Source organism: Lissotriton vulgaris, chromosome 4_1 (assembly GCF_964263255.1).
Source record: "Lissotriton vulgaris chromosome 4_1, aLisVul1.2, whole genome shotgun sequence".
Classification (NCBI taxonomy): Eukaryota; Metazoa; Chordata; class Amphibia; order Caudata; family Salamandridae; genus Lissotriton; species Lissotriton vulgaris.
Window position 1 is genome coordinate 1585264762 of NC_141691.1, and position 72089 is coordinate 1585336850.

Genomic DNA, 72089 nt, shown 5'->3' on the forward strand with positions numbered 1-72089 from the left:
TGGATGTACGAACCAAAGTTTATGCGAGGTACATGAGCTTTGAAAAGTATTCTATAAATTGTCCCACTAAATACCACCTTTTAATTTGAATCAAGAGAAAAACTGATCCCATGAGTTCAGGTTCAGTGAAAAGTGGTTGATTTTCAGACTTCAGCGGGGAATATTTCTTGACAGAGCCTTCAGCTGGTATAAATGTATATATTATATTATGTATGTGTGCTGTTATGTATGTATTAATGCATGTGTGGCATTTCACAGGTTTTTCAGTGGATCAAATGTTTCTTTACATAGCGAGGAGCCTTTGGAGTCGATCATCATGTTCAATCTTCTTGTGCAGAAGCCGTAGCTTTTCTAGGCAGTTTTATCACAATGGAGATTTGGTTTTGAATCTTGAATTGCTGACTGTCCAACTACATAAAGGCAGCCATGATACTAGTTTAGACTGCCAATATTTGACAAATGTTGCTGTATAAAACCTAAATTATTTGAATTATAATATGCCACAAGCTTAAGAAACCCCCTGTGTTTCAATTGCTCCACATGCAATATTTTAGATTGCTATCATATCCACTCCTGGGCTCTCCTTTTTTAAGGCAGAACACACTTAACTTCATGTATCTTTATACCCACAAGGTATTTTGATTGGTTGGCGGTCCCCCTGCTTGAGCTTTCGCTAGTTTATCCATAATTGTTCATACTGTGTCGAAAAAAATTAGTATTTTCTAAAATTGGTATTGGAGGCAATTAATTTCAGCTATCCACCACTCATTTTTGTAATAACATTTTTGATTTTGTGGCATTACTTATTAGTTGGTTGTAGGCTTCATTCTCAAATGTTAGCCTAATTAATGTCAACTGCATTGGGGTAACAAAAGAGATTAGTTTGACACAATTTATTTTCTAGCACAACCATTTCAGTGCTTGCTGAATAGACTAATTTCTGGCATAGATTTTTTATTTATTGTAGAATTTACAGATTAATAATTTATGGAGAGTCTAAAAGCGAGGAGCAACATTTCTGCTGATCGGAAACAAGCAGGCAGCAATATAATACCACTGGTTTTGCCTTTAAGAAAGGATCAGAAAACCCTAGAAGAAAAGCAATACCAGTTGTAGAAAAGGTGTCATGTGTCAAGATCTGTGTGTAACGTGCAGGGCACACTTTTGAATACTGGCCTGGCAGACGCACCCGTACATCCACCCAAGGATGATATCATGAGTGCCTTCAAGTATGCTCACATAAACACCAAGTATTTAAGTGCTAAAAGACAATTGGGATTGTGTTTAGTGCTACATCATATTCTTCATAAGCTCCTAGGCCAAAGACAGTGCAAGTCAGGACATAGTGCAGGAGGCGTTCATAGATATCAAGGTGGATAGGAGTGTGCTCTAACACTTTTTCAAAAGGTTTGTGTCATTCTGCATTACCAGAAGCAATTGTAGCCAGGACATTATTATAAGCCACATGAATGGACCAACCGCATCGAAGACTTGAGTCATGAGGTGAGGTAAAGCCAGTTACCGTTTGTCTCTTAGTGAAAAATAGCATACAATGGGATTTTCCCCCTCTATTTAAAATAAAGCTGTCTCTGTAGGCCTCTTCCTTTATAGTGGTTCTCTTACGCTAAATTGATAACACTGGCTATCCATCGAGGTTGCGGGGACAGAGTCAGTCACTTCCAGAGGAAAGGATTAACGTAGTGCAAACAGTCACACAAGGCATTAGACTGCCAGCAAATGTGGTCAATGCAGCATCTCAATGCTCTGAAAACAAGTTTGAAGGAACTCTCCAAAAGGAACTTCATCAGTGGCTACTAATGGTTTGTCTAGCAATATCATATACATGGATTGATGTGTTATTTGGGATTACATTGAACATTACTGTTTTTTGTCTTTGGAAAAGATTGGTTGATGCTCCAACACTGGCTGTTTTTGACCTTCCTTTGAATTAACAGTAGACAATTACTCAGATTAGAACAAAGAATTAGATGAAACCTCTTTCCCCTGTAAACCTTAAATACTTTGGGCCTTCTTCACTAAGGTAAACTTACACTTTTGTGTAAGTTTATGATTGTTTGCTATTCACATAGAAATGTACGAGTAGTATATTTACGAGTGCGGAGTCTCAGCACATAAAAGGAAAGTTTTTTTATGCAAAGTTAGATACTACCCGTATATTCTCTGCGTGAATAGCAAACGATCGAAAATTTACACAAAAGTATACGTTTACCTTTGTGACTCAGGCCCGAAGTGTGTGAGGTGCTCCCTCTTAACCCAACAAAGCCTCCAACATGCTGTCCAAGTCTGATTATAACTTCTGGCTTGACCTATTGGCTGCCCTGACAGACCATCGGCTGGCAATCATTGTTATGTCTACTGTGTAGTGATTGTGCAATACACAACTGCAGTCATCACATCAGTGCATAAATAACATTAATAAACTAGCTCCCTAGGTACAAATCTAACAAAGCTGGAGTCAGAAACCTACAAATACAATTATGTATTCTGCATCCAGCACCTTTGGCAGTAGAGTGTGTGAACAAGGACAAAACACACATATTAAGACTGGACTCGGACTGTGGAAGGGTTAGTGAAACAGTGGAACCTTGTGTCTCACTTGTGATGAGGCACTCCAGCATAGTCCTTGTGCAAAATGGCTCCCACTCCAGAAGTGGAAGAGCACCAGCAGCATTACCACTCAGTCTGCCTCAAAAGCACCATTCTTGGCGCCAAGATATCCCGCCTTCTTTTTGTGCCTCATCCACATTTTCTTTAGTATGCTCGGCGTCCCACTGGGCATGCGCTCCAAGAGGAAAGACGCATCCGTTCCTTCCGGCTGCGCCTGGTCTTCTGTAGTGTTTCGATGACGGCAGTCAACAGGTCTGCAGGTGACAAGAAGAAAAGGTGGATCGTCAATTTTAGCAGTCATGGTGCCGTATCCTGAACAGTAGTCAAAAAAATTACTAAAATGAATATGTTGAAATAAAAGGGCATGGAAGACGTCCCCGAAGTATGATACAGTATGGTTATGAAGAATGAGCCTGGTGCCAGAAGCCTTACTTAATCAGATACTCCACAGGTGGGTTTAATTATATTCATACTTTGGTTTCATTTTCGATGCACTTCTTAAGTAGGGTTTACTCTCTCTATCATACTTCAGATAAAGAGCATAGTTTAAAAAAAAATCTTCTTTTTATTAATGTCAACAATCTACGTTGTTCATTTTAAATATTGATTTTCTCTTTTCTGCACGTTTCATATTTCAAAGGCCAACCACTAGATCCACTCATTAATAGCATACACAGCTGATATGTGTTTTGGGATTTTACTACTTTATTCCAGCTCGTGTCGAAACTTTGGTCCAGATTTACAAACATTTTGAGCTTGGTTTGCATCTCAAATGTGCTTTTTTAGAATTTACTTTCTAGTGCAAAACTTATTTTCCGCTAGAAAGTTTCCTGAAAGTAACTCAAAGGAGCGCAAATCGCTGCTTTGGTTACTCTGCGTCAAGGGGGCGTTCCATGGGTGGTACTTGTGCGTTCCAGGGCAACCACCATGATTTTTGACACACAGCTGTATCTATTAATATTAGTAGACAGGGTTTTACGCCCAAAAATAACGCCACTCTGAAGCAGGCATTGAAAGGAGAAATGCTTTTATTTCTCCGAACCTTTCCCATTTTGCATGTGTGCTGTATTGTACAGCACACATCCGAAGTGGGAACATTTAAAAACGTATCTAGGCACAGTAAACCTATGCTAGGCATCACACACACACCCCTGTGCTATGGTACAAAGGTTTGTGCGTGGCACTAGGCAGCTTGATTTTGTGCCAGTGCAAAGGAGGGAGCACGAAAGTGCCATATTTCTGTAGATATAAGTTTTTTTGCTCATTCTGTGTCATGCAGTGCAGCAACTTTGGGTGATGAACTGCGTTCTGTGACATCTTTCTGAATCCGAGCCTTGGTATTTTATGTGAATTCACTTTCCAGTTTTCTTTGAACATAAATACCCTTTATATGGTTCTAATTCTATGATGTAAGCATCCCACTCAGCATCACTCTGTGAGGAAACGATGAGCGTGAGGCGGCCAGTCTGCATTTTGGACCTTAACCTGAGTACCTATGTTTAATGAAAACTGTTTTTTTTTGTCATGGTTTGTATAAACCTTTATTTTAAAGAAGCTAGCGGGCTCTAACACATACTAAAAAAAGTAGCTATAATCAAAGGCATTTTTTGGTCTGCAACGCACGCATTCATATAGTAGCCCCCGGTACTGAAGGCAACTACTTCGTGTGCGGATGTGCTTGTTGAGAAGATGCAGAATGTTGCCACTCACAGTGAATTAGCCAATGGCAAAAGTGGGCTGACCCACTGTCAATCAATCAATCAATCAATCAATCAATCATTGCATTTATATAGCGCACTACTTACCCAGAGGGTCTCAAGGCGCTGGGGGGGGGGAATCTGCTACTGCTCGAACAGCCAGGTCTTGAGTTGCTTCCTGAAGGCGAGGTGGTCCTGGTTCAGGCGGAGGTGGGTGGGGAGGGAGTTCCATGTCTTGGCGGCGAGGTAGGAGACGGACCGTCCCCCTGTGGTGGCTCTACGGATGCGGGGGACGGCGGCGAGGGCGTGGCTGGTCGATCGAAGCTGGCGTTTGGGAGCGTAGAAGTTGAGGCGGCTGTTGAGGTATCCTGGGCCTTGGCTGTGTAGGGCTTTGTGTGCGTGGGTGAGGAGACGGAAGGTGATTCTCTTGTTGACCGGGAGCCAATGCAGATCTCTCAGGTGTCCGGAGATGTGGCTGCGACGGGGGATGTCCAGGATGAGTCGTGCTGAGGCGTTCTGGATCAGCTGGAGTCTCTTCTGGAGTTTGGCGGTGGTTCCGGCGTAGAGGGTGTTGCCGTAGTCCAGACGGCTGGTGACGAGGGCCTGGGTGACCGTCTTCCTGGTCTCGGTGGGGATCCACCGGAAGATCTTACGTAGCATGCGCAGGATGTTGAAGCACGGCGAGGAGACGGCGTTGACTTGTCTGGTCATGGAGAGGGAGGAGTCCAGGATGAAGCCCAGGTTGCGTGCGTGTTCTGTTGGTTTGGGTGCGCTGTCTAGGGCTGGGGGGCCACCAGGAGTCGTCCCAAGCGGCGGGTGAGGATCCCAGGATGAGGACTTCCGTCTTATCTGAGTTCAGTTTCAGGCGGCTGTTCTTCATCCATTCGGCTACCTCTTTCATCCCTTCGTGAAGGTTGGCTCTGGCGGTGGCGGGGTCGTTGGTAAGGGAGAGGATCAGCTGGCTGTCGTCGGCGTAGGAGATGATGTTGAGGTTGTGCTGGTGTGCGATGTCTGCGAGGGGGCTCATGTAGATGTTGAAGAGGGTTGGACTGAGCGAGGAGCCTTGAGGGACGCCGCAGATTACTTTGTTGGCTTCAGATCTGAACGGAGGGAGGCGGACTCTCTGTGTCCTTCCGGCGAGGAAGGAGATGATCCACTCCAGTGCCTTCTCCTGGACTCTGACGTTGCTGAGGCGTTGTACTAGGGTACGATGGCAGACAGTGTCGAAGGCCGCGGAGAGGTCGAGGAGGATGAGGGCCGCTGTATCTCCGTTGTCGAGCAGCGCTCGGATGTCATCGGTGACTGCGATCAGGGCGGTCTCGGTGCTGTGGTTGGCCCGGAAGCCAGACTGCGAGGGGTCGAGGGATCCGTTCGTCTCGAGGAAGGCGGCCAGCTGCTTGTTGACGGTCTTCTCGATGACTTTTGCAGGAAACGGGAGCAGCGAGATGGGGCGGTAGTTTTTGAGGTCGGTGGGGTCAGCCGATGGCTTCTTGAGTAGAGCGCTGAGTTTGGCGTGCTTCCAGCTTTCCGGGAAGGTAGCGGTGTCGAAGGAGGTGTTGATGATGTCCCGCAGGTGGGGTGCGATGATAGCGTCGGCCTTGTTGAAGACGTGGTGAGGGCAGGGGTCGGTCGGAGATCCGGAGTGGATGGAGTTCATCGTGCGGACGGTGTCTTCGGTGCTGGAGGCGTGGAGGGTGGTGGTGGGGGGCGGTGGTTCGGTCGTGGTGTTCGTCGGTTGAGTGCTGAAGCTGTTGTGTATGTCCGCGATCTTGTTGTGGAAGTAGGAGGTGAGGGAGTTGCAGAGGTCTTGCGAAGGGGTGATGTCGTTGTTTCCGGCGTTGGGGTTGGAGAGCTCTTTGACGATGTTGAAGAGTTCTTTGCTGTTGTGTGCGTTGTTGTCCAGTCGTTCCTTGAATGCAGTTTTCTTGGTGGCGCGGATGAGTTGGTGGTGTTTTCGGGTGGCGAGCTTGAGGGCAGTCATGTTGTCCGGTGTTGGGTCTCTGCGCCAGGATCTCTCGAGGACTCGGCAGTTCTTCTTGGAGCTCTTGAGTTCTTCGGTGAACCATGGGGCTTTCTTGCTGCCGGGTCTGCTGGGCGGGGTCCTCAGGGGGGCGAGCTCTCTGCGCAGTCGCTGATCCACTTCGTGAGGTTGGTGGCCGCCTGGCTAGGGTTCGTTGTGCTGGTGGAAGGGGTTCATGCTCAGGGAGGACGCGAGCTGGTCGGCTGTGATCTTGTTCCAGTTCCTGCGTGCAGCCTGTTGCTGGTGGTGGTGGATCGTGGTCCTTGCGAAGCTGAAGTGGACGCAGCTGTGGTCCGTCCAGTGGAGTCCGGTGGCGTGGCTGAAGGCGATGTCCTTGCTGGATGAGAAGACGGGGTCGAGTGTGTGTCCGGCGTAGTGGGTGGGGGTGGTCACCAGTTGCTTGAGTCCCAGGTTGGCGAGGTTGTCCAGCAGGGTGGTGGTGTTGCAGTCGTTGTTGTTCTCCAGGTGGAAGTTGAGGTCCCCTAGGAGGATGTAGTCAGCGGAGCAGAGGGCTGATGAAGTCGGCGATGTCTTTGCTGAATTGTGTGCGTTGTCCAGGGGGTCTGTAGATGAGGGTGCCTCTAAGGGTGGTCTTGGAGTTGATGTGGACTTGGAAGTGCAGGTGCTCGGCGGTTGCGAGGGTGTCATCGGTGTTGGTCGTGATGCGGATGGTGTTCCTGTGGACGATGGCGTTGCCTCCTCCGGTGTGGTTGATGCGGTCCCTTCGGATGATCTTGTAGCCGTCTGGGATGGCGATGGCGATGTCAGGCGCTGAGGAGGTGCCATACTGTCCCATACTGTAGGCTGTAGTGGGTGGAATTAAAATGTAAATTACACAACAACCCCAATGAACGAAGAGGGTTGGCTGAAAGCCTCTATTAGAAAGTGACGTATATATATATATATATATGTTTAATCAAATTTAAACTTCTTGGCTAACACCAGACCTAAAAAAGCAGCATTGGAAGTCTATATTTAGTTTTAACTTTTTGGACCAAAGCAGAAAGCCTTTCTGCTATGAAACACTAGGGGCCATATGTATCAAGCCTTTTGCGATTCGTTGCGAATTTCGGCCTTAGCGAATCGCAAACGGCCTTTTTACCGATTTTGGAATGTATGAAAAATTAGCAAAATAAGGAATCGCAAAAAATTGCGATTCCTTATTTTGCCTAAGCATTTAAGGTTCCTTAAATGCTATGTATGAAGATTTTCAAAATTACGATTTCAGGTTTAGAAATCGCAAATTACCACTAACTTGTAGTTGGTGGTAATTTGCGATTTCTTGTAAATATGCACAATTGTGCATTTGTGAGGGTGGCATATGACGCACATACATGCCCATTGGGCATGTATATGCGCCATATACACAAACATGTAATATGCAGGGGTGCAGCAGGGTGTTCTTGAGACACCCCTGCACCCTTGAAATAATTCTCAAATTGCGATTAGCAAATTGCAAATTCGCAAATTGAGAATTATTTCACAGTCATTTCTATGGGCTTCCTGGCCCATAGAAATGAATGGGAAATGAATCCTTATTTGCAAATTCGCAAATTGTGAGTTCGCAAATAAGGAATAATTGGAAATCGCTAAAAAAAATAGCGATTTTGCACATACATACCATTTAGCGATTTCTAAATAGCGATTCCTTAAAATTCGCTATTTAGAATTCGCAAATGGTGATGATGATACATATGGCCCTTGGTGTTATCTTTCTGACAACATAGGTTTGTGTATAGTCTTCAGCAAACATACATAAATTGTGTCTAAAGAACAATGAAAGAAGAAGGACATGTGAGGGGCAACTCTATCATATTTTGTTAGGAGATATGCGAGATCCTCTAGGTGATGAGAACGAGTCTGATCTTAGAAAATGCACTATCTCGGACATCGTTTGAAGGCAACAGAAAATGTGCGGGGTTAAATATAATGGTGTATAAGAGGATTCTGATATTAATCTGGAAAAGTGATACAAATTCAATCACTGACTGCTACCGGTGTATTATAAGCTCATTTTGCCGAACTGAAGTTTTTTTGCAAGACAAGTCTAATTTGATGTATATATAAAATAGTCACTAGTCTAAAGAGGTGTGCAGAACGAAAAGTGGTATGTTGTATGTTTTACACAGGTGACTATATTACTGGAAGAGCCCGGGTCACATAACAGCTATTTTACCCTCTTTTGCACCGCTGGGGCACTTTGATATTACAGAAGGATGCTGCAGACGCTTGTGCGGCCCTGCTGTAATACTGGTCGCCCAGGCTTAATCACAAGGAGGGGGAGGGGTACCCTCATTTGCATGGGGTTGTGGCCCCCAGCAAACGAGGAAACACTCTGTCTCTCTGCATACGCAGATGTACAGACGCAGGCACAGAGGCGAGGGGGCTCACTGACTGTGCACTGTAGATTTATTGAATGCTACTTTGAATGAAAAACCCGCCTCCTGATTATTAAGTACACATTTAAAGTGCACACAATTGTCGTTTGCATGTATATGAGGTGCTTTGCATAAAGATTTCTGTCAAATGTCAAACGCATGTGGAGTTCTCAAGCGTATGAACAACAGGGCAACAATACTATAATAACGGTTCAGGCGATTGAACCTGCAGTTCTGTGTGTGCACAGAGTTTCTGGGGATGATTGTGAGGAACGGGGACATTTGCCTCTTGCAGTTCATTGTGCCTGGGACGTGACCTCTGACCCGGGCCACCTGCTACTTTTCATATTCCCGGCGGACTGCACCAGGCGCGTGCTTATTCTTCTCAGCGACGCTATTGGGGTGAGGGTAGAGTCGACCCCTGGAAAAGTGACAACAAACGGACTTACTGTTCCGTCACAGGACTGCCCGGCGGGGTCTCCTGGACTGGGCTGCACTGCGTCACCGTGTCAGGAACAGCTGGAGGAACCTAGATCAAACAATAAGCAAGATCTTTGGTGAATTGCTTTTTTAATTATAAATGTCTATGGCACCAGATCATGTACAAATAAGCCACCAAAAGGCAATCAACAACTAACATATTTTTAACACAAAAAATTACAATTTTTGATAGCTACACCCTTTGCGAAATATCTTATATCATGACTGAAACCGTCTGAAAAATAAAAGTCGAAGCCTCAGTAGAACCAGGCTCTGTGTTATGAATCTATTCCCATTGTGAGTCCTGCATTGTACAAAATGCAGCCTGGCATGAAGTGGATCTCGGCTTCACTCACTGTAACATCGAGCTGGCACCTTTTAGACAGACATATGCCTACAGAGGTCTCAGACGAGGACAGGTCAGTCTCAGGGGTTTATTTAGAGTGTGTTAGGTAAGGTTCTCTGCCAAAAAAGTGGCAGAGTAGCCTGTCTGCCAAACTCACAGGGTCCCTGCTCTACTAAGGGGCCGATTACGATTAGGGTGGTTGGACCGACATTTCCCCACCGCAGGCACCAGGGATCTGCCGTTCCCTGGCAGTGTTGCAGCGATCAGGAGGCCTCAGTATGGTTGGCCAAGAATAATATGAGTTCCTCATGGAGGGTTCCTACTCCTTGTACACCATGGCGGAGAGGAAACAAAGGGGGCCCTGCAGGGTCCCCTGTTCCTCCTCCGCATGGGGCTGAATGCAGGCGGGCACAACATGTGCATGCACTCCAGTTCTTGCATGGCATGGAATTTCAGTCCATGTTGTGCAGGAATTTTTTTGGCGTTCCCAGTGCGGTGCACATTTTCTGAGGCACTGCCGTGGGAACACCAAAAACCAGCCCCCCAGACAGGAGGAATCTCTCCTAATCTGGTGGGCGTTCGGACCACGGCTTTGGTGGTGTGGCGGCGGGACGGGCCCAGTGATGCACGGTCAATGCCTTAATCATGCCTTTGTGTCCGGATAACCACCATGGCATGGTTCCACCACTGGAGACTCTGCTTGCAGAAACATTTGACCCACGTGGCCTAACTGACATTCGGTTGTCAGTTAATGGAACTCAGACAGTCTTATTTATCTATTGAGGGCAGATGTATGAAGTAATTTCTACCCACTGGGACCTCCACAGAATGTTTGGTGGTCCTGAACAGGGAGTATGATTGAGGTCCCCGACGTGTTGGGAAACATCTCCCAGCACATCGGGATATTTATGTTTTTTAACCACAAAATCCTGCTTTGGGACAATTGTTTTTGAAAAACAAAAAGCTTTGTGGTGTGGTCAGTTTAAAGATGGCACTTGCACAGCAAAGTTTCAGTGCTTGCAGCATAGCTGCAGTGGCTAAATAAGTTCTTTGGCAGGCTGCACTCTATTTCTCTTCATTAAAGTCTTGTACAATATTCGAACTGTCCAAAGACAGAAAACCAATAGCATTTTCTTATTTTCCACATTCAATATAATTGCTTAATTTTCCTTTGCCAATTAAGTACAAGAACATGTGTAGTAACTTGAGACTCTGACCTCAGCTTCAATTTCGTGACACATAGCTGACCTTGGACCAGGACACCACCATCTTGGAATCCTGCTCAATTATTTTCTTCCAGAACTTTCTGGAGAAGTGTACTTTCAATGGTACATTCCTGCCAAATATTTAAGGTCCACTGGGCTGCGTTTGGTTAAAGTCCCTCGTATAAAGAAAGCTCGGTGGGGAGGTAGGAGCTTTGTGTTGGGGGCAACGAAGGCCTGGAATGCCCTGCCCCACGCCTTGAGGAACATGACAGATTTGATGGCGTTCAGGAGAGGCATTAAAACCTGGCTGTTTTTACAATTATTCCCATTCTGGCTGAACCTTTAGGAGTATTCATATAGCGCCAGGACACCTCCGGGTAACAGTGCACTGTATAAATGCCAAAAATAAATAAATAAATGAATAAATAAGTGCTATGTAGCATTTCCATGGCCAATGACAGGCCTTTCAGTGTCAAAATTAGTGATATATTGGTCTATAGTGTTGTGATTAATTAGGACAATTTACCACCTTCATGAGCAAGATTGATTGTGCAATGTCAGTAAACCTTGCCGTATATCTAGCTGGGCATTCACATGCTATGTCCATTTTGAATTTGAGGTGATGTTAGTTCTCAGAAAACAATAGTGGGTAACATTTCTAAAGGAAATTACATTTAACACTCAGGAAAATATCTTCAGCCAACTTACTAGTCAAGGATCACGATTCTCATGTTTTCTAGTGATGTATTTGATACAATTTGGAGGAAGTCTGGGAGAGATTTTCTGTCATCTCCAAGTGACATACACTGAAATGTTGGTTTATAATAAAGGTGACTCAGTCCTAATATTTGTCAGTACTGCTTGCTATTCGGGGAATCCCACTCCTCAAAGTAGAGATGCACACAGCTAGTGTGGTCAATTAATGTGTCTCACTTGTTTTTATGGGTTTTATCAATAAGATATTTGGAAATATGTTTGTCATTGTTAGAATAATAGAAGGTTTACTAATGTATATTGCTTGTTTTCTACTGTGGAGTAGCCGGTTGTATTTGTTTATTACCAGCTGGTGGTGTAATCATGTTGTACGACATGAAGGAGTGCAGATATAGGTGATAAAGTAGCTTTTCGTATATCACACACGGAGTTGAGTCCCCTTCAGGAGGATTAGTCTTGGTGCTTATAACATATGATGGATTGGGGGTTCTGGCGGCAAAGTCCTCCATAGCAGTGGATTGGGCCAGGTGGAGATTTGACTTCACTAGTTACAGACGGTTTCAGCTGAAGCTATGTGCAGGATATGACTTTTTAGGCCTAGGGCCATGTTTATCGTGTGGAAACATTCGTTGAAATGTGATTGGCTAAATGAAATTATCAACTGAAACCAATAGACTCCCTGAGAGCGAAATTTGCAGTTTAGGGTAAAACTGAATTTCATTGGATTTTTTCTCAATATCTGCTCAGCAGATAACCATGAACAATATTCGAGCGGGTGGACCAAAGAAAAAGCATCTGTGACTGCTGAACTGGTCACCAGGGCCACAGGATGTTACATTTGTCAAAAGAACGATTGGAAAATATGATGTGATGTCTGAGGACTAAGTACTATAAAAACTAACAACAGACTAAAGTTAGCCGACAGCATGGAAAATCGAAATAGAGCTGAGCCTATGGAAAAAGTGAAAGGATGAGAGAATACTGGTGATTGGTCAGCTAGTAGGCAAGGGCATTGACAGCCAGCACAGCTCATGCACACATTCTGAGCATACCCTTCTTACTGGAACATGAATACAACTTGAAATGGAGATGTAAAGGAGAACACATAGGGAAAAACAAGGGAGAGTGTAGCAGAGATGCCAGACCTCAGTGAAAACCCTGTAACACTAACAGGACTGCCTAAAAATGGTTAAGTTAAAGACACATCTTTAAAAAATAAAAAGCCCCACGCTGCGAATACCACAGTATTTCCTGGCTTACTTCAGATGCTGCAGAGTTTTCATCGGGGTGGTTGCCACGTGACTTTGCAGTTCTTGTTTCTGATGTGTCTCCTGCAACGTGAAGGCGTTAACATAGTTAGCCACCCATTTCACTATTACTCACTTTTTACAGCAGACGCTGGAATCCCTTCTTAAAACTTACACCCGAAGAGGGCAGAAAACAAAACTGAATGGAACCCTTTACATCTTCACAGAATAAAAAAAATCGACATTTCTTAAGCTTCTAGGAGAATTTGATTCGCTGTTTTGATCAGTTTGAAAGAGTTTGTCACGGGTCAGTACAGACGGTTATTTGATTTACAATTAAAAGGGGAGCCTTGGTATCACCACATAAACGGTTCTGATCCCAGATAACTACCATTTGGTACCTTTTTAGTACTCCTGCACATCGGTGTGCATTCTTTCCTGTCTGTAGAAATACATGTCCCCATCTTTACCACACAAATCACGCTTCAGATAGTATCCAGAGCATTTCAGATTTAAATATCATAGTCAAAAGGACTTGCACAAGAGTAAATCTGGAGGTGGCTGCAGCATCTTTGATAACAATATCATGTATTTTTAGCGCTTTGTCCCACATGTAATTTCAAAGCACTGTAAATAAGAGATGTTATGATTGCTCAATTTAAGGTACTCAATTTGCCATCCTCACAAGGATGGAAGGAAGAGTGTTCCATGCCAATATTCAGATTTGGCACTCAGATCGCTGTAGGCGGCTGCTTGGAGCATGAAATAACTGGCCATCATGCTGGCTTTCGACAGTGTTTCTCAAGTATTTGCTGAATTGTACCTCAAAGGTGCTCCAGACATCACCCTATTTACTCCATTGCAGGGCTTTGTGATTTGAGGAATGTGACCACTGATGTAAATCTACAGTGTTTTGGAGAGCAAAGCACTGCAGCTTCAAGCCGTTGTTCTACCTTGCCTGGTTTGGGGAGTTGAGAGGAGGCAGATGCATCTGCCGGTGGAAGGAGAGTGGCATCCTACTGCCTGCACCATGTCTCTTGAAGACCCGATGGCGGCCATGTACCTTGGCTGGTTGACGTAGCTGGGGTACCTGAGTAGGAGCAGTTCATAGTCATGGAAGAAGGGACCACTGACACACACACATTGAAAGGTCTTCTCAGCCACAACTGACATGATAAGTGAGAAAGGCCCAGGTAGAATGTGAGGGGCTGAAGTACATGTATTTATCTTTTATGAGAATCTGCCCCAATTGTTAGTTAAACATAGAAGCCACTACTAAGACGCTAAGGGAGCCTCCTATTTAGTAGTAATTTTGATGGCTGGGGACTGGAGGATGGCTTTTATCTTATCTTCTGCTCCTTCACTGGCACGCGTCTGTCCTCAAGATGTACATCAGCACATGCTGAGGTACAGGGAAACAGCTTGGAGCAGTGGGCCACATTTTTTCCGCCCTGTGCCATCTTGAAACCAGCAGATCTCAGTCCAAGCCTGTGGCATCTTGAAACCAGCATATCTCAGTCCAAGCCTGTGGCATCTTGAAACCAGTAGATCTCAGTCCAAGCCTGTGCCATCTTTAAATCAGCAGATCTCTGTCCAAGTCTGTGCCAGCCTAAAACCAGCAGACCTCAGTCCAAGCCTGTGCCATCCTAAAACCAGCAGACATCAGTCCAAGCCTGTGTTCACAATACGAATGGCATGTGACCTCCCTGTATGCTGCAACATACTGCCAATCCAAAGAGTGCAAGATTATGTTTCCCTTTTCCTGACCCAGGTTAGGAGCCACGGGGAAAGCATTATTATGTAGATTGGTCATCAGTAAGCCCACAGCTGGAATTAACGTACCTCTGAGTATACTGCTCTGCCACATTGGTGCCATCGTCCTAAGCAGCCTACCTGCAGGTTCAAATGTCGGGTAGTAGGACAGTACTACATGCGAGTGACTTATTGGTCAGTCTCCTTACTACATCTGTGACACTCACTTAGGTACTATAAATAATGTAAGCTGTTTACTCGTGTTACCATTCCATTCTTGTCAGGGTGGCAGAAATAAACACTAATAGCTTGTATTTCCTTTTGATCTGAAGTCTCATTATAGTTTGTTGTTTATTGTTCAGCGTTTTTCTAATTTGTAAGAGTATGGTGTGCTGTTTTATTTCTTTCAGACACAGTAGCAGCTGCTATTTAACGGTGGTGGGGAGCAGGTCGTGGGGGGGGGGTTGCTGGGTGCACTTAACTATTTGCCGCCGCCTCTTGGTCCTCTTCGCCTGCTTCCATGACGCCATGGCAGGAAGCAGGAACCGGAAGGACTCAGGCTTCCATACTTTCTTTGCCAATCACAATGCTGCTAATAGCAGTGTCCTGATTGGTCTGCGCACCGTGGTTCGGTGCTCTCCGAGAGGGTGGGAGCCCGGGCATGTTCTCCACCCGGGCTGTAATGCAGCCTGGGTGGAGAACATGTAAAGTGCGTATGACTATTTGGCCGGCCCGGGACAGCCAGCCAAACATTAATGCGCACTTTGAAGAGTGCCAACACTCCTCCCCCTGTTCCTGTGACACAGGCCAGCCCCGTCACGCCCCTTATCAGCTGAGCAAGAGCAGAGATAGAACATAATAATAACAATGCCTTACTATCATTTTATTTTTCCTTTTTCACCTGCTCACAGAGCAGTGGGGCGACACTCCCCTGCCTTAGACACCTGATGCACAAGCTCAGATGAACCCTGTTGTCAAAGTACCCAATTACGCAGCTTCCTCCAGCACTTTCTGCAAGTCAGACACTTCTGTTGTGCCTTGAGAACATTTTATATAAAGTTGATATTACATATAGGACCCACAGGCATACAAAAGAGAGAAGGCAACAAAGGAGAATCCTGAGGAATATGATTCTATAAATATAAAGGCGATAAAGGGCAATCTCAGAAAAGATGGTTATAAGTAAAAAGGGAGGTCAGACCACATAAAATGTTGAGAAGCTTTTTTCCTGACACTGCTGTGTCACGTGTCTGGTGGTGAGCACGAGTAACATGGTTTCGCAAAATTTGGGGACTTAAAAAACACTTTACTGGGGAAACTGGTAGGGGTATTCTCCCTCAATTGTTTTTTGGTACAAGTATTGGTAAACTATGCATTTTTGTGATAAATTACTATCCACATTGCTTATAATTTTACTGGGGGTAAAAGGTGATTTTTTTGGGATCAATAGTAAACCATCTGTTTTCGTTTTTATGCGTAAGAGTCACATGATCTGGTGAGGTAATTGCATCGACATTCTAATGTGCACAGTGGAGTTTGCTGGCTTCACTCACCTGTTACAGTAATGGACAAGGAAAGAGGACATGATTGATTATGAACGTGAGAGGGCCCGAGCACAATAAGGTTCGAGGCACTGGAACTGTAGAAGACGCATGTGAAGGCTGGGATTGTATGGCCATAGTTTTTCATTTAATTCCATGGTTGTAGATCTTGTCCTAAATTGGTTGTGCGCCATTTGTCAAGTTGTCGGCATAAAGAGCATTTCAAAGAGAAAATGTCCTGCAATCATTTTTTAAAGTTTGAAAGGTTTTATTGTAAGGAACGAATTTTAAAAACATATTTTTGACTTGCAGACCATGCTAGAATTTCACCTTAAAATGCGTGTAACCGTTGCAGAAATGTTTTCACATAGAAAATGACACAACTGTGCCTGCTTTATAACATGTAAGAATCTCTTTAGAATGCATTTTTAATGTGGCAAAAAGAATTCATAAAAACAACATGTAGAGAAAATGTGCTTGCCTTAAAATGTAAACAAAAATAACGCGAAGAAAAATTCTTAAATGTGCCCCTTTATTTAGGCCCAAAAGTCTTTTTCTTCCAACTCTTGCTCATAGCTAAATAGGCGTTTATCTAGCACATTTTGCCTAGCAGCAGCATCTTGCTAAAGAATGTGCTGACTTCAAGATTGTTTCCTTGGCTTCATCACACCATATTAGATCCATTTCACATAACAATGAACCTTGCTGTAATTCATATCGAATAGGCTGTTAGAATGAACAAAAAGTTTGATATACTTCAAGTATTCTCAACTAGCCCATCATTGATATATTTGTTTCAGCGCATCTGACTACCCTTTGTTTTCACCACAGGCATTTAACACAGCTTTAGCTCAGGTAACAGGGTTCTCATGAGAACCTTCCTTTATGTTGCTAACATTTGAAACAGTGTTTTACCATGTGCCGGTGGGAATGTTTACTGTGGGAATCAGTAGAAGAAGCAATAAATGTTAAAGACACCATCGGATGAGCGGATTCTATTGGAGGAGAGATTTGAGCACCCACAAGGTTTTGTTACATTATTGTGTGATTTTTATTAAGGAAGATTCCGCATTCTGAACTCTGAGTCTAACTTGGAAGAGACCCTTTATGACTCTGCTCACTCTATTGCACCCTTGCCATTTGCTAACGACAGCAATTGCTAAAGGTGTTTTTTTTTAACATTTCTCTTATCAATGTTACTGTAACAATCACTTTTCTTCCATTGATATTCTGATGGTTTCCACTGCAGCTGTGGGGAACTCGGCTGAGTTTCCAGAATGACTCTTTATGGGTAGTTCTATCTATGCTCCAAAATCTTCTTCTTTTCTGAAAAGGGACTCTGTAGGCGTTTCTCCGAAAAGGGTAGATTAGGCTCTTTAGTTAGGTTAGTGACAATTTCCGTTATGGAACACTCTGTTTTTGATTTATGTTGTCACTAATCAACCTTTTATTCAACATTTCTGTAAACCAAACTAATTTGAATGAAGATGACAAAACCATACTAATCCTTTAAGATAAATAAAGGTTTTGAAAAGTATCCAACCTCTCATCATTGACTGACCATAAAAGATCTGACAGTTGATGATATATGCATGATATGTGTTTTCGTTTCAGCTCTATCCGTACCACGGTGGCAAAGGTCCATTGACCTGTTGTGCGCCATCAGGATTTCCAAAGGATGAAAGTCGGGGTATTTTAGTCTTAAATACCATTTGGCCAATCCTTTAGGTGCTAACATTATTCTAAGTACACAAAGGTAACAGAAAATGTCACTGAACAATGCATGAGCCGTATAAGGGAAAAAATCATACGTAAACGCATACATTCCATTTAATGCCTTAAATTGAGAAACACCATTTCAGGAATTTTCATTCTAGGTGACTGAAGTAAATTATGAGGCATACAAATTAAACTACTTTAATTGCATTGTGTCTCCACCCTGCGATGTATTGCTTTTTAGGTGACTGTTAACAGTAGAGCATAACCTACACGTTCTCTGATGAGAATACCAGGGCACTGACAAGGCCGCAAGATTGAAATTGTCCAAGCCTGCATGAATATTAAACAAACCTTGTGCGAGCACTTACTTTTCTTAGCAGCATACTTGACAGGAAAGAGAACTTTTTGCCCATTCTGCAGGCGTCCGAAGCGCCACACCTCATCATCCCTGCACAGGATGTCGATGAGCTCACTCGGGCAGGGCAGTAACTCATCTGGCCAGAAGTGTATGACATCAGATGCTGCTGCTACCTACAGGGGGGAAGGAAGAATGTGATAAAATTAATGAAACAGTGGAGTAGACAGCAAAACATTTATTATACTGCATTATTCATAGGCTAAAGTACTTGATGGCCAAAGATTTCAAGGAAACTGCAAATCACCAAGAGGTTCCATCACCATGTAGTGGTCATGAAACTCTGAGATGACTTGCAATAGCCTTTAAATATATACCAGAGAGTATATTATTCCTTATAATATATAGACATACCACCACCCTTCCCATAAACTGCTAAAAACCTTGAAATCTTGCTCTTTTATTTGAAGTAGATGGTATGGTTGCAAGCATAAAGAAAAAAATAATTGTGTTGTGTGACATAAAGCACATCAAAAAGCAGTTAGTAATTTGTTGTACTTAAATATTGGAATCAGTTTCATGTGAGCTAGATGTGTAAAAACATGCAGAGATTCTATTTTTTTCTGTTAAGATCTGTACATGCAAAAAATAAACATGTCTATAATTATTTTCTTTCTGCTGATCATGGTTCATCTGAGAAAAACAGATCAAAAGAATGAAAAGCCAGTTTCAGTTTTTATTGTTTAAATTTTAGATCTAATTGCGCTTTGTGATGTGCAATAACTTATAAAAGTTGAGCAGCTGTATTATTTCATTATTCCTGGTGACGAGAGATGTCACAACTCATCTCTAATAAGAACATCTGAGAAATCGTTTTATATAGGGACTGTAGCCTCCCAAGTTTTATAATTGCATTCACATAGCACTGTATACCCTCTGAAGAGGTACCAAAGAGTTTTACGGAAGGGTGGTATGATGCTACATAGTCTTAATTGAAAGGTTTGGGTTTGTAATATGGCTGTCACAGCAGTGACAAAGCACATTCTGATATTTCTCTGCTGAGACATCACAATAGTCCAAAATAACTATTTAACAAGGCAAAAAAAACTGACAACAAATGGGCACCTTGGATACCAACACAAGCTAAAAGCTATCCTCTCCCTCATGATGCCCAGTGTAGGCTACACCATGAGCCTATGCCTGTGGGCCTTGTGTTTCCTTGTATGCAAACAACAACATACCTAGAATGCCGAGGCAAGACTTCGTATCTGCCTACACCCCAAGCAAAACATACCGGCCTTACAAGCCCTTGAATGGTTAACTATGGCTAGATGATAAGGGCCGTCCGCATTGGTCATAAAACCTTCCATGGAACAGAACAACTTTATTTACAGTTAAATTGCAAACAATAGTTACAAAAGAGGGTGATATGCTCGAGATTAGCACTGTGAATCCTCATACCCCTTCTTACGGAAGGAAATCCATAGAAAGCTCTGAATTCTTGGTCCAAGTGGCAAAACTCTGGAAATTCTTGCCAATCAAAATACGAAGTATGCAGGATGCATGAAATTTGGACAAGAGGTGAGAACTGTTCTGTTTTCTAAATATTCCCCAGATTGCTAATCCTGGTAAACAGCCTAGAACAACGATTTACTGCCAGTATATGCACAACCTGCGCAATCAATGCAGTGGCCAGTTGCTGATGAGGTGATAACAGAAAACGGATATGGATCATAGAAGTGAGACCTAGTCCTCCCTCCTGCTATTGAGTTACTATAACAACTTGCCACTTTCAACTATGCGATCATGATATCGCTAATATGAGTGGGCTGTAGCTGCTACCGCTAATCACCAGGCATAAATAGTACACTGTTTTAAGATTCATGTTTACTTTTTGAAATGTCCTCCCTTGACCACCCTCTAATCCTTCCACAACAAATAGTCAGCTGTTGAGAGGAACAGACTGAGGTATGGGTTAACCCAATTATGTCATTAAGGCTTATAGGATGTGATGTCATATCTACTGCCCTAGACAACGTGCCTGAGAATCTCTCCTACAAATGAGGTCAAACGCCTTGGTGCTTGGATGGACTGAGAATATTTTAGTGAAAATTGAGTTGGAGCAACCGTTAAAGAGTTTTTTTAAGTCGTTGGATTGAAAAACCTTATCCATTTTATACCAGCAGGTGACAGGCATTTGTAGGTGGAGCACTTATTAATTCTAGGTATGATGGTTGCTATGATCCGCAAAGAGGCGCTCCCAGTGGTCTGACTAACAAACTCCAGTTGGTATTGGGTGCTGCTTTGATAACGCATCTCACAAGCCAGCATATATCTTCATTGGCTGCCAGTCAAGAAAAAAGGTTCCATAAAGACTTCCGGAAAATCTGCAGCAATCGTAGATTTCTTGGTGTATTCCAATTCCTGACATTTATACATGTGTAAATATGCACAAAGGGCCCGATTCCGATGCGGGCAGGAAGGGCTCCGACTGTCAGACGGAGCCCTCCTGCCCGCATGGAATCTGCTATTCGGATTCCCTTCCAACCGAGCCATTTCGATGGGCTCCGTCGGAAGGGAATCCGACTTGGATTTCCGCATGGGTTACGACAGACTCGGAGAGCCCGTCCTCCATCCAGAAACCCTGACGTAATCCCTCAGCCGGCTCTTTCCGGCCGAGGGATTACGATGGCAGTTTCCCACTGCCTTTTTGTGCCTGTCTTTCCGGCACAGAAAGGTATTGGGAATCAGCTTTGGGGGCCCCAAGCAGGGCCCCCATGAGTGCAAGGCTGTCTAATGGCAGCCTAGGGGACACCTATGGTGCCCCTCTGTTGATCCCTGCGCCCGGTGGCAGGCACCTTGGGGTGCCTGCCACTGGGTGCAGGGATGAACTGCACCTCTGTTCTTTCAATGAAAGCATGCCTTCCGTTCGGAATGCATGCTCCCATTGAAAGGTATAGGCATGCAACTGAACAGGGTTCGGTCGCATCCTACTTCCAGTGCTGTAACCAACGACAGGAGGTCGTTTGATTACAGTTCCTGGCTGATTTTGGATGGGCTCCTAATCGCAAATAAGGATGCGATTTCAAGGGTGCCAGGGGTGTCTAAAGGACACCCTGTAGCACCCCTGAAATGTAAATTTAGACTTATGTTGCGCACACACATGTCCAAAGGACATGTGTGTGTGTAACATACAACTGAGAAAAATGCACAAAAGTGCATTTTTCTCAGTTCGCTATTTACCACAAAGTAAGACTTCGGGGTAAATAGCGGCAAAAAATAGCGAAATCAAATTTTTTTAATGGTTCATGAATAGCATTTAAGGAATCTCAAATTGAGATTCCTTAACCTCATCAGAGCTTCGAACGTTCAGCGCCCAGTGCTGAACGTTCGAAGAACGAATGCTAGCTCGACGGCCAACAGTCGTGCGCAGCACTGGGGAGGTAGTGCTCGTGATGACCGTTGGCCGTCGGCAGCAGTTAAGGGGTTAAATGCGATCGCAATTTGAAAAATCACAATTGTTTGTGATTTTTCAAATTGCGAGTTCATGACCCACTGATGAATTCCAAATGCCATTTTTGCGGGCGCAAACGGCCTAATTCAGCGATTCGCACCGTTTGCGCCCGCAAAAATGCTTGATGAATCTAGCTGTTAGTACCAGACAGTACCGACCCATTTAAAGCACTGATAGCGAGGAGTATGCGATTACACACAAACCTGTGTGTTTGTGTTTGTTCACCTACATTTTTCATGCTCTGCAGACTCTTCTATCCAAAAATGCCCGGAATTCCACCAGTAACCTTAAAACTACAAATGTAGTAATTCCACAATACTAGTGGAATTTACACATTTATAATTGCACCTTGTGAAATAAAATTCTACCTGAGTCTGCGAACTGGAATTGAGTTGCTATATTTGCAAAATCCTTTTGTGTGCTTAAATTCATCTTAAGTGCACAAGATGCTGTGCGGACCTGGTTCAAATAGAGTATCAAAATCACGGGGACTATAGTTAAGCTATCTGACTATCATACGGTATGTGAGAAACAAGCTGAAGATGTGGAATTCTGCTGTTTACTTTCACTAGGTTTCTGAAAAAGAGTTTCTCCAAATCTAAATAGTTTTCCAGCTAGAAAAAGATTAAAAAGCAAACACCAAACCTAAGGAAAACCCGGAATAGGTCCTTATCCTGATGGGGCTCATCCACAGAATGTTTTGTGCATCAAGTTGAACTGAAGGGCGCAAGCAAAGTTATCTGTCAGAGAATTTTTGGAGCTCCTGGTGCAAAAAATCAAGACTGTGAAGATTTACACCCGCAGATTTATTTTAGTTTTTAGTTTTTTCCGGATACTAAGGGAGTTATTTAGTAAGAGCTTGCACATGACCCAAAGCAACACAAAACAATAAAAAGCATTGCGTTGATTTACCTATCACTCAGGTGCGGCTCCTCCATATGGGCAGAGGAGCGTCGCCCCACTGCTATCTCGCAGTGCGAGAAGCAGAAACATAAAATAGTATTTATGCTTCTTGCACTGGAAGAAAGCAGAAGGCAGGGTTTGGTTTGGTTGCTAGGTGTGTCTGCTGGAGGGTAGGGGAGGAGTGGCTTGCCCACTGTTGTGGGCTCTGACTGTTTGGTCGGCCCACCAAATTAGTCATATTTACTCCGCATTTTCTCTATGTAGGCTGCATGCAGCCTACATAGAGATAATGGCCTTCCCATAGAAGCCTATGGGGTCTGCGTCCAGGCCAATCACAAAGCTGCCATTGCAGCGTTGTGATTGGCTTAGGGGAGGGGAAGGAGGCTGCCTGTGGCTGCTTCCTGTTGTACAGAGGACGGACGACACAGACCGGGTCAACAAAGGTTAGTTAACTTAACTTTATTTTACATTTTTAATTAAGATTCCCCCGCGCGCGACCCCCATCCCGCACCCGCAAGTCATACCGGCCGCGACTGATATCACTCAGTATAAAAGCCTTCATGGGCATAGCTTGGTAAGTAAAATTTAGGGTGGTGGAGGGTGAACTTCAGATTTTCCAACAATAACGCAGTCATAAAATGTTAAAAAGCATTATACATCTAACACAACTAAGTTGTACGGTGACAGAGATTCAAAATCTGCCTATTCAGTACCCCAAGATTATTGGCTCTGACAAGTATGTGAACTGTGCAAGACATTGCACCTGGCCACTGTGACCACCTTACAATTCATCATATGCCTGCACTTGGATGACAGGGCAGGAATTAGTTTGCATGTGGTAAATGCAAAAGGCAGTCAAGCAGCGAACGTTTACAAAAAAGATTTGTGTGCTTTGCAGATGTGGCTCACTTTGACTTAAAAAGAGTCACAATCAAGCTGTACAAGGCAATTTACTTTTTTGGACTCTCTTGCTTAATTTTACTGAACAGGTCTAGACATTTCTTGCTAGCACACATACACTACCCAATCTCGCTGTGTGCACCCCTTGCCTATCACTAGGCAAACAGTAGCGGCCTCATACTGATTTCTAGTTAAAGAAGACTATCCTTCACGGTCACTCACTGGCAGCATCCCACAGCATCACAGAAGTGCCGCCAGGAAGACACAGTATCTGAGTAGGCTTAGCCACCCCTGCCCCCATATCCTCCGGGACGGGAACCCCCAAGCACACCAGTTCAGCAAAATACAGCCCTCAACCACCCCTCGTCAGCCTGCCGCACTACTTGAGCCCAGGGATCCACCAAGGCCTACTGCAAGTCGCCTGCCAACCTCCACTGGTTCCTGCTTCACCACATCTAACCAACCGCAGCTCATAACTTCCCCACTGCATCTGCCATTTAGTCTATCTAAAGGTTTCTCTTGAACACCTGACCCAATGCACCAGCCTCCAGCTCTATTGGGATGGGGTCAAACTTTCACCAATAAAAGTCAAGCCATAGACAGCCATTTTAGTCATTGGAGAACGGAGAGAAGACATGTCTGTCTCTCATTGTCTGTCATCCGAGCTTATGTAGAAAGTACAAATACAAGCAAAAAATGTTAAACTACAACACCCAGAAGGCATTCCGTAAGACACAGAGGTAAACCATTTATGGGGAATGCAGTTTATTGATAACTTCTTTGACACATTTGATTTATAGTCATAGCATTCTACACAGTAGAAGGCAGACTCGCTTCAGGAGACTGATTATTACATGTCACATGCTTCATGAGAAATGTAATCTATACTCTAAGAGAGAGCCTACAAGAAGCTTTATAAAGTAGGGGTGGGCGCTGGTAATCCCTGCCACACGGAGGCTGGCTGAGTTTTTGCTGAACTCCGCACTCCAAGTGGAGTGTGGAGTGGCAAAACTCTACGAACTCCGCCGGCGAAGCAGAGCTCACCACTCACCCCTTTTTAGAAGACTAGTGCCTTGCCCATCCAGGGGTGCCACTTGGGAAAGGCCATGTCTGGGAAGTACACTCAGGTTAGGAGACACCATGTTCCTCCTCCTTCAGGCTTTCTACATTGTTTTGGTTGCCAATTTCTAAAACATTCAGACTCAAGTGCCCCATGATTTGTTCTACATGGCACTAGCCCTGGCTCATGTCGCTCGGTAGTCTGATACCCCAAAACCTTCTTGGAATTTACAAGGAGAATATTAAATGGCCAGCCTTGCTGGTTGACCATATATGTCCACCAACTCTAAGGGTGAGTCTAGGGAGTGGGTGTTTCCCTAGTCTGCCAGGTGTCCCGTGGAGATATGATCCCGAGTTCTGTCAGGTCATCATATCTCTGTTCAAGAGTGGGATTTGGCAGGAACTGGACTGCTAAAACGTCAGATGGAGGCACTAAGCTTGCTAGTCCTAATTGGGGGACATTGTACTCTGGCCCACTGCACTCACCAACACTCCTGATTCACCATACAGGTTGCACCATTCTGACTGTCAAAGGAGAGAGGGAAGTACCCCGCTCGTTGTAGTCTTTATTCCACAATTGGCGTCTTAGGGAGGGGGGTTTGAACATGGCTACTTTTATAAAGCAACAGTTACTCCAGAGTTATCAATGCTTCACTTATCTTTGCTCATCTTTGTTTTTTAAAACAAACAATGACTCATGCCATTCAAAGTGGAAAGAGGGTTGGAGTGAGAATAGGACCTGTACACAAACATATGATTCAGAGAGCACAAGAGGGGTGCACTTTCAAAAGCACTGCACAGTCCACATCAGAGCTCTGCAATTAAGATGTCATCAGAGGTTGCAGACGCTACCTGACTGGCTTTAACCTCTTACTTGCCCATCGGAACGCTCCAGCACAATAGTGAGTCATGCAAACAGAGTCCAACGAGAACTTCCCTTTAGCTTAGTAACAAACAGTGCTTAATTAGCGCTGGTATTGGCCGCTGAACACCAACACACATGTTTTGGGACCTCTTTGGGGACCTGCAAGTTTTTTTGTGGGTGCGGCGGAGGCTGCAAGATAGACAATTATTATATTCCTAGACTAGAATTAGATGACATATCAAGCTGTTTATGTTTTTCACTGCTGATATTAGATGAGGCTAAAGAATAGTACATAGATCTCTCCTTCTACATGACAGCTGCCAACCACCCATCTTACATTTATTACTGATATGTGTCTGACAGTGTGCAGGTTCATCCCCTCCTTGTACGTTTTCTTGCATCCCAGTTCAAAGGCGGCTTTGAATAAATGTGTCCCTCTAGGGCTCAGAGAGCCGACCAACAGGGACTCTTATCACTGTAAGAAAATACTAGTCCTAGGGTAATGGACTACAGTACATGCAATGGTTGGTGCAAGTAAGCAGCTTTGTGACCTTGGAGAGGGTTTTAGGGGGTTTTAGTGATAGGCAAACCCCGATGGCAAGTACTTACACATGAGGGTCGTAGATATTCCACTGTATCGTTGCACCCGTGCATATCTCCCCTCCCACCTTTTAACTAAGATAGCTAGCCACACCATTAAAAATTCCCAGTGGATTGACTAATCTTTTTTAACCTCACATTCACACCACGACTACACAATCACTTACGATAACTTTTACCCTCTTACCCGCATGCAACATATGCAGGAACAAAAGATCTCCGGTAAAGAGCCCCTTCGCGGGTGCCCGTCAGACATTGCAGCGCCAGTCTGACGAGGAGCAGAACCCATATGATGAAGCATGACACCTAGCTTGCTAGGTGTGTGAGGGTTTTAGTTCTAAAAAGGGAATTCCCCCTTTTTTCTCCCATTGCTTCCACGCTAGCATCACAACACTTTTTACCCTTCCAGGGGAACTTTGTACCCTCATTGTGTTGTAGAACCACTTACACATCCCTGCCCTTTCAAAAAAGACTAAAGAGGCAATTTTACTAAAGTACAAGCTTTTGACTGATTTACATTCTTCTAAACTCACCGTTCACATAGAAATTAACTAATTAAAAGCTCCCCACAGATGTCCTTTGGATTGTAAATATATGGTTCTCCATCCTCAGTCTCTCAACATTTATGAAAATGAATACGATTACTTAGTCATTTTTTTGTAACTTAAAAATACTGCAAATTTACCTGCAACACCCCATGGTTGTAAGCCACCTTAGACCCGATGGTTAGGGGGCAACACTTGCATTTATTTGGAGACAATGTCTCACCCTAATATGTCACATGCTGTGGGAAACGATTACATAATGCAACGTGTTTCCAGATTGGATTAACAGAATGAACAAATATAAACGTCTCACATAGTGTGCATTTATTCAGTCAAATTCAGGGGTAGAAAAGTCTGGAGGGCACAATGTGATCGCTCAGTCGAATATGTTTTGCTAACTTGCAAGCAGAAACACTGACAGATGCTGAAACCGGCCTCACGCCCACCCCGGCCCCACTACACCTTGTTGTGGGTATCTTAAATACTGCCGAGACATTCTCCTGCACAGGATATCATAAGCACAATTTCATTAAATGTTCAACTGCTCCTCCAATAGGAAGCAACCTCTTCCTGACCAAAGTAAATTCAAAACTAACGTTTATTTACAACCTGAATCAGATTCGCAACTGAGGCAGGTTTACAACTACATCAGCATTTCAATCCAAGTATATTTACAAATCAAGCACATTACAACTCAACTAAATTTACACCTGTAGAAGATGATTCTCAACTGCAGTATCGTTCTGCCTGAAGTAGATTTACATCTATAGTAAATTTATAAACGAAATATAATTTGAATCAAAATGGGTTTACACCTCTAGCACTCTCTGGGAAGAAGATTTACAGCTATGGTAGATTCTTAGCTGAAGAAGGTTTGCAACTCAAGAAGAGTACCCATTGTCACAGTCTCTCAACTGAAGTAGTTTCATAATTGTAGCAGATTTACAACCAAAATATACTTATAAGAAAGGTAGTTTTACAAATGTAGCAGATTTTCAAAGGAAGCTAACTACCAACTGAAGCAGATTTACCACTGTAGCAAGCTTACAAAGGTGGTAGAATTAACATTTACATCAAAAGTAGATCTACAGGTGTACAGATATGCAACTGAAGCAGACTTACAACTGTAGTAGGTTTACAATAGGAACAGTAGACTTCCAACTGACACAGATTATTAAAACCAAAGCAGATTCTCAATTGAAGTACACTTACACAACTGCACTACATGGTCAACTTTAGTGGGCTCACCACTGAAAACATATCTGGAAACTAAATAGATTTAGAACTGTAATAGACCTACAATATGAAGCAAATTTACAACTGCCGCAGATTCATAATTGAAGTAGATTTAAAACTAGCCTAGATTTCTACTTTGGTTGAGCAGGAACTGCCTGAAGAAGGGGCCTATATCATACTGCAAGCTGCAAGCAAAATATGTGTTAGCTATATAAAGGTGTTATCATTTTAAAATGTCTGCTTGGCTGTTTGCTGTTTTGGAAGGAGGAAAAAACGTTTTTTCTCGCCAATGAGGTAATTCTGCCTAGTTTGGTAGATATGAATCAACAGATTCATTCCTAAGCCCTCTTTGCCCAGCGATTCTTTGATTTGTCTGGAGAACGAGAATAATAAAATAATTCGGTAAAACCTACATAGTACTTTGATTTCTATGCATGATTGCGCACATATTAATGATGCCAGGGGATCCGTTCAAAGAATTGTTCCTTGTAAAACTTCAATGGCTTTGAAACGCTGGAATATGCAACCGATTTGAATGGGGAAAAGATGAATTGTGTAGGTGAGTTTTAAGCTCATAAAACTCGTGTGTTGTAAAATGCTGTGAGGATTACTCATAGCTATGGCCTGGCGTTATTGTTAGTGCGTGCAGCCATAATAAACACCTTGCACTCTTGATGAGGAAACTCTGTGTTCTGGTGGTCTGGAAAACCGCCTGACCTAACTGTTGGTAATGTAAGCAAGGTAAAGGCTGCCATGGCGACAGGCCACCTGTGCCAAGATGGCTGCCAGAAACAATGGTCCTTCACACTACTACGTCTAACTCCTAAATGGTGTTATGAATAGAAGTAATGTGCTAAATTTAGGAAATGCAAATGCTCTATGCTTTACAGATCCAGGTCGCTAAGATGTTTATGGCTGTATCAAGATTGTAAAAAAAATTACTACTGCTTAAAAGAGGTCATCAAACAAGTATCCTACTTATGGGACTGCTTTAAAATGTATAACGCTTTTGCGCCTGGGCATGAGAGTACAACAGTATTGCTTGCAGAAGCTGTTTAGCCATGCCACACATTTAGAGAGAGCAAAACTTTGTGAATCCAAGAGTAGGGGAGAAATACTAGATATGCCAAAGAAAAGGAAACTCATGTGTAGGTTAATGATAACACGCTAATCACATTTGGTTCACTGGACCATTGATAGCAAGAGGGTGCCTTGTACTTGTCACACTTTATTCACCCAAATGATTGAATTAATGTGATTCTTTGTTGCATTGTTAATTTAAAAAAATGCAAAATGTCTCAGATACACATCAAGCTGCTACACCTAGATAAGTAAATAGAGCATGACATAAAACAACACTTTTCATTGATAAAAACACACACGGACTAAAAGTCGTCCTCACTGTCGTGTCGTGCCCTCGGGTGGCACAGGGATCTATCAGGTGGCTGTAATTTGCGCGGGGGCAGGAGCGCGCAAGAGACACACACGGAGACCGCATTAGTGTATGGGTCGGAAGTGACGACCACGAGCGGCTGCCCCCCTTTTTATTTAACCCTGCAGGCCACGCCTGGCCTGCAGATGTGGTGGGTGTACATGTGTTGGCCACTAGACCGCCAACTGCTACACTCACTATGATCTAATCGTTATACGACTTGGATATGTAGAAAAAAAAGTAAAGGTGCAATGTTTATCAAATGCCTATTCTCTGACTTGGCAGCTAGTATTCCTGGTTGGGAGGTGATCGCCATACCAGACCTTTGGAAAGAGCGCACTCCTTTGGGGTGAGCAGAAACCGGACCCCTCCCCTGCTCTCGATACTCTTTGCTCTAGAAGCTGGGGGGCATGGGTCCTCCGGTCGGTTTTCCGACCCCGGCTCTCGCAAGTGTGGGGCAGGAGGCAGGAATGGAGCTGCACTAACGGCGCGTCACTTCCCCTCCCGCTGTCCCAATGGCAACTGATTATTTATGCCCTCGTCAGCTTGGTGTCAGCCTTTTCGACAGGGCCATCATGATGGCAGGACAGAGACGGTTGCAGAGCTATGCAGTTTGCAATAGAATTGTAAAGGAAAAGATTCGGAGGGGTGACTTCAAAGAAATGTTTTCCATGATTCTGGCAAAAAGGAGGGTTTTGGAGACTAAGGAGAAGGATGCTAAGGAAATAGTGGGAGAGAAAAGGCAGAAATTCGAGGAGAATAGATCGAATTGGCTTTTTGGCGTCTATGTTTACATGGCTCTTATGTTGGAATAGAGGCCTAAGTTAACCACCTCTATGATATTATATGCAAACAAGATTTTTAAAGCACACCATGTTTATAGCGATACTGCCTGGCTTGAATATGACCAGGACTTCAGATGGGTCAAGGTTGAGGACCCCGATATCGGGTGGGACAAGACTGAAGTGAATGTCTAGTTGGAAACAGTTAACAACAAAACCCCAGTGAAGCATCCTTTTGGCACCCAGAATTCCACTGGTGACAGGAAGGGCACTTCCCGGGCACTCAACAGGAAGGCATTCACCCGCCCATCTGGATCGTGCAAATACAAAACATGTATGCTCCTATTGTGGCCTCACCTCTTATTCGGAGTTCCAGTGTGTTAAAAAATCTAAAGAAAAAGGAAGTAGGGAACCAGCTGAATCCAGTAATTAAGAACAGCCTGACAACTCCAGTCTGTATAAAATGAAATACCACCATTTATAAAGCACACAGTTACCTCCGGAGAGGTGCCCCGGCGCTGGGGGCCCTTGGGAAGATTAAACAAGCTCTTGCACAGAGTCACATGGTGCTGGGCTAACCTGTCGCTGGGGATCGAACTATGAACCCTGTCGTCCGGAGTCAGGCACCCTGGCCACTGCGCCACACCTCTGCTTCTGGATAGGTTATTGGACTGGCTCAACATATACCCAAACCAACATGCTGTTGTGGGTTTCAGCAGGGCCCGTGCAGAAAAAGCTTGCATTTTACAAGATCACATTTAAACTTGACATTTTTTTAGACATACTTTGCACGTACACGATAACGTACTCAGAAAGTGTTCTTCATGTAACACACATTTCTTCATAAGCATTTTATCATGACACTTTACATTATGTTCAAGGATAAAGTACACTGAACACGCTGCGCTACTATGTTGTTGTCCGTTTGGAGACGGCTCTAAATCAGAAATACAAACATTGACTTAGCACAAGTCCTCAGACACAGTGCGAATGAAGCCAATTTTATTATATAAACTTCTTCTGAGGTTTGGCTCTTCAGAGGAGCATTTCAATGGATTATCCTGAATGGTCACCTGTGACTGATTGCCGGCCCTGCTGACTTTTATCACTATCCTGAAAAGGACAACGGCCTGTTCTACTGCAGACTGGCTTCCAGATGCAACACACATCGAGGCAAATGGGGAGTTAAGCTGATCCAAGAGATCTGGCAGAATGTATTTCTTATTACGCACTTTAGAGTTGAGTCGGAGTAGGTAGGATTTTCATTATGATGTATATTATGATGTATATTCATATATTCACTGAAACGTTATAATAGTTGGATTATTCATCTTCTTCACCATTCTTTTATAGCTGGTAGTAATGTTTTGTTGCCTTCTACCAATAATTGCAGCTCATGTATTTTGCAAAGGAATCCAATTGCTTCAATAAATGTTTGAAATGCCAATTTATTTCTTGTGTCTCCCTTTCAGCATGCCTAAAGAAACCACAAAAGGGCAGATCTCTTCCCCCATTGCCTTGAGGAGTCAGAGGGGTCATGTTCTAAGTTTACTGACACCTTCTGGTACCCTGTAAGGTTTAGGGGTTGAGATGGTACACTGTGACCTAGCCAGGAATTGGGGCAACATATTTTGATTATATGTGTGGCCTCCGTCCCTGTATTTTGAAGCGTAAGTTGTCCAAATGCACAGTCTTACTTGATTAGTAGGAATTGTACGACAATGCGGCACAGTAATTGTATCTTGGTTTCTCCTCAGGTTTCAGGATTCCTGTATTTGGTGTAGCTCCGGTTGTGCATTGCAATATCCAGCTGTCTGCGCGCACTTATCCAGAGGTTGTATCAAATAAATTGCAGAAAGGATTATCCCTAGACAGGATTGCGGGCCCCTTCTCTGAGCTGTCTGGAAAAAACTTGGCTTGCTCGCCCTTAGGAGCAGTTCCCAAAAAAGAGCCAGGACAGTTCAGGCTAATTCACCATTTGTCAGCCCCAAAAGGGAGGTCAGTCAATGACGCAATTGATCCACAGGCATTCTCTGTTACATATTCATCTGTTGATCGGGCTTTGGTCATGCTTAGGCAGCTGGGACAGGAGGCCTTCATGGCTAAAACAGACATTGAATCTGTTTCCCAGCTCCCACTCTGAAGATTATCACTTGCTAGGCTTTCAGATCAGGGGCAGGTACTACTATGACAGATGCATTCTAACGGGCTGCTCGGTCCCCTGCTTTGTTTTGAAGAGTTCAGCTTGGCACTTGAGTGGATATTTGTTTACCAAACTGGGCACCGTCAGGGGACACACTACCTTGAAGACTTTCTTTTCCTGGGCTCACCTAAGTCTGATGAGTGTAAGCACGCATTACAGGTCTTTTTCACCTTGTTGTGCGGGTTTGGTTCTCCTTGCACATGAAAAAACCATTGGCCCATCTCCCTGCATCACCTTCCTAAGCACTGAGATTGGTACAGTTGCTGGAGAGTTGAGCCGTCCCCCAGAAAAGATGCTTGCGTTCTGGCCGTCAATTGAGGTGGTTTTGTCTTGTAAGAAGCTTCAGCTTTTGGTTGGCCAATTTAATTTTGCCCTACAAATTATCTCCATGGCCTGTCCATTTTCCAAATGTATCCCCAGGTCCATGTCAGGTTTCAAACATAAACATCATCACACTAGACTGTCTGCTGAAATCAGGGAGGAAAAACATTTTTTACACACATTCTTGATGCGATTCAACTCCATAGTCTTCCCCTCCCCCACTGTTTCCAATCAAACGCTGGGCTTGTTCACAGACTCGGCCGACAGTAGAGGTGGTGTAGGAGCCATTGACTCCTGAAATGGCACGATGCTGGCTTCACCAGGAATGTGATTTTCCTGAAATTGTTTCCCATTGTCGTCACTGTGTCTAAATTGACAAAATCCTTCAGAACAAGAGTGTCACATTTTGGTCTGTTGTGGATGTCATTAAAAGACATGAGGCTTCCTATAACCTGCTCTTGAGGCCATTGAAACATCTGGTCTTGTTGTGTTTAAGGTATAATGTACAATTAAATCTATGCATGTCTCTGGTGTACCCAGTAATACAGCCAATGCCTTGTCTCGCTCCAGGTTGAAGGAATTTAGGATTTTCCACCCACAGGCAGCTGAGAGGATGACGGAATTCCTGGAATATATCTAGAGGATTGGAGCCCCACTCTATTCTAATTAGTAGCAGCTATCTTGATTAAGGGCATGCGACTCACTTATGGGAAATGCTTCCACATTTATTGGTCCTTTTTGCGCACTAAGGGATTGCTAAATCCATTTTCAGTCTATTCCCTTTATCTGATCTTGGGAATGCTGAGGGACAAGATTAAGACTGCATCTTGTGCCAGGGAGCATGTTTTTTAATTGTTTTTTTTGCTAAGATTAAAGGGGTGTGCGATGAGGGAGGCAGCTTCCTGGTAAGGAAGGCTTTAGTCGGGTGGACAAGGTTGGGTTCTGGTGTGGGAGATCTCAGGAGGCCCCTCGTTACTGAAAAACTAGCTGGAATTCTTGCCAATCTACACCTCATATGCAGGTCATCTTCCTAGGTCACACTTTTCTCAGTGGCGTTCATAGTGGTATTTTATGGGGTGTTTAGAGTAGGCAACTTAACTGGAAGGGACAGGAAAGAAGCTATTGGTGGCCTGTAATGGAGTGTCACTCAGATAGATCGGGGAACGCTGGTCCTTAGGTTAAGGAGGTCAGAGACTGGTAAGCTGGGAAGGCAGGCTACCATTACTCTGCATGAGGTGCTCACCCCCACCATTTGTCTTGTAGCTCATATGCAAGCCGATATAGCAGTGTGACTAGATCTGCGCGTCCCTGCATTTGTATCCATTTAAAAGGCGAGCCCTCTTGCGTTATCAGTTCTCAACAGTTTTTGTTGCGGCTCTCAATTCGATTGGAATGGATGCTGTTGGTTATTCCCCTCATTCATTTGGTATTGGTGCTGCATCACTCGCATCAGGAGCATGTCTTTCTCAACAGGAGGTGAAACGCATAGGCCGGTAGTCCTCCCCATACTTCTTTGTTACATAAGGCATGTGCGGTTATGAGTTGCGCTTTGTGTTCTGCCATGATTCTCATACAGCTCTCTCTTTTGTTTATTTTAGTAGTCATGCCATCAATGATTGTCTTAGGTAAACGGTCACTCCTTCGTGCAGTGGGTGGCGTACTGGTTGCAACACCTCAGTAGGCTAAAGCTGGCCACGTTGAGGAATGTTTCAAGTTTATTTATTTTTGCATAGTTAACTAAAACCATTGCTATATTAACACTTAAAAGAAAAACATTTTGCCAAACATTCAATGTAATGAGGAATGTGATGTTCAGATGGTGTGTTCAAGGAGGTCTCAGGCTCTCGCAACTACGTGGATTTGTGGAGGAGATAAAGGGTTGTGAGAGATTGCAGTTCCCTGACTTTATCATCATGCATGTGGGCGGTAATGATTTGGTATACCTGGGCAAGAAGGCTTTGAGAGAATGTATACTTCAGGATTCTGCATGGCTGGGCCGGGAAGTTCCAAGTACTTTCATTGCATGGTAACATATGGCCCCTCAACACAAGTGGGGCCCTGATATTAGGGTAAGGATCATTAATGTTTCTGTCAGGCAGCTCAATGCAGAATTGTCCAAGTTATGTCCCGGCCATTTGATAAATATCTTGCACAAGCTGATTAGGGGTGATCACATGTTTCACAGCGACGGCATCCACTAATCAGATGCAAGCATGGATCTATTTGTGTTTGTACTTGGGCCTTCACTCAATCCCTTTTTTATGGTGGAGAGGGCAAAGGACCTCAGTGCCCTGGCAGCCCTCATGGCGGTGGAGTGACTGGCAGAAAGTGATGATAATCTCAGTGATATACAGACTCTCCTACAAAATACTTCACTGGACAGCGGAGGGGGGGGGGTGTGAGCAGCAATCCCTATTCTGCAAAGGACAGATACACTGGTACCAGAGGCATGGGTCAGCCTTTTCCAACTGAGCTCATGGGTCTGTAGCCCCCAGTCTTGCATCTTGGGCCCTGGCGGTGGCACAGTGTTGAAGGGCCAGGCGCAAGGCGGCAAGAAATCCCAGGGTTGGGTCTGCCGATCAATGAGGCAGGTGGTTACACCTGTGTGGTCCAAGTATATGAGGGTAAGGTAGTCCTCAGTGCTTTAATATTCTTTCTTTCTAGGAGTCCCTTGCAATCTTTGTAAATATGGTTCTTGTCAAATTCTAAACCCCTGTACACATTTTTGTTTTTTGCACAGGATGTCTATGTTGGTTTTGTATAATATGCACTGACAATCTTCTTTACGAATACTTGACATGGGTCATCTTTGCTAAGCTATGTTTGTGGTTTCTTCTGAATAAACATGACCCGTTATCCCAAGCAATTCCAGTTTTGTCATTGACTCGGTTGAGTTTGAGAGGGGGCGACATCCAAACTGTGGGTCTACGGGTTCTAGTTAAATCTACTATTCAGCAGGCGGGCACTGATGTGCACTTAGTCTGTGCTCAATAGCAGACTTCTCCCTTGCCACTGTCATGAATATTACTATGCTTTTGACTATGTGAATATCTTATCTGTTAAACCGCTGTCTTAGTGCTACGGCACACTTTCTAACCTGCAGGCACCTAAATTATGGTATTAATAGTAATACTTTCTCTTTATGGAAGCTTGGGTCGCAGAATAGTATATATGCTAATGGCAAAACTTGCAACCCCCAAACGCCTTCCCCATTGCTGCTGTATTTCACCAATATCAAACTGACCGAAAGGTAGCTTGGTATACTCCTTTTTTTAAACTTTGGAGGCAATATCTCTATAATATAAGGTACAAGAAATCCCAGAACAAAAGTGTTTAAGACAAGGTCTGAGCGCTTTAAAATAGAACAAGCTCTGGAATCAGAATCAAAAGATATCACACAGTTGCTTTTTTAAACTGTTTTTTAAAGAGTTAGGGTGTGTGAATTGTCCTAGGGTTCATGCAATTGCAATAGGCCAAGTGACTGTAAAAAGGTGATGTGATGGCTATTTTTTGCATTATTGTCTCTCTTATAATCTATCCACAGAAGTGCTTTTAGTGTTCCCTGGTTGCATTTGTGCAGTGATTGAAAAAACTCAAAACACAGGACTCATGTTCAAATGACTTCTTGAGTAGAAACAAATCCAATCAATTTGAACCTAGTGTATAGAGGAAGGAATGGTAAAAGGTGTCTAATTAAAGTGCTTTGAAATATATCCTACCATTTGGTATATTGGCAGGGAAAACCTCACGCCATTAAGTAGTGAAGGTATAACGCTTGCTTTGGTAGCATTTAAGAGTTACTTCGCAGATGTCTGGGCCTAGGAAACCTGGTTAGAAAGATATAGCAAAGCATATATCAAGGAATTTGCTAAGGGTTTCAAAGAGGCCAAATGTTGTAGGAAATGTGCTTAGTCTTGAAACCTGAAACGTTAACAATAGCTTCAGTATTCATAAACCATTTACCCGTTTTACATTTTTTCCTACTGTAGATTAGCACATTTGTCATTCGTTTTTAGGTTGTGCCTGAGTCAGCACGCATGCGCTGCTCTGCTAGACTTATTGTAGACGAGTAGCGAATAGAAGCCCCGCCCACTCTCTGCCCATGTTTGCCATTGACTTGTGTCATTATCTGTCCTCAATGCTGGCTTCTAATTTATCAATAGACTTGTTAGTTCCTCCCTAGTCCGCCTCTTCTTCATTTGTCACCTGCCATGGCGACTGGCCCCTTTATTTCGAGGGTTATACGGTACGTGTTACTTAGACTGTGGGTACTATTTTCTTTAATGAGGTTCTGCTACTTTCTTCATTACTCCCCCCTCCCTCCCGTTGCCCATGCCTTCTCGCCCTGCCCGCACTCCCGTTGTCCGAGCCTTCTCACCCCACCCGTTGTCCATGCCTCCGCATAACCTATTGCATTGCACATGCTAGTTGTAGTGTTTGCCATAAGGTGATCATGGTGACAGTATTTCTCCAGGCCCTGAATTATGTGCTGTAGGCCTATGAGAGGTCTGCCCAAGAGAACTGCGTCTTCTGCACTGGGACAGCCACACCCTCTATCTTTAGGGAGCAGGCTGTGGAATCCATCTCAAACGTGAGAAATGCTCTATGATGCGAGGCAAATTGTCTGCTAAAAGCAACATGACTTCTTTTTTAGCAATAAAGAGAATTACTTTGGTTGGGGAAGCGGAAAGTATTCGACATTTCCGAAGAGTCTCCGTGCTCCACCCATGATAGCTAAAGACAGAATTTTAGGATCATTCAACTATCAAATACCAGGCTTTGAAATTAATTTTAAGGGTGTGATTGAAGTGCCTTTCTACAAATCAAGAGTATCAGGTTCTGACGTCTTGGTAGGACACCTACACACCTCTGAGATCTGGCATAAGATATGACTATTAGCCCTGTGGAATGATGGACAAGATGCATAGGATGAATCCATCAGTTCATAGACTGATTGAGCAGTGAGGAACCGCGCACTATTGGAACAACAACAATCCAATGGCATGCCAAGAAGAAGCACAGTCATTATTATCCCCTATATGGCTCGGCCCCTAGGCACACTGGCCACCTTCCAGGCTACGCAAAATGCATCTACCGTCAGTACTATATGAAGAACAGAGACCAACGTGGAAAGCCCTACGAAGAGAAAGAGAAAGAGAAATAGAGGTCTCAATGCCTCAGAATAAACAGGTTTTTATTCTTGCAAGAATGAAGCAATAGAGCCAAGAATAAATCCAAGGCCAAGAGTCTTTCTACTATCCTGCTCTCCTGATTGGACGTTACCAAGAGATCCTGGGAACGGAATACTGGCAGATCCCTAACCGCGAGTGTCTGACATCTCATATCACACTTAATAGTGAGGGTTTGAGTGATAAGAGAACTAACAAGCAGATAGTATGATTTTCCCAGATATACACAGTGTAGTCAAGAGGAGAAGCTGGCAACTTAACTGCTTCCTCAACCCCCAATGTATTTGAGCCCTCTGCATTCAAGATGTGTCTTGGATACAGAATTGTCACAGGCAGGCTTGCGGCTTCTAAACTAGATTCCCGCATTTCAAGTCAACGTTGGATTAGTCTGAAGTACACTAGTGATGGATAAACTTAGATAATAATATGGATTCAATATGAAGTTTTCATACATTTGAAGTTTGTTACTATTTAATGGAGTTGGTTTTAATTAATTATCAACAACTATGAAAATAATTATTGAACACAAAAGATGAACTAAGAATCATTTGGAACAACAGCGTTTTACAATCATATTTACAATAGTTGATAAGATGTGAACTGCTAAACTTCAAAAACGCACCCCTTTTGCAAAGTCTTGGACGTGTGAAGGGGTTCACCATTTATGACTTAGCTCCTGGCAATTCGCGACCTGGAGGTACCTCTTCCAGCCTCGAACATCCATAGTTTCTCCACGTGTACACAGTCTGTCTGCCACTAAACTATTATGACATCATCAATGCTAGGCACCACTGACTGACACCTGCCAATCATCTCAACCTGACACCTGCCAATCATCTCAGCCTGAGAGCTGCCAGTTCTCTCTGACTCTCACATGCTTATCATCTCTGACTGACATCTGCCAGTCAGCACTATACAGCAAGCCTTCTGCCAGTGTCTACCGCTAAAATGCTTATTTTCTTTACTTTGTAAGACTCGGGTGACCTCGGTATTCACACTCAGATGTTCACAAGACTATACTTTATCAAATGACACCATACACTCAGCGTTAATTCAAATGTGGAGACAGCCTAGGTCCCTCAGTCACACACTTCATGAATACATCATTCAAAGGCAAAACAGTTCTTCACATTCTCAGTTTGAAATTGTCTGTCAGACTATCACCTGCAAAAATATCCAATTAAGTGATAGTTTTGTATCAGATAATATTCTGACCACATATTGTGGTGCCATACCCAATGAAGCGATTGCTGTGCAACTACCTTTGCAAACACTCCAGTCTAGCCTTCATCAAGAACTACAGATCCATCACCAACTCCAACCCTTCAAACCCCTACAGAAAACCATTGCATTCAAGCGCCCATCTCACCTCGACAACCACCTCAACCCAACCCAAACCAATAGGCAGGTGGGATCATCACTGCCCCTTTCTTATAAAAAAACATTCAACTTAGTTTTAGAAAGGCAGGTGGGATCATTACACTGCTCCTTTCTGATTAAACACCATTAAACTTAGTTTTAAGAATGTAAGCAACATATTGTGAAGGTGCCAAATTGGCTACGTAAAAGTGCAGTTGAAACTTGAAAAAAGCATGGACGATGCCTAGTCCTGAAACTCGTGTTATTTTTATTAAAATGTGCATTTTTGTCTTCTCCCCCAGTGTATTTTTAAAGTAGAGTTTATAGCTAGAAAGCCATCATATAATCCAATGGTTACAATGTTCTTAATAGAAAAAGCAATTCTTGTGTCAGTTCACAATTTTGCATGAATGTGTCATGTCCAGGTTCAATATACAACATATAGGTCATAATAAATTGTAGCTCTTAGCATTTCACTTTACTGTACATTCACATTGACATGACAGATGGTGCTTTTAACGCCTATTAGGGAAGTCAGCCCTCTGGGCTATATTTTGGTGTCACGTGTGCTGATATTGTCTTACTAGCAAATGAGTTAAATACGTTTTTGCATAAATACTGACTACAGTTTGACATGATTGTATTATGTGGATATTCTGTTACATTTGATTATATCCCACTTGGGGGTTAATGAGTATTTGAATGCATAGGGCACATAATTATGTCGATTTTCGCCATGGAGCGCCATGTAATTCGTAGTCCGTTTTTAAAATGGAAGGTACTTTTAGCACAGACTGAGAACCCTTTTTGAGGCTGATTGTGTTGAAAAGAATACGGCATGAATTATTGAATATGAATATTGATCATGATTGCATGCAGAGGATGAATTATAATGTTGCAAGCACTATGCTTGGATTTAATATGTTTTGAAGTTTACTCCCGGCATCACGAGTGTCTTGCTGTGAAGATTGCCTTTTCGAAGATGGTGGATATATTTATATTGATTTTGCGTCCTACTTTTATGTAAATGATGGATAAATTAATGTAATGTGCGATATTTAAGTAATTTGCCATGAACAAGGCTCATGGGAGCCGAAACAAAATAGAGTTATTAACAAAAACCCAAATTTGGATATCTAGAGGCGTGAATAATGACAGGCTTGTGCAAAAATCTGCAGAGCTCTGATTGACTGCCAACACTTCAACCAGGAAGTGTTGGCATTCATCTTAGGACTCGGCTTCAGCTGAGTCTCAAAAAACAAAATAGAAAATGGAGCAGGATACAAATACTCTAATCCCCTAGCCTCTGTCCTGCGGTACCACAGGGAACCTGGCAGGGCAAAAAAGGGAGTTGTTTAAATATTTCAGAGCAAAATTTGTGAATACTCTTGAATTTCACCATGAATTTTTTTTTAAAGCATGGTCTGCTGTGCTTGTTATAATTGTAGCTCCCGGGTTGGCTACGTTTTATCAAAAAAATGGAGGGGGCTCTTGGGGCCCCCCCACACCCACCGGACCAGCGCCTCTCTGGGACTAATTTAAACATTAAAGAGGGAGTTCGTAGGGACCTCCAGCCCCGGGGACCACCACCACACTAGGGCCAATTACTTTTTTTTTTAAAGAAGGAGTGGGCCGGTTGGCCCTCTCCCGGGCCAAGTACAGCCACAGGGACCACCACCTCCCCAATGCTGGTCCTTGCAGAACAATGAAGGGGGGCCACGTGGCCCTCTCCTGCAGCCATACATAGTCCTGGGGACCACCACCCCCAGAGCCGGCTCCTGCTATCTCCTGAGGTACCATCCCTCGGGTAATAGCTGTTTCCTTTTGCTTGGTGGGAGCTGTCACAGCTCCCACCAAGCAAAAGCAAACACTCCACTTCCAGCAAGCAGGAGCTGTCAAACTGCTCCTGTTTGCTGGAAGCTGAGTTTTCATCTCTTTTGGGCAGGGAAAGAGATTAAAGTATTGCTTCTGCATGCATGGAGTTATTGCAAGCGGGGGAGCCTCAAAGCACCCGCAGTCCCAGCAGCTCCCTATGTGCAGGAGCAATGTTGGCTCCTGCAGGAGCCAGAGAGCTGGCTGGGACTGCGGGTGCTTTGAGGCTCCCCCGCGGTCGACAACATGCACAAGTGTCGCTGAGGAGGAAAGAGAAGTGGGGTCGGATAGGTCCAGGGGGTTGAGAGAGTGGCTCTGCTGTGTTACCTGAGGAAGAGAGTGAAAGGCGGGAGACCTGCGACTTCGATGGAGGCAGCACAGTGTTCTTGTTTGTTTCACACTTTGTTTAGGCTCATGTGCTGTTCTGGAAAATGACCATTTAATGGAGGCTGTTTAGCCCGGGTAGCAGGTGGGGCTACAATACGACTAATTGCAACTCTTTCAATGACACCTGTAGACACTAGTTATTGACCCTCAGCAGTACTGTGAACTGTTTTTCTTCATGCGCATATTAATGGTGGCATAATAATTGCAAAGAGCACAATGGTCGTTTAGCCATTTTCCATAATCTTACCCTAATAACTCCTTCTTACAAACTCATTGTTTTGCTTGTATTTTCTGGCTGACCAATTGAATAATGTTTGTTATGTTCTGTGTTTTATTGCCAATATTTTGCCTGTCACAACAGGACTGCAGCTTCCTGCTTGCCAATGCTTAAGAGGGGATGCAAATTCTAGGCAGGCAGCGTCTCAAAAGTAAGGAGACGTGAAAGTGTACTTAAAGGTTCAGGCAAAAGGTGTCCGGGTAGTGCTTTTAAAGTGGAAAGCTGATCTTGGTTTGTGAAAGAGCTCCCAGTGCACACCTCTGCTCCAAATTGGCATTTCCTGAGCACATAACTGAAACAGACATAACACTGTGTTTAATTTTCTGCCTGTGATAACTGAGTTGTTTCAGTTAACTTTACAGTCCTTGTCCTCGGCTGTAAAGTAGTAGCTCTGTTGGCCATACCCGTGAACTCACAATTTTCTATACCTGCACTAAATAGTGATATGATCAGATTTTCTTCATTAGCAATGATTTCTGTTCTTGAGTGTGATAGTTAAATATTTTCCATGTTGGTGCAAGTAGCACACTACTGTAGGAAGATGGGGAATCAAATGTCTCTTCACACTGGACCCGTGTTGTACGGGGCTGAATCAACCAGGCCTTCCTTTGTTATTTATTGTCTTCCCCCAGAAGTGTGCTGAAGTTCAACAACTAGGCACAGCAAGAGAAATCAGCTGTGTAATAATAATGTGAAAAATCTAGGCTTTTGGTAAAGAAAAGTGGCCTTTATCCCAAACAATCACAGAAACTGGCTAAGGTAATCTGATGTACAGTACAGGTCGAGATTGAGTATTATATCTATTCTATGGCTTTTTCCGAAGTCGAAGTTTGCTGAAAAGAATGCAGGAACATACATGCCACATTCAATAATGTTGATGTCTCACAGACAGCGTCGTGCAAAAATTTATTCTTCGCTGTCTAAGCATTCTTAGTTGCTCATAATGTCAAAAGGTATACAAACCATTTGAAAGAGGGAGTCTTCTTAGAGCACATAAACTTCGAAGGGTAGGTGGGCTTTTGCTTTCATGGAAGCTATATTTGCATCCATTGCATCCAAATATCCCTTGTTTTGATCAGTGAGGCGATGCCCCAAATGAGAGTTTGGGGGTGGTGCGGATGCCGAGGCGGCGACAAGTCCATCGAAAGGCACAATAACAGAGCAGACTGTAATAGATAGCTGTCTCCTGTAAATTTGCCAATTCCAAAGTTTATAGAATACAGTTAGGTAATTCAATTTTAAAAACCTTAGAAATTCACGAAAAAAACAAAGATTACAGGGCTGTTATAGTTAGGAAATGACATTAAAAAACCGTAGAAATTCACAACAACAAAAAAAGGTTACAGGGACATTATAGTTAAGAAATATTATTTAAAAATCCTTAGAATTCCACTGAATAAACCAAAGGTTACAGGGACTTTATAGTAAGGCTCAGATTTCACTTGTACAAATCAGTGAAATTCAGCAGTTATAGTTACCTGGGCTAATTATAACTTACGTCTGAGCAATGCACTGCTTATGACCTCACATATTACATTAATCGTGACATGGTCAGTTACATCCCTAATAACATCTCAAATGACATCACTGACGAAATCACTGATGACCTCATCTGTAGAACCACTCATACACCCACTCACACCTCTGTACAACCTCTCATACACCCACTCACGCACCCACACACACCCACACAACCACTCACATACCCATTCACAGACCAATACACATAGAGCCACTCACATACCTACTCACTCACTCATACAGGCACTCACACTACAAATCACTCACTCATTCAGATAGTTATACAACCAGTCACTTACCCATACAGCCACTCATACAGACACACACTCACCCATAAAGCTCCTCACACACCCACATATTCACCTATACAGCCACTCATACACCCATACAGCCTCTCAACACAGCCACTCACTCACACACTCACTCACACCCACTCAGCGACTTACCTACCCATTCACACATCCATACAGGCACTTCTTCATCTCCTCACTCACCCATACAGCCATTCACACAGACACTAATTCTCCAATGCAGCCATTTGCTCACCAACGAACTTAACAAAACACCCAAACAGACACTCACTCATCCATACAGCCACATACACACCCAGTCACTCACTCATACAGATATTCTGATACCCACTCACTCACCCATACAGTCACTCACCCACCCATACAGTAACTCACACAGTCACTCACTCATCCATACAGCCACTGACACACACCCTCACTAATACAGCCCCTCACTCACCCACACAGCTATTCACACACCCACTCATACACCTGTACAGCCACTCCCATACCCATAAAGCTACTCAGGCACCCACTCACACATGGATATACACACAGTCACACAGCTACTCGCATAATATGTTAGAAGTAGTATCATTCATTAGTAGTACACCTAGTATGCAAATTTAACTTTTTTAGTAGGTTAGTATATATGTTTAACATTCACAAACTCTTAGAAAATACTTACACTCACTGAATGATGTCATCAGTGATGTCATTCGAGATGTCATAAGTGATCTCATCAGTGATGTCACTGACCATGTTACGGGTGATGTGATACATGAGGTCATAAGCAGTGTATTGCAGAGGTGTAAATTATAGTTAGCTCAGGTAACTATACCTGCTGAATTTCACTGGTTTTGTACAAGTGAAATCTGAGCCTAACTATAACGTCCCTCTAACCTTTCTTTTTTTCTGTGTATATATATATATATATATATATATATATATATATATATATATATATATATATATATGTACACACCCAAGAATTATTATATATATATATATATAATTATTATGTGTATATATATATATATAATTATTATGTGTATATATATATATATATATATATATATATATATATATATATATATATATATAGACCCCCCAGAATATAGCGGCATGGATTAGCAAATTTAGCGGCACAAAAATGGAAATTTAGCGGCACAAATATGGAAATTTAGCAGCAATTTTGCGGCTTTTTATGTGGCCATTGGTGAATCAGTTAAGCTCTTATACAAAAGATACAAAGGACTTCCTCAGGCAGATACAAGACGTGGAGTGGGAGGACGATCTGGTGATGGTAACAATGGATATCTCCAGTCTCTATACGAGCATCAGACATCTTGATGGGATCACAGCAGTAAAAACATTCTTGAACCTATGACCGGCCCGCTACCTGGAGCATAGCAGAATGATCTTGGACTTTATGTCTTTCTGTTTGAATAACAACATCTTTATTTTCCAGAATCAACGGTATAGACAGGTCAGGGGGACCGCCATGGGCACCTGCTTCGCCCCCAGCTATGCAAATTTATTCGTAGGCTGGTGGGAGAAGCAGGTGGCCTGGGCGGATGATAAAACCGATTGGGTCGATAAGGTGATATGCTGGAGAAGGTATATCGACGACCTCTTCCTTATCTGGAGAGGGTCGGAATCCTCAGCAATAAAATATATAAGGGCCCTTAATCAGAATGATCTGAATCTGCAATTTACTTATCATATGAGCAAGAAAGAAGTCAGCTTTCTAGACCTAAGGGTTTTCGTTGATTCAGGCACCATACAGACCGCTCTCTTTAGAAAAGAGACGGCAGGAAACTCCGTCTTACATGGACGAAGCAGTCATCCAGCCTACCTAGTTAAGAGTATCCCCTATGGGGAACTGTTGAGGATAAAGCGAAACAGTTCCCTGGAGAAAGATTTTACAGAGGCCGCAGGCAGAAGCGTAAAACGCTTCAAATCCTGGGGTTATTCTGGTACTGTACTCCGACTGGCAGAAGAGAAGGTGAAAGCCATTGATAGGAAAACCCTATTGACTGAGAAAAAAACTGAACCAACCAAAGGTGGTAGTGGCATTATTAGACTGATAACAAATTATTCGGTGGCAGCAAATAAAGTCAGAGCCTAATTTCCAAAAATTGGGGGATTCTAAAATCTGATTCCATAATTGGTAAAGATTTGCAAAAACGCCCAATGATAACATTCAGGAAAATAAGATCACTGAAAGACAGGCTAGTCACAAGCCATCTATCTAGGGAGAAACCTAAAGGAGACCTGCACGCCATGCATGGGTCATACCCATGTGGGAAATGCAAGGCCTGCAGCAACAGCCATAGGGTACTTGCTTACCAGGTACCACATAAGGACTCTAAGATTAAAATCAACAAGTTTATCACCTGTTCTACCACATTTGTGGTGTACTGTCTAAATTGTCCCTGCGGACTTCGGTACGTAGGAAGTACCACCAAGGCAGTCAAGTTGAGAATCCTTGAGCATCAGAGGGCCATCATGAACAAGGATGAAAACTACCCGATGGCTCGGCATTTTGCCACTCACCATAATAGTGATAGGACATTACTCAGCTTCTTTAGTTTGGATTGTGTCCCACAAGATATAAGAGGTGGGGATCTGAAATGGAAGCTCAGGATATTAGAGTCAAGGTACATCATAGATCTCCAAACGAAGTCACCAGGGAGACTCAATGCAGGGGAGGAATTATTATCGCATTTATAATAACAGCAATTGAAAGTACATGTGTTGAACTGGGTCACTGCTTGAGAATTGATCTACCTTTACAAATGCTTTAAGAAATCTAGTTGGTAGCTAGTTTTTGACCCTTTATGATGAATTTAATGTTTAGCAGTTAATTTGATAGTGTAGCACAGGGATATTGGTGATTATGAGTTGTAGTTTCACTTAGTTGGCCATTCAGGCCTTAATGATTATTTAATTTATCAGGGGTCACATTGAACAAAATTTTTCCTTTGAAACCTGTTACCACTGGATATATTGATTATTAGTGCATTGTGAATCATATTGATTTAACTGAATGGTTCTATAATTGAGAACCCCTATGAATTTAGCCCATCTATGGGCTTAATTGTTAGCATCAGACTATTTATACATTGTTAGTCAGTAGATACATGCCGTTTTAGTCAACATTATGAACATTGCCTTAATTTGGGGTTTTTTTCATTGTTCGAGCTATTCACCATTTAAAGATGGCGCTCATGAATTGTAGAGTTATCCGTTTTTTGTTTCATTTGTAATGCCTTATTTAACTTCCGCCTTGCCGTCGCCAGCTGACACTGACGAAGGCAAGTGCTGAAACGCGTCTGTTGTTTACGATTTGTGTGCAATAAACCGAGGAAAAGGTTTAACCTACTACGAGTGCTGATTCTTGCGGGTTTTCGGACCACGGAGCTTTAATATATATATATATATGTACACACCCAAGAATTATTATATATAATATATATATATATATAATTATTATGTATAATTATTATGTATATATATATATATATATATATATATATATATATATATATATATATATATCAGACCCCCCAGGATATAGCGGCATGGATTAGCAAATTTAGCGGCACAAATATGGAAATTTAGCAGCAATTTTGCGGCTTTTTATGTGGCCATTTTTCCTACAACAAACACAGATATCTTCGTTTTTTTTAAGTTATTTAACAACATGAAGCTATGTATATTTGGTATATTTACAATGTAGACACATTATTTCCCTCGAGCGTGTGCTTCACAATTATGGGCTGCTGCGCATTCTTTTTATATTTCAGACCCTACCATTAACTCCATTGCCAGCGATCCTCCGTAACCTACAACTCGTCATTAACTGGTTTATCTGGAAAGGCAAGAATCTGCGTCTTCACCAACAACAACTTATCCGACCCAAATCGGAGGGAGGCAGGGGGCTTCCCCTGATCCCACAGTATTTCCAGGCTAAACAGTTATGCTTTATTATGGAGAACCAAGAACGTGAACTTCAGGGGAAGGTGGGCGGTCTAAAAAAAGATAAACATTAAAATGGAGCCCGAAAGACATGAGGACATGAGGCCGTCTGCGGCACAGACAAAGCGGACCCATGGAAACAGGTCTTGGTGGTAGCCCTCGCAGAGTCGCAGCCTAGCATTGAATGGCGCGTCCATACTGTGCGCTGAGATGGGCGGGGTGGGCGGGGCCTTGAGGGGAAAGGGGGTCCTTCTGGAGCTGGTGAGGCCCATCTACCTGTCATCCGATGCCCGCTCTCCTGCTGCGGTGGGTGAAGGCTCACAGCTACGGTAGGTTTCATGTCTGCCTGCCGCTAGCGTTTCCATGACCATTAAATGACATCACTCGGGTCGGAGGCTAAAGATAGCTCGCCATTCACGAAACGAGAGGCTACGTGTGTGTCTGGCCGTCACGTGTGGATCAATCCCTCCCCCCTCAGCCCCCACCCGTCTCCCACCATGCCCAGAAGTGCAGTCCCTGAGGGAGGTGCAAGTCTGCGGGACAGCAGTCTCCAGCTGATCGAAGTTTAGAATGGGCGACAGGTGGCACGTGGTCTCGATGTTGCCCCTCCTTACTTTCTAGGCATTATTGTTTCAGATAGCATTGTGTTCTTTACTGCGGAAAACTGCTCTATTTGGTAGAAAAAACATTTTCCAGTGTTACTTTATAGAACCAACACGTTCCTTCTCAGACCCCCCAGGATATAGCGTCTTTTGTAAAAATGCCGCGCTATTTCTACAAAAGTGCCGATTTTGCGGGCACTTTTGTAAAAATCGCGGCATTTTTACAAAAGTGCTGATTTTGCGGCAAATCGCGAAATCGCGATATCCTGGAGGGTCGAATATATATATATATATATATATATATATATACACATCCAACACAAACACTCCAGTAAAAAAGGTGGGGCACTCCAAGCTGTAACCAAGTGGGTTAATTTTTCACACTTCACCAACATACGACACGGTCTCACAGGACACGTTTCGGCTTCTCGCCTTCAGCAACCATATATATATATATACACATATACACACACGCGTAACACTCCATGTTAAACAAGGTAAAGGCAGAGCGCATCTACTATCTCTTGAGGCATGTTTCAAAGTAGGGTGTGGTTTAAACCAAAGCCTGTTGCAAAGATTCTGTGAGAAAAGCTAAAGCATATTTTCAGAATAGCTTGTTCACCAGTGAATGTCTGGGCACTGGCCTGTGTTAAATAGTTGCTATACAATGCTGTAGACAAATTATATGTAATGAGGACATTTATAAGGTGTGGAAGTTGATTTCCAGAACTTCACTGAAGCTGTTAGGGCATTGCACATTGATGAATAATGTCGAATGTAGGGGGGAACCATTAAGGGATGGTTGAATTCACAGTGTGGATGTAAGCATAGTTTTACGGTTGTACTGTGTTGTGCTTATCTTGGGAATGTGTGGTGTACTTTACCAAACTTTTTATTTTTTTAACTCTTTTTTATTAACTTTTGCTCAAGTGACCATACAGTGCAATAGTTACAATTGTTTGTACATGGTTGACATCTTAACATCATAACACTTTTCTGCCAGAGAGGTATGAGGTTACGGGTCCTACACAGTTCCAAAGAACCAAATGTGCAACAGGCCATGTGTACAATCAGTAAATAAAATGTCTAAGTATGAGGAGCCAAGATGGCGACCGGGACGGACGTGTAGGCTCTAGGCTCCGCGAGCCGTCCGATCCTGCACCGAACTGCTGGCAATAATCCTGACTGGATCTGGTACAAAATGAGGCACGAGAGCACGGAAGTCGCCGGTGCTCTTTTGAGATCCTTATCGACCGTTTCTACGGTGAATTAGTACCGTTCTCTGCCCTCCAACTTCGACCCGGGACCTGGAGCGGGTCGGCGCCATTGGACACGGCTGGGCGCCCTCGACCGGGCACGCAGACACGGCACAGGCTGGGGCAGGAGAGCTGCTGATCGCGGAGGCTGCTTGCATCGCCCCCCTTTTGAGCGGTAAGACTCCTTGTTGGGATTCCCTGCTTCCGACAGAAGCTGGAAGCCGGAATGCAGCGCTTTCCTCCCGCATTGCTGCTCACTGACTGTACGGAGCCCATTTTCGGGTTCCTACACTACCGCTGCCCTTCCATGCCGCCGATCCGAAAATAAGCCTTCGCTCTGCCCTGCCCTGGACCTGCGTGCCGCTAACCTGTTGGGGGCTCATACTTTTTCAGCTCCCGCTTGCACGGCCGCCCCCCCCCCCCTCTCTGCACCGCGAGCCTGTTGCTGAGGTGGCCCTGGCGCCCCCTCCCAAGTAGGAGGACGATGGCTGTCTCTCCGTCTACGATGGGCAGCTTCCCCCTCATGCCTGCATCAGTTAACGACCCGGGGGAACATCCGCGCAGCGAAAGTCAGCCAGCAACGCTGAGGGGGCTGACTTATGGCGACATCTTGGCTGCCCTGCTCGACTTGCGGGTGTCATGGCGGCGACAAGCCCGTGCGCTAGAACAAAAGATAGTGGGAGCTGCCTCGTGTCCTACAGGTCTGAACTCGACTGGCCCCCAGCTGCCGCTATCTACCCCTGCTCAGGAGACAGACTTGCATCGCGTGACTGTGGAGATGCGTCCGGACCCTGGATATGTGGCAGACTGTTGCAATATTGCCGAAGATACTGTTGCCGAGTCCCTTTCCGCTGTACTGCCTGATACTGTTGCTGCTCCCTTAACAACAAGGCATTCCCCGGAGACTTCTTGGGCGATGGTCCCCCTCCCTTCCTCTGCCACCGTGACTCTTTCTCTGCGTTTGCGGAGTGTGACTCAATTGACGACGGCGGGGGGGTCGCCCCGCCACTTGGATATCGGCACTGTGGTTTCTTGGGGATGCTCACTTCCTCCTCCTCTTTGTCTTCCTTGTTGGGGGTGGCCATTTTGTTCCCTTGTCCAGTTTGAGGGGAGAGTACAGTTGTGGACACATCTGGAAGTATTTCGGCGCACTGGCCAAGGCTGAGGTTCCCTCGTACTTTGGCTTGCTGATTGTTTGGAACTGACCTGGCCTGGAACGTTTTTTTTGGCTTTGTTTAGTGCATTGGGGGAGACGTTTCTTTCATTGTAAAATGGTGGCTCCAGAATCCTATTGTTTATCACCGTAGCCAATATGTCGGCTCTGGGCGGAGTGGGGGTCGGGGGATGGGCTGTTTGGTTCTTATTAGTGTGCTGTCTCCACAATCGGTGCTATATCTGATGCAGGTACCATTGCAGTGCTCGTAAGTCCTGGTGGCCTGATGACTGCGGGCTCCTCCCCCACTTTCTTTGTTTCTTGGGAGCTTCAGATTAGTTTACATACTTTTCTTACTCCCTATACTCAAGAGTGAGATTTTCCTTTTTTTTTTTTTTTTTTTTCCTTTTCTACTTCTCTTTGTATTCTTTCTTCTTTCTCCTTTTTTCCCTTTTCTTTTTCTCCTTCTCAATTTTCTCTTCTCTTACTATATTTCGGGTTATGGGGAGACAAACACTCTGCTAGGGGGGGGGGTAGGCCGTAGCCTCTGCATGTGTGTAGGGTGGGGGGGTAAATTTTAGTTCGTGTTTCTTTCTATGGTGCCTTCTTGTTATTATATAATTTCTTCTTTTCTAGGCCCGTGATAGGCATACTGGAGGATGGGTGGTAGCGCGGTGTTCGTTGGGATGTTGCGTCCTCTTTAGGGGTGTGCATAATTTGTGGCCATCCTCTGGCTGGAACTTGCATGTTGCGAACTGTACTGATTGGTAAGGGTGTCTATTGTCGAGTCCCACCTACATGGACCTAGTTTCTTTTTCTTATTTGTATAAGTGCGGAGTAGTATGACCTGATCTTAATGGTTGCGATGAAAACTTTTAAAAATTAACCTTCACTGATTCTGGGACATGGTAATATGGTAATTACAGTGTAACCTTTTTAATGCTTGCTTACAATGAGAGATATTACTGTGTCGCCGTAAAGTTGCATTGGTGCTTAACTGTTTTTGTGGCCGGCCGGCAGGTTGTAGGCCCGTATTTGTTCTGATTCGATGCTCAATAAAGGTTTTCAAAAACTTTTTTAAAAAAAAAATGTCTAAGTATATTAGCCCTCCTCGCCCTCTTGACCATGCTTGACTCATGTTTATCCCTCCTCCCCCAGACTTGCTCTATGCTTACGCCATGGTGACCATATTTGCGCCCACTTTTTGACACAACCCCTACTTTTAATTCTACCAAACTTTTGAGGTTTGTTAATGGGGCCTGGCTGAAGTTATCTTGTCAGTTGCAATGCATACAAGTCATCCTCTTCACTTAAATGTGGGTATCATGTAAAATCTTTAAGAGGGTGATCCCATTAGGGTGAATAGAGACAAACTCTTTTTGGGGGGTGGTCAAGGTTTAAAACGTGGGAGACATTATTAAAATCTATGAGGGTCTGTTAGGTAGGCGAATACCTGCAAAAAGATAGCAACATCCACCAAATGTGGGTGAGTAGACAGATATGCTATGGGTTCAGCACGTAGCCAAAGGGTATGTCCATTATCACTTGGTTGATTGGTGATAGAAAAGTGGGCACATGTGTAGAATGCTGAATTACTTCATGTCCACAAGTCCCATTGGACACTGTCCTAATGATTGATTGGATGCTGAGATGCCATCAGTGATGTTATCAATGATGTCATTTAACATGAGTGATCTAATATGTGAAGTCCTAAGCAGAGCACGACATGGGAACAAATTATAGTTAGTTCTAGAGTATAACTGGCAAATTCAGTAATTTTTTTAAACATTCGTTTTTTAATCTCATTTCAATACCTAACCTTAACATCACGTTAACCTTTGTTTTTCAGTAAATTTCTGTTTTTATTATATATTTTAAATATGCCCAAGCGCCTTGAGCAATCTGCGCTCACCTTCGGCCCTACCTAACCACTGCGGGTGTCCAACTGCCCAGCCCCCAGAGACAGCCAACACCCTGCTGAGCACAGCATCCAGCAATGTGCAGCGGTAGGTCGGCCCTGCTCCCAATCTACTGTAAGGAGGCCAACCCCCACTGTGCATAGCATACGACCTACACAAGGGTAGTTGGCCGTAGGTCTGGCTATGACCACACCCTGCTATGTTTTTTATTTTTTATTTTGTTAACACATTGGTACCGTGGTATCACATAGGGGGAGCTTCATTTGGAGCCACGGTTCCTGAGACCAAAAATATTTTTTTTTAATTGAACTTAAGAAGGGATACCTTTGGGACCCCTTGCATGGGCTTGGGGTGCTCACCTTGCACCCTTATGTGCCCTTAATTCTTTTTTTTCAAGGACTTGTGAACCGAGTCCCCGAGTTCTGTCATGACGGCCACAATATTTGCTCAGATTTTGCAGCCTGCCAATCACATTGTTCAGGTTCCACTAATATACCGGTATAGCAGTACCAAAGTGGCAGACAGGAGAAAAGGCTCCTGCAGCCAATCAGAAGTGGCTATTTTTTTTGGTACAACAGGAGTACCACAGGAACTTCTACAGAACTAATTATCTTCACATCTCTAACTTTTGCTGGGGCTAACTCCTTCAACTCAACCTGAGTCCTTATTTAAACTTAATTTCTCAACAACATCTGAAAGGATTTAAACCAAATACCCAAAATGCACGCTTTTTTAAGTAAAGTTAAACTTTTGCCAGATTTGGGGTAATTCTGCTCAGCCATTTTTTTCTGTATCGGGAGAACAATTATTCCTAGTGGAATTAAAGTGGGAAATCTCTCTTTTGAGAAACAGCCTTTTTCTTGGCCCTCCCTTGACGGATCAGTGCAAAACTTTCAAGGCAGAAGCCCAATTCAGTTGCTGGTTCTCTTGCACTCTCAGTGATATCCTTTTTAAGTTCAAATGCGCATATCTACCATAACACAAGTGCACTTAGGTGCCAGGGCTGGTGGACCAATCATTTACTTTGTCTATGCTTCTTCCTTGCTAATTTTTTTAATCATTTTAAACTATATCTTTAGGCCACGCTGACTCAAATCTAAGCCACTTTTTATTGGCTCCAATAAGAATCATATTGTCCTGTGATGCCAAGTAAAACTAAAATGTTGGGTATGCCTGTTCTACGTAAAACCTCCCATCTAACAAACACTCCTATTGGTCTATTGAAACAGATAGTTTTGACATCTTAGGGCAGTTTGTGTATTCTTAAAGCGTTTTGCAAACCTGTGACGCATGTAAATAGATCTGACACCTTCGGGTAATGTTCGCGCTATATAAAATCGCATTAAATAAATAAATAAATCCCTGGGTGTGCACCCTCTTAGCACACGGCGAAGCTTGCTGAGCCGCCGACATCGGGGCTAGAGGTCATGACCTCGTGGACAAAGGACGGCCGAAGGCAGGCCACCTGCCGACTGGACAGTGCGTTTCCCTGCGCCTGAGGTGTCACTCAGGCCTCTTGTTACGGGAGCTCTCTGTCAATAGGGGGCAGGCAAATTTAATTTAAAAGAGGCCCGGGGAGTGCATAACCAGGCAGCTGCCGAAGGAAAGCCCTGGGGTGGAGAGGAGGGCGGGGAGAGTGGGAGACAGATGACATCGAAGCGCTTTATACTGCTGAGGAGTTTAGGGCGAGAGATAGAGAAAGCAGGAATAAGAAGCCTGTGCGGGTGCAGAGGGAAGTGAGAGCGAGGTAGAAGGGGCGCTGAAATTGAAATAAACTAAAGAGAACATATGCAGTTAACTCACGCTTCTCCTTAAGGTCTGTGGGGAATGTTGCGTCCTTCCTCTGGAGGCACGGCACACTGAAAGCAAAACATTACAAAGGTTACTTGTTTTATTCCCAAATAATGAGGAATTGACAGACAGTACAGGGGTCTTTTCTTAGCTACGTTGATTTGTTCGGACTCCACGTTACTTTAAAAGTGCGTCGTATCATCAAATATTGATATTACCAGCTGCCCCCACCGAAAGAACCACACACGGCAGGCGGATCCATACGTTGTCATTATTTTATAATCGGGTTAATTCTGCTTGTGGAGGCATCGGGCCACTTCCGGTGGGCATGAAGCTGGCTTGCACATCCGTAGGAAGCATGGAGGGAAGACTGTACCGATGTTAATCTATTCTTCCACGACTCATTCCCTACATTAGAAACACTCACTGCCACTCGGGCATCTCATTCACGCACAATCCACTGTTGGTTAGTCATTTCCTCACACTGCAGCAGAAGCTTCATACTCATTCAACTACACTTAACCGGCGGCTTCTTCCTTACTCTCCACACTTCACCAGCCAATGTTTACTTGTGCACCGAACCTTCACCAGCAACTTGGTACTCATTCACTCTCACTTAGACTTGAATGCCCTCACTCATCCACAGCCTTGCTGTCACTCATGCGGGCAATCATATTGACTCTTCCTGCTGATTCCTCCAGAGTAACAGCCACTGCTGCCCACTCACTCATCTATACTCAGGATACTTCTCCACCTCGCAGCCATTCACACTCAACTCCACATTTTCACGTCCTCATAACTCCAAGTCCATTGCCTCATTCACGTGTAAGATCGCTCAGTTCCTCTCATACAGTCACATACTCCGTTACTCTGCCCCCACTCACCATCACTCCCTCTAATGTCACCATTTCTCAAGCATTCTTTCCAATTCATACTCACTTCACTCATCCACACTCAGTTTTTCCATTACTTCACAGATTCACGCTGCCACTCTTAGCCAACACACCTCACATCTGTCCCTATGACTCATCACCCCGCGCCATCTTATTTTATTCAGAACACCTTACACAATCTCTCCATAGCTCTGCACTCCTCACACAATTCACCACCCCCGAGCCGTCCTGCTGATCTACAGCCGCACTCATTCACACTGAACTACGGGGTAGATTTATTAGAAACTCACACATTGTGTGAGAGGGCGTGAGCAGGTCAGAGTCATTTCTACTAAGATGTGGCACTATTCTGCTCTCTCCGTAGTGCTGGCGTACAAATAGGCTGCATTTTTGCACCACAGTGCATAGATGTCTCAGTGAGTCTAGCATAGGTTTTGTTCTGGGAACCTTTACAGTACAAAATAACACGCCTAGACAAAATGCCAAACTATTCCCACTTTAGATGTGTGCTGTGCAGTGCAGCACACGACCAAAGTTGGAACAGTTTGGAGAAATACAAAAAAAAAAGCATTTCTCCTTTTCAAGTCTTCCTCAAAGGGGTGTTACTTTTTGCTGCAAAATCCTGTCTACTATTGTTAGTAGATACAGCTTTGTGTCAAAAACCATGGGTGGGTGAATGGAACCGTCCATGTACCACACATGGAAGGCCCTCTTGACACAAAGTAAAGCACAGCATCAGAAAGCACTGCTTTATGTTACTTTCAGACAACTTTCCAGCGAAAAGTATATTCCAAAAAAAAAACATTCTGCTCCAGTTTCAGTCACTATTCTGACGCAAACTTGGTGCAATGGCAATACATTTGTCCCTAATTGTTGTGGTCATAGGGTTAACCGTAGGCAAGCCAAAATGTTTACCTAGCAAAAGATGCACATTAAATACATTCAAAATATTTCGATGCGTAAGATAATGCCTTTTGGATGAAAAACATTTTTACATTACAAGTGTTATACCACAGCGATCTTATTTTAAGCATTTCCAAAAATACATAGGATACATAGAAGTATGATAAGTTGTTTTCTTTATTTTTAAATAAATTGTCCTAGATCGCTATCCATATTGTACCAACGTTTTATCTTAACAACTGCAAAAAGTCAAAACGTGTTTTTATAGGAGGAGCTGCCAGTCAGTCGCATGACTCTAAACCTCTTAGAAAGGATGTTGGGAAGGATCTGACGGACGTGACTTTCTTTTCAGGTCATTGTCAACAGTAAACAAGACGATCTTTCGGGCATATTCCGTAAATAGCTTATGTATATGGCCATACTCTTACATGTATTGGATGGGAGGATACCTCGTGGTTCGACATATTTAAGACATGTACGGGATTCAAATGTGCTTGAAACACAGAAAGCATCTCTGTAAAGCGGAGTCGCTTTAAATAGTCTCTACAGTAGTATACGTGCCAAGAAACAACCCACGCAGCTTTCCTCCAACCAAGGCACAGGCAGCAGCTTCGCGCATGCGCACTCAGACACAAAGACACGTTTTAGCTGTCTGCTCCGCGAGCTTTCTAGTCTCAGAAGTCATAACTATATATTGTGCATTAAATACAATTACAATATAACTTTCGCAGCGACGTGTGAAAGCCCAAATAAGAGAGAAGGGTCACCAGTGTAGCATGCCTTGTATCTTCAAGATAACAATAGACGTATTTAATGCATTTGCCTATGCACATCTCTCAGTGCCAACATGCCCCGGTTCTGCCACATAAGATTGCTATGTGGTCCGTGAAAAGTGCATAGGAACAAACGATAGGCATTCAAACCAGTCTGCGATAGTTTGGGATTGTATCCGGTCTCCTCTTATAGACCGAATGGTACAGTTTGATTTGAATCTGAAGCACCGTTATTAAGGGAAAGAACTGGTGAATTACCAAACAGTAGGCGCCCGAGGATGGCTCAGTGAGTTGCATGGCTCAGTGAGTTGCTCGATCGCTGCCGATAAAACGCGACGTTCTGGCGGCCATGGGTCTAATCCTGGTAAGGCACACTCAGCCTTCAATCCTTCCGAGGCGGATAATTCAAGCCTCATAACTTAAAAGTAACATCGACGAGTTGAACCACCCCCTTCTCAGTGCAGTACACAGTGGCACACTTTTAGTGCTGTAGCCTGGAATGCCACACATCCCTTCCCGCAAACTGCACAGGAGCACACCATTGGTTTCCCACTGCACACCGAATGGCGCACGTGCCCTTCCAGGCTGAAACAAGCCTTTGCCCCTCCCAGCTCTGAAGTTCACTCACTCTTTGGGGACATCAGGGTTGTGAAGACTTCCAGGTTGTCCTCGCCGCGGCTGTAGATCTGGTTCATGTCTGCAGCCCCGGCGCTGTGCTGCTGCTGTGCTGGTCAGCTCCGCGAGAGTGCTCCTGTCCTGCCCCGTCCTGAGCCTGCCCCCTTAAGAGCGCCTGTCAGTGCCTGGCTGATCAATGGACGGGCCACAAAGGACGGGCGACTGTGACCTCCCCTTATTGACTATTCCGCGAGAGCACGGTGTCCCCGCTCCCATCTGCCCCGCTATGAATTCCATTAATGCAAAGATGTCATTAGTCCTCACACGTCACATGTAAAACATTCATTGCGTGTTTGTTCGAGAAGCGGCGGCTGCATTTAAAGCACGGGCGCGTGAGCGCCTCCCCTCAGCCATACCCCGCTGCCCACCGAGCGCCTAATGCCTCAAAAGCGCTGTACACATGTGAAATGTGCAATTGTTTTCATAACGGAGATCCATTCACTCATTTCATAACTTCTTTGAGCTTGAGCTTCTTTCAAAATCTAAAATCTTAATTGCTATCAGCGGTCGAAGGGGGAGTGGGGGTGAGGGGGCTGGGGGGAGGAGGGGCACGAGGCGCCCATGCTTATTTTTTAATTTAAGAAAAACAGCTCCCCTCCTTTCTATGACAATATACAGCACCACGACGGCTAATTCCGAGAGCTGAAATGCTTCAGCTGAAGTGTAAGGCAGGGAGCCTCTTGCTGTGAAACCGAAGATGGGGTAGACAGCTAAACGAGTCTTCTTGCCAGGGTGCCGGTGCCCGAAAGAAACGTAAATATTCGCAACTGGTCAATCTGCAAATGTAAAGGGTGGTCGGAAGATCTTTGATTGATGGAATCAATTGAAGCTACACACATGTATTCTTTTTGAGAGGTATTGTAAGGGAGCTACCAGCTAACCTGTGAAGTGTGTGCTTTTAAAATTAAGTTATAAAAAAAATAGTGCTAAGAATATTCTAGGTATTACCAGTCCTTGAAATGAACAAATAGAAGTGCAGGTACCTGCTTGTTTCTGGGAAGTGCGGTACTCTCCAATTAACAGTATTATGTCTCTCTTGTGAAGTGCCTGTGCTCTCCCTCTCAAAATAAGCAAGCATTTGCAATGCAATAGGTCTCGCATTTACGAGAGTTTAAGCTACTGGCATTGCAAATGACAATGCCTTTTATTTATCTGTTTTGCTAATTAACACATAAATAAAAGGCATTGTCACCTACAATGTCAATAGCTCAAGCTCTTGTAAATGAGATACCTATTCAAAGAATCGCCTGCCATTGTCCTGGGCTGCTTAGAAAGTGAAAGCTCGCATGGCGCACTGTATCTTGCAGGAAAGCATGTCGTGCAGGGCCGGACTGGCCATAGCGGGCACTGGGCAATCCCCCAGTGCGCCGCACGGGTGGGGGCCGGTTTTAGACCCCTGGGGGCCGTTTTTGCAGCATAGCTGAAAAATCGGTTGAAAACCGGCCCGGCAAAGAGCTCGGCGGCACCTACAAGCTGGATTGTTTGCATGGAAAGGGGTTGAGTGGGATGAACAGCGAGGGGTGGTGGGAATGCAGGAAGGAAAGAAGCACAGACTGGAGAGGAAGTGGACAGGAAGGAGGAGATGGTGCAAGACTTTAACCGACTAAGAAAGAGAGTGTTCGAGGGGAACAGAGAGGCAGAGGGGGAGGGGGTGTACAAAGAGAGAGAGGGTGTGAGACAGAAAGGGAGGCAGAAAGAGAGAGAAATACAGACCATCAGAAAGAGAAAATCTAGTAACTGCGGTAGAGAGAGAGGATAAAAGAGACAAAGAAATACAGGGAGAGAGATAGAGAGATTGAAAGGGAAAAGGGGGCAGTGAAAGCGACAGAAGGGAAGAGAGACAGAAAAGAGAAATAGAGCACATATTAGAGAAATGCAGTGTGAGAGATTTGGAGAAACAGAAAAGAGTGAGAAGAGACTAAAAGACGGAAAGTCAGAGCACAGCTGGAAAAATGCTGATGGGAGATCAGGGGGAACAGTGTTAAGTTGAAGACTTGAGCCAAACTAGTATAATTAAGGTTTTATTTAACTAGATCTGTATACAACCCTCACAGACCTGGATCCAACACCAACTGCCAGAGATGAGATTCTACACAGAACATCAGGCATATGAATCTAGAACATAACATTGTCACAGCAATGACATAAAAAAATGACAGCAAACATTCCTATGTTAGATTAACCATAACACATCTCCCTTACTACATAAAGAAACACATTTTTACAAAAAAAACAAAGGAAGAAATAAACATTAAGAAGGAAAAATTGCATATACAAAATTAATCAAACAGTCAGCATTACAGAATAATAACAAATAGAATTAAACGAGAATGCATTACAAAATCCTTGTGCCAAACTGGTCTTGTTCTAATCCTTGTAAAAGTATAAATTGGTGTGTTTTGAGATAGATTACATCCCACACAGTGAGAAAGTCTGCAATTTCTGAAATTATCAACTTTGATTAGGCAGGACATGTTCCAGACATCCCCAGAATCTAAAACAACTACATTTTTCCTGACAAATGAAATTTTAAATGAACCCATGAATTTAGAGTGACCCTTTCTTACAAAACCAGGTCTCTAACTAGGACAGTATCACCAATATTCCAAGTAATTGTTCTCGTTCTGTGTGTGCTATCAAAATTAGCCTTGTATTTATCTTGGTAAATTTTGTTTCTCTGAGTGATATCTGTTACTGAAAGTTGATCGCTGATGGTACTATCTAGTCCTAACCAAACAGGATTCAGTTTACAATGTGGTTTTCTAACTCTGAGTGCAGAAAAAGGAGAAGCATTCGTAACACTATTAGGTGTCACTCTATGTGCCCACCAAGTTTCTCTCAGAGCCACTTTCAAAGATGTTCTATTTTGAATTGCACGTTGTGCGCAACTCTTCACAATTCTGTTCATAATTTCAGCTAAACCATTAGCTTGTGGTGAATACAGGGCAGTTTTAAAATGGATAATTGCTAAACAAGAAAGAAATTGGGGGGCGTGGCCGGCAGCTAACCAAGATGGCCGTAACCTAGTGAAGCTCCGAGGGTGAGACCGATTCCCCATACATATCCGGCCAGTTATCCTGCTCCAGTATAGCCCCGCGCTCGAAATATCTGTGGCGGAGGTGAACCTGCGTTCAACGATCCAACTCCGAGACCTCTGCGACCTCGGAGCCGGAAGCAGCATCGAAGGAGAGTTTGCGGCCTGCAGCCGCGTTGCGAGCACCGGCCTCGATTTTTGAGGCCCACCAGTAAGGCACGGCGCGAGGCACAGTCGACAAGCGGCGCACCGGACTACAGCGTGCAGCTGAGACGGCCCGCGGTTGGTGAGTGGTGCAGCTGCCCCTCAAGGCGCCTTCCCCCGCCCGGCCTTGCCCCCATCACACCGACAGGGCGATATAGTAATAAATAAACGCCACACTTACGGCCTGAAGAGGCGCAGAGCCCGAGGATCTCCCACTGGCGCCAAGGCCTATCATTGCCCGAATTCGCCCTTCTGTGTGGATCAGCGGCTTCAGACGCTTACCTACTATCCTGCCGATTTTTGTGGCGCAGCGACCCTTGGGCTAGTTACGACTATCATCTGCAGCAACGCCCCCCCCCCACCTGCGAACAATAAAACTGGGCTGACCTGTGCTGGGAGAGGCACAGAACTGGATGTTGGGCCCCTGCAGGTACCAAACTGACGGTAAGGTGGCTGGACAGACGCTGCTTGTACCACAGGGCCTGTTTTGAGTGCCTCCACGGCGCACTGACCGCGTGTGCGGGGGACGGGGCAAGGCGGAGAGCTGCCCGTATCTTGGAACCAAAGCTGGGTGCGACTGAACCTGCATTGATTCGTGTGCCAGGACTTGTTGCCCTCCACTCGGCCTGGAGTATTGAAACACCAACGAAGCACCCGTCAAGCTTCCCTAGAGTGGCCTGGAGCAGTGGTCATCGCTCCTCTCACAATGAGCGGCAGAGGTAATCGTGGGACCCAACAAAGCAATCTTGATAAATTTGCCTACGCTAAGGACTTTCCCCCACTGCCAGAGCAAAAGAGGACTAGTGCAAAAGGTGCGGAGGGAGGTAGTATTCCCGCAATAACGTTGGAGGACATTATGGTGGCCCTGCATCAGGTACAAACCACAGTGGGTACGATTTCGACGGACGTGACGCTTCTGCGGGCAGACCTGCAAAAAATGTCGTCTAGGGTCACTGCGGTGGAACAGGTCACGACGTCACTCACCTCAGACACTGCATTATTGCTTAAACGCGTAACGCAATTGGAGGAAGACAACAAACTACTGGCGGACAAGATGGACGAACAAGAAGGGTGCTCCAGACGCAACAATATTTGCATAATTGGCCTTCCGGAATCGGAAGGGGGACCCGCCATGGACCTGTATGTGGAGGATCTCGTGAAAAACACACTGCAACCAAAAGTCCTCTCTAATTTCTTCTCTGTGGAGCGGGCACACAGGGTACTAGGTGGACGCCCGCGCCCTGGGGAACGACCAAGACCTGTCCTGGCGCGTATATTCAATTTCAGGGATTGTGACGCTATTCTGCAAATGGCGAGGGTGGCACCACCCATACGGATCCAGAATTCCGAAATTTCAATTTTCCCTGACTACACGACGGCGGTGGCAGCGCGATGCAGGAGTTTCCTTGAGGTGAAAAAGACACTGAGATCTCGCAAATTGCCCTATTCCATGCTCTTCCCAGCGCGCCTCAGAGTGGTGGCTGATAAAAAAAACCTGGTTCTTTGATACTCCGGAGGAGGCACATGACTGACTCGAATGGTGGCATCCAGCGGAGGGGTCCGGCAGACAGAAAGGGCGGCGTAGACGGCAAGGAAAGACTGATGAAGCTGAGGAAACCGAGCAGGAGGAGAGAGATGGGAACAGCATGCCAAAGACTCTGGGGAATGAGCCCTGCAGGCACAAGGGAAGTACTTATCTTTTTCCTCTGTAAACTGTGTCTTATAATGTTGAACATTGCTGGTTGGGATTCACCTCCCCTACTTACTGACGAGACTATTGGTGATGAGCCGGGACTCTGGAACTGTTGGGGCTCTATCTGGTCCTCCTCTGACTTTCACCCCCCATGCTCTCATAAGCAACAATGTTTTTTGACAGGGATAGTGAGCACTCTGCTGAGTTGGGGTGGCGGGCATTTTGGAGTCCACAAGGCAGGGAGGCAGGGAGGGGGATTGGAGGGGGGGTAAGTTTGTTGTTTTTTATGTTCTATGTTCATGCAATGCTTAGATATGCAATGAACGGCACAGTGTTATGGGTCGCAGAAACTGATTGTCACCTCATTCCCACACAGTTCTACAAGGGCCCTGAAAGCTCTAAGTCTGATGATGGGGGTTGACTCGCACGCTGTTTTAAGGGAAGGCTCTGATGGGGTAACCCCGTCCCTATCTATACTCACTTGGAATGTTCGAGGCCTAGGTGACAAAATTAAACGAGGCCTGGTTCTGAAATGCATTAAAAGGGGAGGTGCGGCAGTGGTGCTCTTACAGGAAACACACCTCACTGGCACGGCTACGAAGGCAATGGACAGTTGGGGTTTTAAGATGATGGCCCACTCTGAATTCACCTCTGGATCTAGAGGAGTTGGTATCCTGGTAAAAAAACAATTCCCTTTACTCATACAGTCTGTTAAATCTGACAAAGCAGGTACATTTGCTGCGATACACGCACAGTGGGAAGGGAAGCCTTTTAATATTGTTTTGGTCTACGTACCACCAGCCCTACAGGCGACGGCCTTAGCGGACCTCAGCACTTTCCTACTGGGGCTCCCGGAAGGTGACCTGCTTATTGGGGGAGATTTCAATTTGGTGGCTGATAACCTAGTGCACAGCTTTCCAAACTCTCCATGTTGGTGACACACCATCTTGTGAAAACATTTTCAGGGACACGGTAACGCGAGCGAGCGCAGCGAGCGAGCACAAACCACCCAAGGGGGGCTTGGGGGGATAAATGGGTGGCGGATGTCAGGGTGGATGGATGCATAAATGAAAGTTGGGTGGAAGGATGTGTGTGTGGTGAGTGGGTGGGTGGGTGGATGGATGGATGAATGGCTGGAGGATGGATGCATGGGTGGGTGGATGAATGGATGGCGGATGGATGAATGGATGGGTGTATGCATGGCTGGGTGGATGAATGGATGGCGGATGGATGAATGGATGGCTGTATGGACATTACATTTGTAGTACTGTATGGATGGATGCATGGATGGGTGTATGGGTGGATGGATGAGCAAAAATGTTGCATCGCAACACTATTGTGGGATTACATGATTATGACGTCATCGAGGGCAGAAGGGCACAAAAACAAGGTAACCAGAGGGCAGAAGGGCACGAAAAACGTGTGCAACAGAGGGCAGAAGGGCATGAAAAACGATGTGCAACAGAGGGCAGAAGGGCACGAAAAACTAGGGTAACAGAGGGCAGAAGGGCACGAAGAAAAAGGGGAAAACAATTGAAACAGAGGGCAGAAGGGTACGAAAAACAGGTGCAGCAGAGGGCATAAGGCCATGAAAAACAATGGAAACAAAGGGCAGAAGGGCACGAAAAACGAGGGCAACAGAGGGCAGAAGGGCACGAAAAACGAGGGCAGCAGAAGGGCACGAAAAACGAGGGCAACAGAGGGCAGAAGGGCACGAAAATCGAGTGAAACAGAGGGCAGAAGGAACATAGTCAAAGAGCACATCTCTGTCGGTGACTCATGCATGTCTACTCTGAATAACCATGACGCGTTGTGGTATCTAGACGTGAGGATACTTCCGCTTTCATGAGGTCGCAGCACAGGGGGCAAGGTGACTTTGTATCACCTGACTTGCACAGTCCCTTAGATTAGAATCTCCCTGAGGTGTAATAACAATCCATGACTCTCGGATAATATGGCTCAATCGGGTGATGTTCATGTGCCTGCAATACTTAATAAGCAGTACTATGGCCAACAGGATAGCGCTCCACCCAGAAACAAACTTCTAGGCGGCAGGCGATTGAGTCTTCAAACCAATCGAGAAACAGGGCAACGTAATAACAGTGACTATCTGTACGGAGGGTGTATTGGTGTGTGAGCGCCCTCGGTATACTGGTGATGTCACTACTTTTAGGCGGACTATAAGGAGCTTACCTGCTGTATAGTTCGGGTTCGAGCTCCAGATCACGAGGCTCCTCTCCGCAGCTGCTCTGCCTTCCGCCTTCCCCTGTGTCGTGTGCACGTCGCAATCCTTGAGTGAGAAGGCTCATTCCCCGGCCTCATATCGGCCGGCCGGCGGGCGGCCTACGTCATCGCATCTCGCAACACACCTACGTGTGAGGCGCAACACAGTAACGTGTCACGCCACACAGTTTGGAAAGCACTGACCTAGTGGACAGAGTCCCTCTCAGGTTAGATGCGTCGGGTGCATCACAGTTGGGGGGCTTCTTGACGGCTATGGTACTCGTGGACCGTTGGAGGAAGTATAATCCTCTGGAACGCCAATTCACCTATCATTCCAGCGTGCATAATAGTCTCACTAGACTTGATTATTTTCTGGGCTCTGTGGGGGGCCCCGGCACTGTTGTAAATGTAGAAATCAGGCCACGGGGCATCTCAGATCACTCTCCTCTGTTGATTAGTTATGCACATCATCAGCCCAAACGGAGTCGGACCTACTCGATCCGTTCTGGCTACCTTCACAATCATAAGATCAGGAAAGAGCTGAAGGCGGGGACGAAACATTACTTCCAAGACAACACTGATTCCGTGACCTCATCTATTACACTATGGAAGGCCTACAAGACAGTGATTAGAGGGCAAGCAATAGTCTCCATCACAACGCACAAACGTACAGGGCAAACGGAACTGCTCGCTTTAGAAACAGCAGTAGCTGAGGCAGAGACACAGCATGCGGCCGACCCGAACCCCACAACGGCACACAGTTTGCAAGTAGCACAGCACCAACACAGAGCACACCTAACTGAGGGGGTCAAGCAGCAAATGGCCCATACACGACACAAAATTTATGAGGTAGGTGACAAGGCGGGCAAATTACTCGCGTGGCTGGACAGACGTGACAGACGGGACAGGTGGATAGCACAACTTACGGTGGAGGGAGGGAACCCTACTAGGGATCCACATACAATAGTTCACATGCTAGCACAGCACTACATGACGGTATACTCCTCTACATCCACTATCTTGGAGGAAGAGGCATACACCTACATTAAAGACCTTAAAATGCCTACATTAACTGCGGCAGAAGCACAAGCCTTAGACGAAGACCTCACGACCGATGAGGTGCAGTTAGCTAGTAAAGCACTACAGGCGGATAAGGCACTAGGACCTAATGGTATACCAGTTGAATTATACAAACAGTTGACAGGCACAATTGCACCACGTCTGCTGAATATGTTTAAAGAAAGCCTAGAGGCTGGGGAACTTCCATTGGATCAACGCACGGCTACTATTGTAGCTATATTAAAACCAGGGAAGCCGGCTGGCCAGTGTACGTCCTATCACCCGATCTCCCTCATAAACGACGAGGCTAGAATACTTGCTAAATTGTTGGCGCTGCGTCTCACGTCCCATCTGCCCAAACTCATACATAAAGACCAGTCTGGCTTTATGCCCGACAGGAACACAGCGCTCAATTTAAGGAGAGTACATGGTGTACTGGCACGCGCGGAATATCTTAGGGAACCAGCTGTAATACTATCCCTGGACGCGCATATGGCGTTTGACACGGTCCACTGGCCCTTCCTATTTGCGGTACTACGCCATTTTGGGTTTGGCCCACAGTGCTGTGCCTGGATCCGCTTGTTGTATGAGAAGCCCATGGCGCATGTCACTGCTAATGGCCACATCTTATCAGACTTTCCCCTGTCCAGAGGCACGCGTCAGGGTTGCCCACTGTCCCCTTTACTGTTTGCCATGGTTTTGGAACCTTTGGCGGAATGGATAAGATGGGAGCCTACTATCAGGGGCCTCCATTGGACCGATGATTGGGAAGATAGAATATCCCTATACGCAGATGATATCCTATTATATTTCACCTCTCCCAAGCATTCTATTAATACTCTTCTGGATGTCTGCACAGCCTACGGCCGAGCATCTGGCTACTCGATTAACTGGTCTAAATCCACCATGTACATACTGCACTGGCCCCCACCACGTTTACCAGGCGGCTGTCCATTGCGGACTGCAGACGGTGGGTTTAAGTATCTAGGAATATATATCACGGTGGGTTTAAGTATCTAGGAATATACATCACAGCTAGCCCGGTTGACTTCCATGAACATAACCTACAACCCCCCCTTGATCGTCTTAAACGTGACATACGGCATTGGGAATCGCTGTCGCTGACCCTGCTGGGCAAGGCAGCACTTTTAAAAATGATGGACTTACCCCGCTTTCTCTATATTTTAGAAAATACACCATAGCCCGTTCATGCCACCTATTTTAAAACAATTGCAGCACAATTCTCGGTGTTATTGTGGGGTCATAAGCTGCACGTATAGCGCAGGCCAAGCTAACAGGAAGCTGGTACGACGGAGGCATAGCGCTCCCGGACATCGGCCTTTACTACTGGGCATCACAATTGAAGGTTATTAACCAGTGGCTGCATCTCCCACAGTCCGAACCAGCTCTGAAGGCAGACAGGGCACAGTTGGAGTTCTCTGGTATGCTGGCCCCCCTTTATGATAAATCCCTAATCGTCACAAAGTTTGGCCCAATACAACACACACTCACTATATGGCACGTGGCACTGACCAGGTTGGGATGGCAGGGAGTGTTGACACAGTTAACTCCGTTATGGGACACAAAGAAGCTGGGGAAACTCAGACAATCCAAGGGCTTTGACCGTTGGGATGCTATAGGCATCTCAACCATTGGGGATCTATGGCAGAAGGGACACATGCTACCCTTTGAGACACTGCGACAACAATATGATCTGGCACCATCAGAACATTTTCGATATATGCAGATACGTCATGCATTAACAACAACACTGACACCTGAAAAGGACATCCCAGAGGCATCCCCTCTCGAGGACAGACTACTCACAGACTATATGCCATCAAAGGCGACGTATCGTAAGCTAATAAATAATTTACCTGACCCATTAGTGGCCTTACAGGAGAAATGGTCGCATGATTGTGGAGACATTGATGACTCTGAGTGGCAAGAGGCGATTGCGTCTCAGAAAGAAGTGGGTATCTCCTTGCGTCTCCGGTTGGTACAACTACGCATATTACACAGATCATATTACACTAGAGACACATTGCATAAGATGAAACGGATTGCACACCCATACTGCCTGCGGGATGTGGCGAAGTAGGGACCTTCTATCACACAATATGGGACTGCCCAAGAATTGCACTCTACTGGGTTCAAGTGATGCGAACCATGTCTCAATCGGAAGAAATTTCCATACTGCCAGACCCTAGACGTTGCCTTTTAAATATATGGGAACCCAATGACCTCACACGGTCGGAACAGGGTTGGATGACACTGGGTATGATGATGGCAAAGAGGAATATAGTGCATAAATGGGGCGGGATGGAGTCACCTACGCTAGTGGCTTGGAAGCAAGATATGGATGCAGCGATGATTTCAGAATGGGCAGTGTTCTGTAATAGAGGTTGTCCCAATAAATGGAGTAGGATCTGGGGGGCATGGAATAAATATAGAGGGGACATTTGTGAGCCACCCTCAGATGATGATAGTTCCAGCTCTGATTCGGACTGATGCATTGGAAATAATGCACTTGCTGACAGCCCATGTCATTGCGATTGATGGAATGAGATGTAATTATACCTGTGATATAATCATAATGGTTTCTGATGAAGGACTACTGTGCTCAATTTACTTTGTATTTTTGCCTGACAATGTGTCGCACTGTTTTAAAAATGCAAATAAAAATATTAAAAAAAAAAAAAACTAGAAAGAAATTGTTCCATATCTGAAGACACAGATTGTGTACCATTATCGGTAATGAGAGTTTTGGGAATCTCCTCAGAATCCCCCCAATGGCTGACATTCAATCACTTGAAACTGAATCCAGACAAAACTGAGACACTCCTCATCTCGAACAAGGAAGACAACCCGCAAATCACCGAATGGCTAAAAGCTATTGATGCGCTTAAAGGAAATCTTACTCTAGCCGACTCTGTTAAATCTCTTGGCATCATCATAGACCCCAAACTAAACATGGTAAAACACATCAAGAATGCAGCCAAAGGTGCTTTCTTTAACCTCAGACTGTTGAACAAGATCAAACCCTACATTCCTAACAAGGATCTCAAACTGGCCACTCAATCTCTGGTACTGTCAAGGCTAGACTATGGGAACGCAATCCTAACAGGCATCCCGAAATCAAACTTGGCACCGATCAAAACAACACTACATGCTGCAGCTAGAATGATTACCGGCATCAAAAAATCGGATCACATCTCCCCAGCACTCAAGGAACTCAAATGGCTCCCAGTAGAAATGCGTAGTAACTTCTGAACGGCCTGCCTAACACACAAAGCCCTCCATACCGGCAAACCCGAATACCTGGCAAATAAACTCAAAAAAGCAGGCCAAGCCAGGAATCTGAGAAGCTCTAACTCCTTCCTGCTCATCCTACCCAAAACCAGAAAGAAAAGAACAGTGGACTGCTCCTTCACTGGAAACGCCCCCAAAATCTGGAACTCCATCCCCCGCACATCAGAACTATTCCTTCTTTTGTGGAATTCAAAAGGCAACTCAAATCCTTGTTCCTGATCCGCTCCCTTGGCTGCGGATAACCGGGGTCAGCAAGCAACCCCTGAACTATGTGACTACAGTGAATCCCACAACCAAAGAAGCTCGGCAACTCACCCATGTTCCGCTTACAATGTCAATCTTTGAATGCTTATACCTTACATATGTTATGTTCATGTTTATGTTTATGTTATGCATATGTTTATACAGATTTTTGTCATTCTATTACTGTAAAGCGCTCTGCTACCTCCGGGTCTTGACAGCGCTATAGAAAACTTCCTAAATAAATAAATAGTGAATTCATCCTTTAGAAAATCAACAACAGTTTGAGTGCTGACTGATGGAACACACTTAGTCACTACCCATTTGGAAGTATAATCCACAAGTAAGATAACATAACGTTCCCTTTGGTTTAACAACTCAAATGGACCAGCTATATCCAATCACAACTTCGTCCATGGTTCAATAGGTATTTCTACAGCTGAAATTGGTGTTGAATACGTTTTCTTAGACTTATCATTGTTGGCACACTGCCAGCAATCCTTCACAACACATTCAACCTGATGGTCCATGCCAGGACACCAGTACCAGTGACGAAGTCTGGTGTTAGTTTTATTTCGGCCTAAATGACCCTCATGTGCCAAATTTATTATTTTAGATCTTAGACTAGAAGGAGGAACCGAACGTTTTACCCTAAAGATCTTGTCATCTTCAATACACAATTCTTCTCTCACACAAAAATAATCTGCTAATGATGAAGATAAATTCTTCTTTTCCGGCCAACCTTTCACAATGACATATTTCAAATTGTCCAAATCTAAATCATTCATACAAGAATCATTCCACTCTTGATTTTCTAAAGCGGACTCACAAATCCAACTTTAACCTTTGTTTTTTTCAGTGAATTTGTATGTTTTTTTTAACATAAAGTAACAACCTTTTTTTGACACATTTGCGACCCACCACTACTCGTGCATGGCTTTTGCCTGCTGCTGGAAGGCTGAAGGCTGTGAGCTGTGGGAAATGACTGCTCATTGGGGGGAGACCTGTTTGGTATTGCAATCTTCATGTGAATCGCTCTTGTCGTTTCATCTCGATAAATAATTATGAAGGGCCACAAGAGGATTTATTATTCCAGGTACTACACTACCACATACTGGGATTTTTGAAGAACCTAGAGTATTCCAAGATTAAGTTCCAAAAGACCAAGGCAGCAGACCAGGTCAAGCACTACGGATCCTATCGTTCTAAATTCTGGATGGTGCAAACTTCTTCCTACACCTGCTACCAATAGGTGTGTAAATCAGAGATACACAAACATGAGATGGAAGGTGCACACAATTATAGTCCAAAAGAAAGTGGTGTATTTTATATCTTCTTCTTTATTTAACAGTATTCGTCAGATACAGGCACAGCCAACGCGTTTCGTTCCATTTGCCTTGTGGAACTTCGTCAGGGCGAATCAATTCAGTTTGAAGTTGTCAACCTATTCGGACAGAACCGTGTGGATCAAACAGCAGATGGCAATTGTTGGTCAGAGGCATATGACCTTCATATATTATAAGGCGGTGTTCACACTAGGTGCGAGTGAGTCAGCCCAGTAGGTGTCCCAACGTTATGTTCAATAATTTTCAGAGTTTGGACGCCGCTACGAGCAAGATTACTGAACCCGAGCACCCGACTACAGGTGCTCGGTGGTTATTACCACGAACACCGCGCCACACTGCAGACCGGTGTCTTCTACACCTTCACTCTATGCCCTTTCCGGAGAATAAAATTACGAGGACAATAAGAAATTTCCCCTGGGAACCACTAGACTCCCCGGTGGGCATTTGCTCAACTTCGAAATACCATTGTATCGAGTCCGTGAAATCTGCCAAACTCTGAAAATTATTGAACATAACGTTGGGACACCTACTGGGCTGACTCACTCGCACCTAGTGTGAACACCGCCTTATAATATATGAAGGTCATATGCCTCTGACCAACAATTGCCATCTGCTGTTTAATCCACACGATTCTGTCCGAATAGGTTGACAACTTCAAACTGAATTGATTCGCCCTGACGAAGTTCCACAAGGCAAATGGAACGAAACGCGTTGGCTGTGCCTGTATCTGACGAATACTGTTAAATAAAGAAGAAGATATAAAATACACCACTTTCTTTTGGACTATAATTGTGTGCACCTTCCATCTCATGTTTGTGTATTCCAAGATTAAGGTGACTCCCTTATTCTGACCAGGGAAGGCTCAATTTATTACTATATTAGACAGAGGATAAACTAATTGAAGCCCTGAAGAAGTCCCATTGGGACGAAACATGTTGGCTACTACAAAATAAAAGAAGTTTTTTTTTAATAAAAAATGAGATCCTGACTAAAGAAATCACATTTTAAAGGAATAATTCCTTTGAGTCTGTGCATTATATCTTTAAAATAATGCTTAAATTCCCTACTTTTTAAATTACCTGTATGTCATTACAAAAAAAGACAAAGGGTGGGTGCTGAATCATGCCTTTTTATTGTTGATGGAGCTTCTCTGGTGTGGAAGATTAAGATGACAGATCTTCCAGATTCGTGCACCACTGTATTCATAGCTGAACCAGCACCCACTAGAGTGATAAGTGTGGTATTCTTTTGTCTCAGTCTCTCATTGTAAATCACTTGCCTTCATAACGGTCAAGGGTATCAGGACACCCCTACCCTGATCCCTAAAATCGAATTTATTTAACATTTTTAGGACACAGGGACTGAGTCTCCATGTCCGGTAATAGGACCTGCAACAATTTCTTTCAAGTTTCAGCCAGCCAATCAGATAGCTTGCTCCCGCGAGACTCATAATCCTGTGGGAGCAACCCAGTTTATGGGAAAACAGCGTTGCAACCGTGGAATTCTTGCAGAAGAGTTGCTAGATAAATTGTTAATATGTCAATAGATCCTAAACATTAACTTCTCAAAAATGACTAAATAGATTTACACCAAATCACAAAAAGGATGCTTTCTGGATACCCAGCTTTCTGCCAAATTTGTTGTAATTCTGTTCAGCCGTTTTGGGTATATTGTTTTTTAATTTTTCTAATA

The 72089-nt window shown here is 44.4% G+C and overlaps 1 protein-coding gene across 1 annotated transcript; it reads right to left on the bottom strand.

Annotated features, from left to right (window-relative positions):
- Positions 1-2185: 2185 nt before the first annotated feature.
- Positions 2186-57306, bottom strand: VXN (vexin). The gene is made up of 6 exons (XM_086918011.1): positions 57240-57306; positions 54055-54110; positions 18096-18258; positions 12729-12799; positions 9173-9252; positions 2186-2882 (listed from the first exon to the last, which is right to left on the bottom strand). Exons 1-6 carry the CDS (start codon positions 57304-57306, stop codon positions 2699-2701), a joined length of 621 nt encoding a protein of 206 aa, XP_086774137.1. The 3' UTR covers positions 2186-2698.
- Between the last annotated feature and the right edge of the window lie 14783 nt (positions 57307-72089).

What these genes read in the sequence shown, in the direction of transcription:
- VXN (XM_086918011.1), bottom strand. Translation starts at nt 57,306, where the DNA reads ATGAACCAGATCTACAGCCGCGGCGAGGACAACCTGGAAGTCTTCACA. An exon ending in AACCCTGATGTCCCCAAAGA is followed by an intron (nt 54,111 to 57,239) that starts GTGAGTGAACTT and finishes TTTTGCTTTCAG; the next exon opens with TGTGCCGTGCCTCCAGAGGA. An exon ending in CAAGTATGCTGCTAAGAAAA is followed by an intron (nt 12,800 to 18,095) that starts GTAAGTGCTCGC and finishes TTCACGTTGCAG; the next exon opens with GAGACACATCAGAAACAAGA.